This window comes from Lactuca serriola, chromosome 9 (genome assembly GCF_051521515.1).
Source record: "Lactuca serriola cultivar US96UC23 chromosome 9, Lser_US96UC23_V15, whole genome shotgun sequence".
Classification (NCBI taxonomy): Eukaryota; Viridiplantae; Streptophyta; class Magnoliopsida; order Asterales; family Asteraceae; genus Lactuca; species Lactuca serriola.
Window position 1 is genome coordinate 190,888,008 of NC_136416.1, and position 72,089 is coordinate 190,960,096.

The 72,089-nt window shown below is 38.3% G+C and overlaps 3 protein-coding genes across 5 annotated transcripts in view; 2 read left to right on the forward strand and 1 right to left on the reverse strand.

Annotated features, from left to right (window-relative positions):
- Nucleotides 1-39,417: 39,417 nt before the first annotated feature.
- Nucleotides 39,418-40,590, reverse strand: LOC145075180 (uncharacterized). Its single transcript, XM_079021479.1, has 2 exons — nt 40,507-40,590; nt 39,418-40,020 (listed from the first exon to the last, which is right to left on the reverse strand). Exon 2 carries the CDS (start codon nt 40,007-40,009, stop codon nt 39,587-39,589), a length of 423 nt encoding a protein of 140 aa, XP_078877605.1. The 5' UTR covers nt 40,010-40,020; nt 40,507-40,590; the 3' UTR covers nt 39,418-39,586.
- A 23,325-nt stretch (nt 40,591-63,915) lies between these two features.
- LOC145072560 (lysM domain receptor-like kinase 3) lies at nt 63,916-67,779 on the forward strand. Its single transcript, XM_079019011.1, has 12 exons — nt 63,916-64,819; nt 64,996-65,029; nt 65,129-65,133; nt 65,228-65,389; nt 65,471-65,673; nt 65,803-65,892; nt 65,983-66,076; nt 66,167-66,318; nt 66,416-66,507; nt 66,799-66,937; nt 67,088-67,186; nt 67,394-67,779. The coding sequence occupies exons 1-12, from the start codon at nt 64,186-64,188 to the stop codon at nt 67,556-67,558; spliced, it is 1,869 nt and encodes a 622-aa protein (XP_078875137.1). The 5' UTR covers nt 63,916-64,185; the 3' UTR covers nt 67,559-67,779.
- A 4,185-nt stretch (nt 67,780-71,964) lies between these two features.
- LOC145072991 (condensin complex subunit 2-like) overlaps nt 71,965-72,089 on the forward strand; it is a 6,022-nt gene continuing 5,897 nt past the window's right edge. For 2 of the 3 annotated variants that reach the window (XM_079019519.1, XM_079019520.1), the window contains exon 1: nt 71,965-72,089. This exon is cut by the window's right edge and continues 290 nt beyond it. The gene's annotated coding sequence lies outside the window, so the exon portion shown is untranslated. The other variant, XM_079019518.1, reaches the window with a different exon arrangement.

Genomic DNA, 72,089 nt, shown 5'->3' on the forward strand with positions numbered 1-72,089 from the left:
TATTCTTCCGGAATGACTAAGTTATTCAAACCATCCATAGTCGGTCATATGTTGGAAGTAGATATGAATTAAGATTGTCATGGGTTGGCTTGTAGAGGTCTAAGGTGTTGGACAAAGGGCTACAACACTCATGAGTGCTCATAAGTTCTGAGTATTGGATTCAACCCACGCTCATTGGAATCACTTCATGGATTTTATCACGAGTGATCATGAGACGATAATATCTTATATTCTTCAAACCTAGAGATATGAGTTGTTACTATGAGTTGGTTGTACATTGATTGCACGAAAACGCATTTGGTAACTCGATGCTATAAAACGTGTCTTTGTGTATGATTCAACAAATAGTAGAACAAGCCATATGAGTCGAAGTTTATCCATTCCTTTTACCTTTGCGATAAAAGCGATATATGTGGGCCGCTCGATGATTTGATGATGACAAATGGAAGTGCTCAGCCGGGCCAGGACTGATTTGATTTGTTCAATTAGTCAGTCGTCATAAATCGGAAATCGGGAAACAACAAATGGACAGAGAGAATGATTATAATCCATGTCTCAGTCCACATGATATCTAGAATGGAGGAATATATGATCCCTTATCTAATGGACAAGTTCGTTGACAAGATTAGAGTTCGACAGCGGCTTTAAGAGCTATGATTGCCAGTTAGGTTTGAAGTCATACGCAATAATAGTTTTAGACTTATCCAAGTGGGAGACTGTTGGATTAATGTCTAAGTCCATAACTATATTTGGTATGTACTTGACCCGACCCGGCATGGTCCATTTGGGTTGCACTTCACCGACACAATTTATATGGATAATCTTTTGAGAATAGTATGTTTATGATTAATATTAATATATTATAAGTTCTAATATATTAATATGGAATCATATTATTTAATTAGTATTGATCAAGAATTAATTTATAATTAATTAAGTGATCAAAAGGAACTAATTAAATATGGACTCTTATATATATAGAATGGGCCAAGTTCATTTAGGTTGGGTTAAGCTTTCATGGATAGTCCATGGAGTGTTTAACCCATGGATCCTAGGAAATGAAAGGTCATGGGTATTAGGGTTTAACCTTAATCCTCCACACTATATAAAGATGTCCTTGGTTGGTGAAATTGGCACTAGTGTGGTACACTAAGAAGGGCTAGCCAATTTCACTAGAGAGAACCAAGTATCCATATTCTCTAAAGTCTTCCAAGGTGTTTTGGTGATTTGTGATTCCATTTGAGGCTTCCACACTATTGGGGCTAAGCTCTTAAAGCTTGAAGACATCAAGCTACATCAAAAGGTATGTCATCTAACTAGTACTTTGTAGTATAAGAACCTCATAATATGCTAGTTAGGATTAAAGCCTTGGAAAGTTCTTATTTGCATGTATTATAGAGAAAACATAGATCCAAGGTTTATAGGGTTGCATGTACACCATAGGAGTATTAGAATGCTCAAAACCCAACAAAAATTTCTTTAAAAACATTACTAAAAACATATTTATAAAAACTGTATCATAAGTCATAACATAATTTCTCGAGTATTAATTCAAAACATAATATCATTATCAGAGCCAAACATTCCCAGGCTAACTGACTATGGTGTGTGCACTGCAATCTTCCCGAGCACCTCTTTTGAAAACTGAGTACCTGAAACCAAAACTGAAAACCGTAAGCACGAAGCTTAGTGAGCTCCCCCAATCTACCACATACCATACAATAACATATAAACCACATACTGGGCCTTGCCCACTGCATCGGACCAAAGTCCGGAAACTGACTGGGACCTTGTCCCCTGCATCGGACCGAAGTCCGAACTAATTGGGGCCTTGCCCCCTGCATCGGACCGAAGTCCGGAAACTAACTGGGACCTTGTCCCCTGCATCGGACCGAAGTTCGGACTAACTGGGGCCTTGCCCCCTGCATCGGACCAAAGTCCGGAAACTGACTGAATAAAGCATAACATAAACGTATCAACTAGCATGAACACACATATACTGCATACTGCATCGGGCCGAGACCCGAAACACGTAACACATAAATCCTGTCTGAGCCACGAAGGCATCAAACATACTAACTACTGCATCGGACCGAAGTCCGGAAACTATTGCTAGCTACTCGGGCCGGCATTGTGGCCGTAGACCCGTTCCTACTGTAAGGAAACTCACCTGTACTGACGGAACTCGCTGATGATCCCACTAGCTGTTGCTCGACCACTCACTGAACTCCTGCTCCACTAGCTCCCCGAGCTATCAATATCAATGCAACACTTAGCCTAACTGACCCCCGAAAGACAACCAAATCAACTTTGGCCAAAGTCAACATCCTGGTCAAAGTCAACCTTCCAGGTCAACCCTACTCGCCGAGTCCATCTACTGACTCACCGAGTTCATATGCTCAGGGTCCTTCCATTCGCGACTCGACTCACCGAGTCAGTCCATGACTCGTCGAGTCCGACGATTACCGAGTCCTGTCCTGTCCAACTCGCTGAGTCTCCACCCGACTCACTGATTCGAGTCTCAACTTGAAGGGTTTGGGGTTTCACGACCTGACTCGCCGATTCCACGAATAGACTTGCCGAGCCCTAGGCAATCTTCAACCAACTCGTCGAGTTGTTCTTCCAACTCGCCGAGTTCCTGCCCAACTTCATCCGACTCGACGAGTTGTTCATCCCACTCGTCGAGTTCCTCCTCATCTTCATGCTACTCGCCGAGTCCACTCGAAGGACTCGCCGAGTCCATTCAGATCTACATACATGCAGAGGACTTTTGAGTCATGCATGGACTCCAAACTGTACATCCACTCTTCTAAAGTCTATTCCTTACGTAAAGTGGCAAACTTTACGTGTGGCTAAGGAGATCTAGGCTCAAAACACTATAAACTAGGGTTTAAGACAAAGGAGCTTAACAATCAACCCAAAAACTAATGCTTTATGATTCTCTAGGCCAAGATACACTTAGATCTGAAGTAGCAACTTCATATCTGAGCTTCTAACTCGAAATGGTTCTTAAACTTGACCTAAAAGCCCCGAATCTCAAGATAAAGGTTGATGTAAATGCAAAAGAGTGAAGGTAGCGGCTCATTACCTTCAAATGCTCTGGAAAATCCCACAAACTCTGGGTCTACTGCAAATCCTTGAATCCCCAATGGGTGCCTTCTTCCTTCTTCCTTCAAATTACCCAAAATGGCAAGAAAGCTTGAATGAGCAACAATAGAGGCTTAGGGTTTCTGGTTCTGGACTATAGGGGCCGCAAATGAGCCCTAGGGAAGAGAATAAGATGCTTAAATAGGGTACCAAGTCCCGAAATTAGGGTTTCCCAACCCAGACCAGACTCGCCGAGTCCACTTGTCGACTCGCCGAGTCGGTCACTTACTTTACACCCGGATCCCGCTCTTACTCGCCGAGTTCCTCCCTGGACACGACGAGTCAACCCTCTTTAACTTAGGGCTTTTCCTTTCCTTTCTTAACCTTTCTGTTTTCGGGTGTTACACGATGACCCAAATCGAATCCACTCCACGCGCGGTCCTAGGAAGCTTCGTGATATCTTCCCATTTCCACAGTGGAATATCCAACGGTTGCATCTTGCCATGCGGTCTCTAATGTTCGGCCTTGACCTTCCTGCAGGTCAAGCACCGCTCAACGTACCATGCCACATCCCGCTTCATGTAAGGCCACCAATAATCTGGACGAAGATCCCTATACATCTTCGTCGCCCCGGGATGAATAGAGAATCGGGACTTGTGCGCCTCCTCCATAAAGATCTGGCGCACGCCTCCGTGATACGGCACCCACACCCTACGGTGTAGTGTCAATAGCCCTCGGCTTTCATAATCGAAGGAGGAAACCTGACCCACCACACGCTCACTCTTCCGATGTTCCTCCTTGATAGCCTCCTGTTGAGCCACCCGAATCTGCTCCAACAGGGGAGTCACTACGGTCATCCTCATGCAAATATCCCTGATCGGCGCCGCCTTGCGGCTAAGCGCATCGGCCACCACGTTGGCCTTCCCCGGGTGGTAAAGGATCTCGCAATCATAATCCTTCACCACGTCCAACCACCGACGCTGCCTCATGTTCAGATTCGGTTGATCCATGAGGTACCTCAAACTCTTGTGGTCCGTGTAGATGGTACATCGAACCCCGTAGAGGTAATGTTGCCAAATCTTGAGGGAAAAAACCACCGCCCCCAACTCCAAATCATGCGTCGGGTAGTTCGCCTCGTGAGGCTTGAGCTGCCTCGAAGCGTAGGCAATGACATGCCCCCTCTGCATCAGTACTGCGCCCAGCCCTGAAATGGACGCGTCGCAGTATACCACAAAATCCTCTACGCCCTCTGGCAGGGCTAAGATTGGTGCCTCGCACAATCTCCGTCTCAGCGTCTCAAACGCAGCCTGCTGCTCGGGTCCCCACCGAAAGACTACGGCTTTCTTCGTCAGCCGCGTCAGGGGTACGACTATCTTGGAGAAATCCTGGATGAACCTCCGATAATAGCCTTCCAATCCTAGGAAACTCCGAATCTCAAATGGAGACTTCGGAACCTCCCATCTCATCACGGCCTCGACCTTGGCCGGATTGACCAGAATCCCATTCTGGTTGACAAGGTTTCCGAGAAATTACACCTTGCGCAACCAAAACTCACACTTGGAGAACTTGGCATACAATCTCTCCCTCCTCAGGGTCTCCAATACCTCTCACAGATGCTCCTCATGCTCTTCCTGTGTCTTGGAATAAACCAAGATGTCATCGATAAAGACTATCAAAGACCGATCCAGCATCAGTCTACATACGCGGTTGATGAGGTCCATGAACGCGGCAGGAGCATTGATGAGCCCAAACGGCATCACCACGAACTCATAATGGCCATAGCGCATCCGAAATGCGGTCTTCTGCGTATCCTCCTCCCTGACCCTCATCTGATGATAACCCAAACGCAAATCAATCTTGGAGAACCAAGATGCTCCCTGAAGTCGGTCAAAGAGGTCATCAATCCTCGGGAGTGGGTAACGGTTCCTCACCATTACCTTGTTTAGCTCCCGGTAATCTATACACATCCGTTGCGACCCGTCTTTCTTCTTCACCAACAAAATCGGGGCTCCCCAGGGTGAACTACTCGGTCGAATGAATCCCTTGTCTAACAGCTCCTGCAGCTGTGTAGACAACTCCTGCATCTCAGGAGGAGCCAACCGATACGGTGCCTTGGCTATCGGAGCCGCACCAGGAATGAGGTCAATCCTAAACTCAACCTGTCGCTCCGGAGGTATCCCATGAAGCTCCTCTGGAAAAACATCTGCGAAATCTCGCACCACCGGAACCTCGCTCACCGTCGCCTTACCCACCTCCTGGGTATCCATCATGTACGTGACATGTCCTGCGCATCCCTGCTGAAGGTATCGTCTAGCCCTCGCTGCCGAACAGACTATAGGTCCACACTATGGCCTCTCGCCATGAATCACTAACACTCCCCCACCTGGGGTCCTGACTCACACTAGCTGTTGCGCGCAATCTATCACCGCCCCATTGGGGCTCAACCAATCCATGCCTATAATCATCTTGTTCCCACGCAACGGAATGGGAACCAAGTCTACCAAATAGCGCTCCTCAAACAAACGCAATACGCAATCCCGGAACACCATCGATGCTCGCACCGATCGATCATCAGCAATCTCTACCTCCAAAGGGCAATCTAACTCGCCCGAAGAATCAGGAAACTTCTTGCTAAGCGCAAGGGAAACAAACGATCGGGATGCACCCAAATCGAACAACACCTGAACTGGGATGCTGTTCACATGGAACGATCCTAATGCATACATATACACACAGAGCACATATCAATAACATAGCATCATAAAAATAAAATAGAGGGAAAGAATCATACCCGTCACCACATCGGGTGCGGCGCGTGCCTCCTCAGTAGTCAGCTGAAATGTCCGGCTCCTCACCACTAGAGCCTCTGCCTTGCCCTGTCGGCCATCCGTGATCCGCAGGGTCACTGGAGCTGGCGCCTTTACTGGCGCTGGGACTGTCAACTGGGGGCAATTGGCCTTCTTGTGGCCCCTCTGGTTGCAGTGGAAACACAGCAACTCAGTCGTCTGAATAACTGTTGCTGGAGCAGTGCAATCCCTGCTATAGTGCCCAGACTTGCCGCACTTGTAGCAGCCTGATGATCCCAACCTGCACGCCCCCTCGTGCGTCTTGCCGCATTTCCTGCAACGTCCTCGTCCCTGTTGGCCTTTCGGCCCCACATCTGATCCCTTGGGCTTCTTCCCCGAAGCCCCTCCTGACTGACCCTCTTCTGCCTTCCGTTTCCGGATGTGCTCCAAGTCTATCTCTCTCTCCCTTGCCCTGGCAATCATGGAGTCCAAGGTGGGGCAAGCTGAAAAACTAACGTGCTCCCGGATATCAGCCCGGAGCATGTCGTGATAGCGGGTCCTCCTCATGTCCTCATCGCCCGCATACTGGGGCACCAGCAGTGCCCTCTCCCAGAACTTGGCGGTGATCTCCGCCACAGTCTTCGTCGTCTGTCTCATGTCCAAACACTCCCTGGCCAGCTGTTGAAGCTCGACAGCCGACGCAAACTCCGCCCTGAACCTGGTCACAAAGTTTGACCAGGTCATAGCCTCGATAGCTGAGGCTCCTAATGAGTCACCCACTGACTCCCAACAATCTCGAGCTCGGTCCCGTAAACACCCTGCTGCATACCTCACATTCGACCCCTCAAGGCAGAAGCTAGTCAACTGTGCAGACTCGATGTCTGCAATCCATCGCCTGGCAGCAATGGGGTCTTCCACCCCGTGGAAATCTGGCGCACCACTGCCCCTGGAGTCCTTAAAGGACAGCATGCGAGGTCCCGACTGGCCAGATGCCATGTCGCTCCTGAACGCCCTAAGGCGATCCTCCATCAACTCGATGATCCCTTCCTTGATCGACCCAAAGATGATGGGGGTCGACTCAAGGATGCCTCTGGTAATCTCTGACGTGATGAACTCGCGTAGTCCCTCATCGACTGGCTCGAAACCTGATCCCGAACCTGACCCCTCTCCTGAACCGCCATCTATCGGCCTCGAACGTAGTACCACCATTCTGCAATACAGGAATAATAACTGTTAGTGATACTAATACTTCTTGAGGGATCACATCTACCACAAGTTCCCTGGTCTCATCTTGGCCTTCCTTGGTTCGGGTACGGATCCTCTACTTTCAGTAGTACGGGCCCATACTACCTTCCACATCTATCCGTACCTTCTTCAAGGACTGCCTCGACTCCACCAGATCCCCTCCACTACGGCTGATCACTACTATACTCATCCTAGGCTTGTCCTAGGGAAATCTCAGGCTCCACCCTACCAAGTCCTCAGCTGCTGAAAGACTCTTAGTAGTGCCAATTAACCATTACCTGAATACCATCACATGTGGTGAGGCTCGGATAATCCTTCGAGTAACAGGCTCATCCCTACAACGGTTAGACTCAAACGAGAGATGCACAATAGGGCCAATTCCAGCATTCTAAGATTATTCAACCCTAATCACATGTGACGTGACGTATTCACCTAATGGCTAACTCCCACCACTCAGAGTCCCACAAAGCACAAAGCAAGAAGCATTCGAACTAAGGGAACAATCTCAAGCAAATCTGCTCTCATAGAGAAAAACTAATCTAGCATACAGAGCTAAACTCATACTATCAGGCATAACCTAACAGGCTATCCTACTGTTGTCTACTCGATTCTAGCATGCAATTTTCATACACTGAAGCACATAAAGCAGGCACATAAGGCATCACTACTAGATCCTTAGTCCTATTCTAGCATGTTGTTCTACTGAAACTGATAAACACAACATATGCTTGTATGGGTACTTTGGGGAATACTTACTTGAGCTCGGCCGGTTGCGCACATCACACACTTCGTTTCTTCTTAAAACTCTTTTCTCAATTTTTTTGGAAACACTTTCTTTTAGAAAATCTTTTAATCCCTCGATTTGACTTCAGACACCCCCGAAGGTGTGTCCGAATCCCTCAAACCAGGGCTCTGATACCAACTTGTAACGACCCAATTTTCACGTCCAAAAATTTCGTTATAAAACATTACTTAGAAAACATTAATAATTAAAACATTGTTTGATTAAACCATTTCACATCGAAAACCAAATTGAAATCCACAACATTTAAACAACCAGAATATCAGAGTGTCAATCCCAGAATGAACTCATAACCGCAAAAACAAGAGTATGTGTGATGAGTCGCTACCGCGCCTACTCCTTCCCCTTGGCTAAAGAGGTACCTGAAACAACGACTGAAAAACGTAAGCACAAAGCTTAGTGAGTTCCCCCACTATACCACATACCATAATAATCACGTAATATACATACATTGTCAGGCATATCTGGGTGCCCGACCTACCCCTTCTGTCCTCTCGATCGGATATTGCCTAGCATACCTGGGTGCTGGCCTCCCCCTTCGGCCCTCTCGACCAGATACTGCCTAGCATATCTGGGTGCTGTCCTCCCCTTCAGTCCTCTCGATCGGGTACTGGAGACTACTTCTTCCCTCTACTACTACTACCACATAACATGTACCACAGTATCAGAATCTATCTAGCATGGCTGGGCATAACTACCCCTTCGGCCCTATCGACCGGATATCTTGGGGACTATCTCCCCTACTACCACTAACACATAGCATCACATCATACTAGCACATAAGCATGGAACAGGTAGTAGTAACCCTAGATGAATATCACGGAGACAATCATCCACACACAACTCCTACTGGTGGGCCGGCATTGTGGCCGTAGACCTACCGCTACTGGAAGGTAACTCACCTCGAAGTAGTTGTTGATCTGGTCGGGAACTGACTGCCTACTGCTGCTCCAGAAATCCTCCGGCTGCAATTCCCACAACATACTCAATCAATCACTGCTAACTGTCCTTTGGGTAAAATGACCATTTTACCCCTGATCATGTCATAAGTCAAAGTCAGAGTCAACTTTCAGTTGACCCAACTCGCCGAGTTGGCACTCCAACTCGCCGAGTCCCTAACCAATTGGTTGTCCTGGATCCCGTCCCTACTCGTCGAGTTAGGCGTTGACTCGACGAGTTCTCCTTCTAAACTGAGGTTCAAGTCCTTCATCCTACTCGCCGAGTTGTATGAACAACTCGCCGAGTTCATCTTCATCCGTTGAACACTTATGCTGAGACTTGCCGAGTTGTATGAACAACTCGCCGAGTTCATCTTCATCCGATGAACACTTATGCTGCGACTCGCCGAGTTATACGAACAACTCGCCGAGTTCATCTTCATCTAATGAACACTTATGCTGCGACTCGCCGAGTTGTACGAACAACTCGCCGAGTCTGTTCTTGATCTTAAGGAGATTGCCTTGAACTCGCCGAGTCAGGGCAATGACTCGCCGAGTTCCTTCATGGATGAGTTCGGCTTCCAACTCACTGAGTCACACCCCGTGACTCACTACTCACACTCGACACAACGAAAAGGGGACAAACTCGGAGACTCGCGAGCAGACTCGCCGAGTCGTTGCCATGCAGTCACTAAATACGCGGTTTTGCTCGATTCCAGTCCATGCCATTCACAGATCTGGGTTCCTAGAGCATGAATCACACGTAAAGTTTCCAACTTTACGTGTAGATATTCACCAATAAGGGTTTTAGGGTTCAAAATGCACCCAAAAGGGTAGATCTAGGGTCTTCATGCAATATGGGTCCATAAAGGCAACGGATCTGAGCTCCTGGAGCTCAACCATGCCTAGATCTAAAGGCCAATCAACTTATTACGAATTATATTTGTCACACCCCAAAACCAGGAACGGCGGAAACGTTCTGGGGCGGAGGACGTCATGTATAATATCAACAACAATGTAAAGTAGTAAACAACCAACAACATCATCCATTGCATTAATAATATAATTATTATAAAAATGTGTTCTGTCAAATTTTGATAAACACTAAAGCACAAATAAAAATGAAAGATAAGTCTTGAACAAGCTCCATCTTCCTTTCTCCTTGCATCGGTACCTGTCTATGATGACCTGAGGATACAAGTAATTTTGAAAGCGAGTATCAGCTTTGAAGCTGGTGAGATCATAAGTATTTAGTGTCTTAATTTCTAAATAGTATTTGTATGTAAGAATTTGTAAGTATATGTATTGTAAGAAATTGTAAGTGTATATGAACTGTAAGTGTTTGAAAAACCCTAGAAATCCCTATGATTCCAACTAGTATATGAAGGTGTCTCCTACCGAGACCTAACTGTTCTGAATGTAGTCTTCTACCAAGACCTAACTGTTCTCAATGTTCGTTTCTTGTAAGAGTGTGTAATTTTCCCAAGTGTAACTATTATTAACAAAATATAGTTTTTACATTTATAGTTTAAGTGAAAATATCACTAAATATATGTACCGGGAAAAATTAATGTAGTACTAAAACGTAGTGCTATAAGAACTACTGCTGTACTAATTACCTTAAACCGGATTTATATTAAGGCATTATGTGACAAATTGCACCATACTATCGATGGATAACAACGACATACGAATGGTCATAATAATGGAATGACCTTTGGCACCCGCAGACCTGCAAGTCCGGCTGTAGCTAGCAGCAAGGTGTAGGATTGTCAATCCAGTATAGATCTATACGCAAACTCACGCTCTCCCTACAAGAGACTCAGGCTACAACTCGAGTCATGACATTTAAGTCATGCTCCGATTTAAATCACAATAATTATCGTATTCTTGTATATGTAATGTAATGTTTCTCATTCTAGTATAGTTGTATATGTTCTCCTCCTAGTATAGTTGTATATGTTCTCTTTCTAGTATAGTTGTATATGAAATGTACTGTAATGTTCTACGTGTGCTAGCTGTAATGTGTGTTCTCTCTATCTAGCAAGTATAGTAATGTACTGTAATGTTCTAGAAGGTATTGACTCATGAATGAACTAACTCATTTGTATGATATCGTGTTCTAGTAATTGTTCTAGTATCTTCCTAAACTACCCATATCGTAGTTTACTAGTAATCTAGCTGGTACGTATGGACAAGGATGTATACCCTTGCTACCCAAGGGCATGGGATGAACTGGAAGGACCTTTAATGACTATATATGTACACATGATATATAACTAATATTTAAACGACTTTCAGACGAGTACCCGATATCCCACCAGACCACATCTCAAGCGCGAAAAGGAAATAGGGTGGATAGCCTTCCTAAGTCTTTTAAACATTTCTTATATAACTATACATATAGAGGCATGCAATTTATAACATAAAAGTATAAATAAGTTTTGTAATACATTTGAAACAGAAATATTATTTTAAGAAAAGATCGACTTGATGTCAATCTATAAAACAATTTGAAGGCATAAGTTTGATAAAACAGTTTAAGTATAAGGAAATATTTGTTTGAAACACAGTTGTAAATAAGTTTGAAAGGTAATGTACAGAGTAAGATGTACAGTGTAATAAGGAGTTTAAAACATATAAAATGTTTATAAAAATCATTTGAAGGAAACTGTTTGGTAAAACGGCTAATGAGTAGCCAAATCATTTGAATGTTGTATATTAATCACATGTGATTGATGTAATAACTAGCATAATTCTACTTATTAATCACATGTGATTGATATAAGAAGTAGCATGATTCTACTTGTATCCCCCCCCCCCAATAAAACATTTAAAAATAGTTTACAACATTAGTTAAGGGGGTATGAACTCACCTGCAGTAAGTGACTGGAATTGAACGGACTGTTATCATACGGAAGGATCGGACAAGTGCATGGTGTCAAGTGAAGACTTAGACACACACAATGATCTTAATTACATATGAAAACATATGTATATAAATAATTAGTGATTATAACACTAATTATACAAGTAATAACATTTAAGCGTGAGGAAAACACTTTTGGTCAAGTGCTAGGAGGCTAATGGGTTGCAACAAAGGAGTGCAATGCCCCTAATGGAAGTTTATGGTCAAATGACCATATTTTTTGGAGTTTACGGCCCAAGGGAGTAAACTCCTGGCCGTAAACTCTCCTTAGGGTCCCTAATTGAAGCTTAGAATTACTACAACTCTAGTGTGGAATTGTTTCAAGGCTATACAAGTGTTTGGGTACCATATGAACTCCTTTGGGGAGTTTATGGCCCATAGACCATATTCCCTTGGAGTTTACAGCCGTAAACTCCCTTGGGAGGGTTATTATGGTGCTTTCAAGTCTCAAACATTTCTAGGAACTAAACTAGGCTTTGGTACTTGTCTTTAGAAGAGTTTATGGCACATTTGGCATCATTTTTATGGAGTTTACGGCCCTAGAATCTTTTGGGCCGTAAACTCCCTCACTCATGGGGTTCTAAGTGTTTTGACTAGTCCATAACTTATTTAGGTACATGCCCAAATGTTTCTTGGCTCAAGGAAGGTGTTAGGGTGTCCTTTGACCCCTTTATAGGAGTTTACGGCCCAAGAACCACTCTTGGCCATAAACTCTTCAACACTTGGGTTTTCTTTATGTTTTCTAGGTACTAAACACTTTAGGGTATTAGTCTAAAATAGTGTCCAAGCCTTAGGTAGTGTTTCAAAGCCATTTGGCACCTAAAACATGGAGTTTATGGCCTAAGAAGCTCCTTGGCCATAAACTCCCTTCTAACCATGATTCCTAATTGTTTTGTGGTATAAAGCATGAATTGGAGGCTCCTAGTTCGAGTTCTAAAGCTTTGAGGGTCATTTGAACCCTTAAGGACCTTAAAATGGAGTTTACTCCCCAAGAACGTTCTTGGGCGGTAAACTCCCGGATCTCTTATATTTGACTTGCAATCTATGTTAATAGGCATAAAACAAGCATTAAAACACAACTAGAGAAGTGTACTCACGATTTGGGGTAAAAACCCGAAGATCCGTGAGAGAGAAAACGGCTTTTCTCTAGTTGGAATTGTGAATAATGAATGAATTTAGTTCAGAAACCTATTTATAGTCCTGAAATATTTTTGGCAGAAAATATTTTTATTCCTGGAACGAACTCTAATGTCCTAGAGTCTTGGAATGATAGTGTTGCACAAAACCCTAGTGCATCCACTCTCCTAATATCTCCTTAAGTGTACAATCCTGAAAATTGCCAATTTATACTCGAAATCTGAGTTTTCACTGTAACTGTTCTAACTTCTATTGAATTGAAATGGTTTGTTCATAATGGAAATTTCGGGTTGTCACATCATCCCCCTGTTGAAGGGAATTTCGTCCCGAAATTAGAATTTAGTCAAGGAAGTATGCACGAATGATGGAGTCGTGAGAAGGAAACTTCTTAATTGATTTGTTCTAGCGCACTTAAGTGAAATCGGGTTCTCGGTTGGAATCCCAATGAACCTTCACTATCGGGCGATGGCGCTGCTTCGTCCGCTTGACCTCTCGGTCGAGGGTCACTACGGTTCTAATACGAAGGAGAGGATCTCGACGAGTGGACTTGCAAGAGTCCTAACGGAAAGGTATGGTTTCACGATCGAGACGCGAAGAGTAGGATGTATGTTACTGAGTTCGCGGAGTAGGTCTAGTTTGTGCGAGGCACAGGACCGATTATGGTGTTTTCTAACCTCTAAATTAACTAGGAACAAATCTAGGCTTTGGTACTTGTCTTTAGAAGAGTTTATGGCACATTTGGCACCATTTTATGGAGTTTACGGCCCTAGAACCTTTTGGGCCGTAAACTCCCTTACTCTTGGAGTTCTAAGTGTGTTAGCAAGTCCAAAACTCATTTAGGTACATGCCCAAATTGGTTTCTTGGCTTAATGAAGCAGTTAGGGTGTCATTTGACCACTAAATAGGTGTTTACGGCCCAAGAACTTGTCTTGGCCGTAAACTCCTTTTTCCTTGTGATTTCTTATGTTTGCTAGGTTATAAACACTTTAGGGTACTTGTCCTAATTTAATCTTAAGCCTTAGGAAGTGTTTCAAAGCATTTTGGCACTTAAAACTTGGAGTTTACGGCCTAAGAAGCTCCTTGGCCGTAAACTCCCTTCTAGTCATGGATCCTAATTGTTTTGTGGTATAAGGCATGAATTGGAGGCTCCTAGTTCGAGTTCTAAAGCCTTGAGGGTCATTGGAACCCTTTAGGACCTTAAAATGGAGTTTACTCCCCAAGAACGTTCTTGGGCGGTAAACTCCCGGATCTCACATATTTGGCATGTAATCTATGTTAATAAGCTTATAACAAGTATTATAAACAACTAGAGAAGTATACTCACGATTTGGGATGAAAACCCGAAGATCCGTGAGAGAGAATATTGACTTTTCTCTAATTGGAATTCAACTAATGAACCAATTTGGTTCAGAATTCTATTTATAGTCCTGAGATTTTTGGCAGAAAATATTTATATTCTCGGAATGAACTCTAATGTCCTAGAGTCTTGGAATAATAGTGTTGCACAAAACCCTAGTGCATCCACTCTCCTAATATCTCCTTAAGTGTAAAATCCTGAAAACAGCCAAACTTATACTCGAAATCTGAGTTTACATTGTAACTGATCTACATCTATTGGCTTGATATGGTTTGTTCAGAATGGAAATTTCGGGTTGTCACAATATTGCACATACAAGCTTGGGGAAGGGCTCAAGAAAGACTTAATGGAGTAATAAGCATAGAAACAGAGGGAAAACAGGTTATACCTCAAAGGAATCACTGAGAGAACACTAAGATGCTTGGCTTCCTTCCCTTCCTCTTGATCTACTCCACTTCCTTCTCAAATCCTTCAAGAACACACAAAAATGCTTCAAACTCTCAAGGAAATAAGCTTTGAACGAGGGTTGGGGGCTCTGAGGGTGAATGCGGGCTGGCTTGGGGCGGACATGAGGCTTAAATAGGGTGCAAACCCCTGAAACTTAGAGTTTCATCCAACAGCGGTGACTTGCCGAGTCCGGAATATGGACTCGCCGAGTCGCCAACTTAAACATGTCCCGGGTCCCGACTCTACTCGGCGAGTCGAACCTATGACTCGCCGAGTCCAAGGCTAAAAAAAGAGAATACTCAAATAAGATTTACGTACCAGGAACCAGGTGCTACACTAGACCTCGGTCTAATCACATACTACCAGCGAGCCCCTCGCATACGCAGACCATGTGCGAGCCATGCGCAGCCTACGTGCAAGCCTTCCTTGCGAACCCTCGGATCTAGGAGGCGTGGCTCCTTCTCAGCCATCCGATCAGAAGCTCTTCCCTATAAATAGAAGGGTGCGAGACCTCCTAGGGGTATTTTGAAAACTTGTCATTTTTAGCCCCTTTCTCCATATTTCTTTCATATTATCATCCCCCGAAGCCCCGGTATCGATTATAAGCCCCGGAATACGCCACGAAGTGCCCGTGAAGCCCGAAAAATTTATTTTTTCGGTTTCAAAGCCCGACCTTTCGCAGAGCCCGGTTTCTCAATAAAACTCCCGGTTTTATTAAAAACGATCGTTTTAGGAAACGAATTACTACCCGGTTTTCATTAAATCAAGTGAGTGTGTAGTTACTTTCACCTTACACATAGATATGAAGTATTTACCTTGAAATACGTGTTATGTGTAAATATATTAATTGTTTAATTGAGGTAACTGTTGAATTGATGTTTTATACAAGTTTTAAACTGTATATGCTTTTTATCTACAAAATATGTTGGGTAGAACATGGGTAGATGAAATAGTTGATGTGTGTTAAAAAGGTGAGAGGCCTCGATGTTGTTGTTGTTGTTGTTGTTGTTGTTTTTGTAGTCATTCAGCAGAGTATGGATGACAACCACGGATTATTCTAGACAGTCTATGGAACACTATCAGGCCCGCAACCTGTAGGTGTAATGAACTATATGTTCATTTGTTGTACTCTAAAACCCATTGACATGTATTGCAGGAGAGAGCACCTGTAAATAATATTGTCGACAAATGAGAGCTGTGGACTTAGCACATGTTGAATAAACTTTAGCAGCTATGGAATTAGTGCCCGTTGTATAAACCCCGGTCACGAGGTGACTTGTGTCTATTCCTTAGGATGAATCCTTAGGAAGGAGTGATAGTTGATTCTTAGGGTAAACCCTTAAGAAATAAATAAAATAATGGGGTTTGGGGTAATTAGGTTGATTGATTGATGTTTAAACATAATAAATTTATGTATTGTGGGTTGAAAACCCTATATGCTCACCAGGGGTCCAAGCCTGACCCACTCAGTTGTTTATATTACAGGTAGAGGACCCCGAGCATAGTCGGATGATGATGATGAGTGAATTTTGGATTATAGGCCAGTAGTTACAAATAACTGTCGTAAGGCTTATAATGTCTTGTTTATACTTTTGATCTGTATCGGAACATGACATCCCGAGGTTTTGATATAAAAGGAAATGATATATTTCTTAAAGAAAGGTTTTGACAAACTTTTATCATATTTTGTTTTGGGGACCAATTCCGCAACATCTTTTATAAAGATTTCTCTTATTTGATTTTAAAAAGCATAAATTAAATCGGTCTTTTCTGGCCGAGAAATTAGGAGATGTCACAGTTGGTATCAGAACATTAGTTTAAGCGAACTAAGAAATATCCTACGATTTCTAGACTTAAACTTAGAATGCTAAGTGATGATTGTGAGATGAGTGTCTACCATAATTTAGACACGAGCACTAGTTTATTTTAGGAAGGATGCCTAAAATTCTTTTATGTGCTAAATGTTTTGTGTTATAGCTATAATGATGCTATTATTTGTTCGGATCTATGGTCTGTTGCCGACCGGATCTGGAAACCTTATGTGTGTAGGATTCTAAACATATGATTACGATATTGGAACTAACATATAAACGTTTCGAAGACTTAACATCTAACATAAATGAAGATCTAAGTTCACCTATGATTGGTGTATAGATCGAAATGGCGAGTACTTAAAGTGGGTTCGGAAGTGATAATCCACAGCCTGAGCCAATCACGATGACTGGAGTGCAGGCAATGGTACGTACGATGTTAGGTGAACAGATGGAAGAAACAAAACGTTTACTTCAACAAAGTAAGGATGAACTTATTGTACCAATAGGTCAGACATCTGTTCTTGAGGCAACTATTAGGGTTGCTAAGTCTATTGAAGAAATTATCAAAATGACACAACCGCCAACAAAGTTGAAGTTGGCAAGAAGAGGAAATTTGAGGGGTCTTCAAGGCCCAACAAGAGCAACATATCCTCAAAGTTTGGCAAAAGAAGAGATAAAGGAAAATGGTGTGGGAAGTGCAAAAATAAACACTCTGGGAATTGTGACGGGAAGGTGAAGTGCTTTAAGTGTGGAGAAATAGGGCATTACGCCAATAAGTGTACGATTCCCAAGGAGGTGTGCTACGGATGTAAAGAAGGAGGCCATATTTCTAAGAATTGTCAGAAGAACAATGAAGTAACAAGGCCAAGTGCACCATCAACGCCAAAGGAATTTCAGGATACCTTGACGAAGCGATTAATAACACCAGGAAGTAGAAGTCAAGACTTGATACCCGAAGATCAAGTTACGAAGTAGTAATGTGAATAGTAACAAGTAGTTTAGCCTATGAGAGGCATAGTATAGGGTAAACTTGAACCTTTGTGTAATCGTTTCAAGGAAATAAACCCTGGTTTTGTCGTCTGATGAATAGAATGGTTGGTGTAATTTTTTGAAGTTGTCCAATTTCCATCACCAACCAAGTTGAAGTAGAGTGATCATTGAAGATACGCGTGAAAGAAGTCCTAGTAGAGTCTAGGAAAATTTTAAGATTAATTGGACACATTTGTATGTGTTAAATTGTTTTGTGATTTTAGGACTTGGGGACTGCGTGACAGTACTTGGGACGAGTATGAGTAGGTGTGAATAGTAGTAGAGATCTATACTACTAAAAGCACAGGACTCGCACTTAGATCAGGGAAAGTCACAAGGTTACCAAGAAGCTATTATTTGATTCCGTCTTGTTCTAGTCTGTCGTTACCATCGTTTCGGTAATGACTAAGAAGATTATTGTTATTCCAACCTTAGAGGTCATATCAAATCGAGTCCGACTAAGATGAGTATGTTACGTGGTTCAGAGAACCAAGTTCGATGTAACATTTGACTTAAGCCAGAAGATTGAAATGAAAGATGATCAAAGCGATCAATAGAAGTATCACACTCATTGTTAAAGAAGTTGGTAGTTAGAAATGATACATGTTGAATTGTGATTGTATCACATTAGAACATGAAGGAAGGTATAATTTGTTCTGAAATTTGTCCCTAGGAGATCTGAGTCTAAGTAGTGCAGTATACAATGAGAGATCATTAGAACATGACCCATCGGTCTGTTACAATAAATGAAGGAAAATACTTATTCCAAGAAGAAGGAGGAGTCCTCAATAAGGATTTATTTTGTAACTCGAAGGTTACAATTGATAGTCCTATGGAGATCTGAAGCTTTTTAGGATTAGTTAGATATTATTACTGAATTATCCAAGGCTTTTCTTCGATCACGACTCCATTGACAGCTTTGACCCATAAAGGAGCTGTCTATACTTGGAATGAGAAGCATAGGAAGCTTTGAGAAGTTAAAGAAGAAGTTGTGTGAAGCACCGATTCTTTCGTTACCTAAAGTAGTTGATGACTTCACAGTTTATAGTGATGCCTCTAGAGTTGGGTTTGGATGTGTTCTGACCTAAAGGGATAAGGTGATAGCGTATGCATCGAGGCAATTGAAAGAGCATGAAAACAACTACCCCACTCACGATTTGGAGTTGGCAGCGGTAGTATTCGCCCTAAAGATATGGAGGCATTATCTTTATGGCACAAAGTGTAAACTTTTCACTGATCATAAGAGTCTCCAATATCTCTTTGATCAGAAGGAATTGAACATCAGGCAACGACGCTGGCTAGTATTACTCAAGGACTACGACTGTGAGATACTTTACTACCCTGGTAAAGCAAATGTTGTTGTTGATACTCTCAGTCGGAAGGTAAGTCTTGAAAAGAAAAGGGCCAAGAGCGTTAAGAATTAAAATTTTCTTGACAATTGTGAAAAGTATAAAGAAAGCTCAAGAGGAAACTTTAGAGAAAAATGACCGAAAGGAGGAACGTTTGAGTAAAACGTTGGTGTTTGGTACAAACGGTCAAGGAATGGAGGTATTCAAAGATAGGATTTGGGTACCTAGTATGGGAGGAATAAGAGGTCTTCTGATGGAAGAAGCTCACAAGACCATGTACTCAATTCATCCCGGCAGTACGAAAATGTATAGGGATCTAAAACCCTATTACTGGTAGCCGAAGATGAAGCTAGAAGTTGCTAAAGTATGTGGCAAAGTGTGTAACTTATGCTAGGGTTAAGGCATAACATCAGAAACTATATGGGAGTTTAGATCCTTTACCTGTACCCATGGGTAAATGGGAAGATATCACTATGGATTCTGTGACTAAACTGCCCAGAACAAGGAACGGTCACGACATGATTTGGGTGGTCGTTGATCGCTTCACTAAGAGTGCACATTTCATAGCAGCCAACGAGAAATGGTCTATGGATAAACTTGTGATTTCTTATGTGAAGGAAAGTGTGAGGCTTCACGGTGTTTCGTTAACGATTGTATCCGATCGTGACAGCCGTTTTACCTCAAGGTTTTGGAGGAGTCTATAAGAGGAAATGGGTACCAAGTTGTGTTTGAATACAACTTACCATCTGCAAACCGATGGTCAGAGCGAATGAACGATTCAAACGTTAGAGGATATGCTGAGAGCATGTACCCTAGAATTTCAAGGTAACTGGGATGAGCACTTACCTTTAGTAGAATTCACCTATAATAATAGTTTCCACTCAAGTGTCAAGATGATACCTTATCACGCTTTGTATGGGAAAAAGTGTCGGATGACATCATGTTGGCTGGAAGCTGAGGAAAAGCAGTTTATGGGACTTGAAATAGTCCATTAGATTGCTGAAAAGTTGTAAGTGATTAGGGGGAAAAAATGTTAGCTGCTCAAAAGAGCTATGCTGACAAGAAAAGAAAACCGATATCATTCGAAGTTGGAGATTCGGTTTCACTTAAATTCTCGTCGTGGAAGGGACTTATAAGATTTGGTAGAAGGGGAACGTTGAGTCCAAAGTTTATTGGACCAATTAAAGTTCTTCAGAGAATCTGGAATCAAGCTTACAAGCTAGAATTATCGGAAGAACTAGAGAGTATTCATAACACCTTTCATGTGTGTTATTTAAGAAAGTTCACGGGAGGTGTGCCCGACATAATTCCCATTTCTGAATTAAGGTTGGACGAGAACAAGAGGTTAATTGGAGAACCTGAGGCAATCGTTAACCATAAGACTAAGAAGTTGTAACGTAAGATAGTCAATTTTGTGCCTATACGTTGGAAACATATAAATGGGCCAAATCCCACCTGGGAAACGGAGAGTGACATAGTGAGTCGCTACCCGTAGTTGTTTGTCGTTGTGTGATTCCGGGGATGAAATCATCCTAAGGGGGAGAGAGTTTTAACGCCCGTGTTTCTAGGCTAGGCATTAATATTGACATAATGGTCTAGGTTAACCTTTGTAACTCATTTAGAAGAAATGAAAAGGAATTATGTGAATTTTATGTGAATTATGTGTTTTATGCTTAATTATTAGGGTTTAATTAATTAAAAATAAAAATAAACGTCAAAATTAAAGTGTGAGATAAGCCCGATATCTTTAGATAAAGTTGTAGTGGTCGAAACAAGGATTTCGGGGATATAAAGAATGCCGAAATCCGAGTTATAACGAATAAGTTATTACCTGTTAAAGTTTCGCGACAAAACCGGCATGGTGCCGAATGTCGTAAAAAGTGAGTTTTTGATAAACTACTTTTTAGCCTTAGTAATCTAAACGAAAGTCATAGTATTCGTTAAACCGAGAAGTTCGATAAAAAGAACGCCCAAATCTGACTTCGTATGACGAAGTTATGATTTTTCGAAGTTTCAGCTTAGCAGTAGACAGCTAAAAACTCAAATTTTAGATCGAGCGATTTTTAGCCGACACAACCTAAACGAGAATTGAAGGTCTCGTCATTAGGAGCACAACGGTAAAAAGTCTGACGAAAACGGACGTCGGATGAAGAAGTTATGAATTTTTAACGGATTTCTTGTCCCGGTCTGTTAAAAATAATAATATAAAATTTAAAGTCAAAATTGATGGGTTTTAGCCATAAGAACTTTCCTATGTGCGCATGCAAAACCCTAATTCTTGGATCTAGGCTTTCTAATTAAACATGCTTTGAATCCAAGACTTCTAATGACTAATTAGGTTAAATAACAACATTGAAACAGATCTAGAACCATACCTTTGAATTCCTTGTTGATCTTGTTGTCTTGGAGCTTCTAGAGTCACAAATGTCACTCCTCTAATGGCTTACAAACACCAATAGCAAGGAAGATGATTTAGGAGAGAGGAGAGGGGAGGAAATCGGCCAGGGTTCTCTTACTTTAGGTGAGGTGTCGATTTCCTTTACCCATGGGGTCTATTTATACTTGTAGACTCCTTAAGGGTTACAACCTAAACCCTAATTGGATAATCTTCTCTTAAGGCTATCCAAATCATTTCCATAGATAACTCCTTGGACGATTTTGAAGCTATCCTAGCTTCTAGAATCCGTCCCATGTATATCTATATGGATTTACAGTCTAAAGCTTAACTATCAAACAATTGACAGTTTATACCTCTTTATTTAATTAACCTCTTTAAGTCACCAAATTAATTCCAATTAATTCTATGACTTATATTAATCAAATAACAATATATTATTCTAATATATTATTCTCATAATATATTAATAATATTTACTCTCTCTTAATAAATCATCCTATCAAGTTGCTATGGTGAAGGCAACCCAAAAGGACCATGCATAACCGGGTCAAACACTTGCCTAATATAGTTGCAGCTTTAGACACTATTCCAACAGTCTCCCACTTGGATAAGTCTAGTAACTATATGCACAAGTACAATTCGGTTTGCAATCGTAGCTCTCAAAGACGCTGTCAAACTCTGATCTAATCAATCTTGTCCTTTAGATAAGGGATCGTACAGTCCTCTGTTAGATATCATGCTGACAATCCTATGGAATAGTTAGTCAAGCATTTAGGTTTCTCGATCTCTGATTTATTCGACATATAACTTAATCGAACACATCAATTCAGTTCTGATCGGGCCCGGCACATAAGTCAAATCAAATCATCAAGCGGCCGAGATATCGCTTTTACCTTCTTAGATAAAAGTTACAGATAAACTTCGACTTATATGCATTTACTTATTTATTAATCAACTATACACAACAATGCGTTTTATAACACCAAGTTACTGATGCGTTTTCGCATTATCAATGTACAATCAATTGACAAATAACAAACCATATATCTAGGTTTTAAGACTATATGATATTATCGTCTAGCGATCACCCTTTTATATCATATTCCATAAGGTGATTCCAGCAAGCGTGGGTTTGTTCCAATGCTCAAAACTAGTTCATAAGCACTCATGAACGTTGCAGCAACCCTTTGCTATGTCTAAAACCATTTAGACAATCTACACACCAATTCATGACAATCTTCATTCATATCTACTTCCAACATATGAACGATTGTGGACAATTTGAACAATTCGATTATTCCTAATAAACTCAATTATTATGGAAGTCAAAACATGCAAAGTGAAACAATAGTTAAACAATTAACATAAGACAGTAACATTACTCATAAATAAAACTCCTTTATTTAATCATCAAATGTTAATTACATTTATCTATTACACGTTTCTAATATTATCTAATCTATGCTAATATCATCCTTCAGCCCAATACTCCTAGCATGCTGCAAGTGCTTAACTCTACTCAGTCCCTTCGTAAGCGGATCTGTTGGGTTATCTTCTGATGATATCCTCTTCACTACGAGTTGTCCTTCTTCTACACGATGTCTAATCAAGTGATATTTTCTGTCGATATGTCTTGATCTACCATGATCCCTCGGTTCCTTGGTCAAGGCAACCGCTCCTTCGTTATCACAGAAAATCTCCATAGGATCCTTTATGGCAGGTACAACTCCAAGATCACCGATGAAGTTCTTTAGCCATATTGCCTCCTTCGACGCTTCGCTCGCTGCAATGTACTCTGATTCGCACGTTGAATCAGCTACGGTCTCCTGCTTGGAACTCTTCCATGTCACTGCTCCTCCATTTAGGGTAAAGACCCAGCCCGACTGCGAACGGTATTTGTCCCTGTCGGTCTGAAAACTGGCGTCACTATATCCTCGCACCTTCAAGTCATCACTCCCTCCGAGGACTAAGAACCATTCCTTCGTCCTCCGAAGGTACTTAAGGATATTCTTCACCGCAATCCAATTTGCTCTACCAGGATTCCCTTGATATCTGCTAACCATGCTCAAAGAGAAGGCTACATCAGGGCGAGTACAAGTCATAGCGTACATGATTGAGCCAACTGCGGAAGCGTATGGTACTCGGCTCATTTCTGCTATCTCAGCTTCAGTACTCGGACTTTGAGTCTTACTCAACTTGGCATTACTTTGTATTGGTAATTCTCCCTTCTTCGAGTTTTCCATACTAAATCGTTTTAGTACTTTATCTAAGTAAGTATTCTGACTAAGTCCAATTAGTCTCTTACTTCTTTCTCTTACTATCCTTATTCCCAAAATGTAAGAAGCCTCTCCGAGGTCCTTCATAGCGAAGCACTTCCCGAGCCAGGACTTAACCTCCTGTAGAGTCGGGATGTCGTTTCCTATGAGTAATATGTCATCGACATATAGAATGACGAAGCTTACTATACTCCCACTGGCTTTGACATATACACAAGATTCGTCTTCGCTTTGTACAAATCCAAACTCTTTGACTTTCTCATCGAAGCAAAGATTCCATCTGCGAGACGCTTGCTTAAGTCCATAAATGGACTTCTCAAGCTTACACACTCTATTCGGATGCTTCGGATCCATAAACCCCTCTGGCTGAGCCATGTAAACATCCTCAGCCAACTTTCCGTTAAGGAAAGCGGTCTTGACATCCATTTGCCAAATCTCATAATCATGAAATGCGGCAATTGCTAGCATCACTCTAATAGATTTAATCTTCGCAACTGGTGAGAAGGTCTCATCATAGTCAACTCCGGGAGTTTGAGTAAAGCCCTTCGCAACCAATCGCGCTTTATATGTGTGTACTTTTCCATCCACGTCGGTCTTCTTCTTGAAGATCCATTTGCACCCAACGGTGTTACGTCCGGGCACATAATCAACCAAATTCCAAACTTGGTTATCATACATGGATTGGATCTCGCTATCCATTGCCTCTTTCCACTTCGCAGATTCCGGGTCTGCCATGGCTTCCTTATAGCTATTAGGTTCATCAAGATTTACTAGTGTACCATCACTAATATACGTGTCCCCTTCGGTAGTAATATGAAAACCATAAAACTGGGGACGAACCCTAACTCTATCGGAACGTCTAAGAGGTAAGGATTTGTCAATCGGTTCAACCGGAGTTTCCTCCTCGGGTTGAGTGCCAGCGGTAGAGGTTCCTTCATCTATCGACTCTTGAATCTCTTCAAGCTCGATTTGCCTCCCACTGTCTCCTTGGCTTATGAGTTCTCGCTCTCGGAAAACTCCTCTCCTCGCAACGAAGACAACATTGTCCTTCGGTCTATAGAAGAGATATCCAAAGGATGTCTGCGGGTAGCCGATGAAAATACATCGCTCACTTCGAGGTTCGAGCTTGTCGTGAGTATCTCGTCTTACGAAAGCCTCGCAACCCCAAACCTTGATATGTGCCAATGAGGGAGCTTTCCCTGTCCACATCTCATGAGGTGTTTTGGCAACCTTCTGAGTAGGGACTCGGTTAAGGATATGGGCGGCAGTCTCTAAGGCATACCCCCAAAAAGAGATAGGTAGTGAAGCACGACTCATCATAGAGCGAACCATATCCAATCAGGTTCGATTACGCCTTTCTGCCACACCATTCAACTGCGGTGTCCTAGGAAGCGTCAATTGCGAAACTATTCCACACTCCTTGAGATAATCGTGGAATTCAAGACTTAGGTACTCTTCTCCTCGATCGGATCGAAGCATCTTGATTTTCCTGCCCAATTGATTTTCCACTTCATTCTTAAACTCTTTGAACTTTTCAAAAGTTTCTGACTTTTGCTTGATTAAATAGATATACCCATATCTACTATAATCATCGGTAAAAGTCACGTAGAAGCGGTTCCCATCCTTCGTGGTTGATCTAAACGGTCCACATACATCGGTATGTATTAGGTCCAATAGACCCTCACCCCTTTCACATGTACTCGTGAAGGGTGACTTAGTCATCTTTCCAAGTAAACAAGACTCGCATGTGTCATCTTCCCTAAGGTCGAATGACTCCAACACTCCATCCTTTTGGAGTTGGGCTATGCGTTTCTTGTTGACATGTCCAAGACGACAATGCCACAAGGATGCTTTATCCATACTAGTGGAAGAATCTATATTCAAAACATCATTTCCTAAGTTATCAACAATCATAACAGTTTCATATATTCCATTACATGGTATAGCTTCAAAGTAAAAGACACCATTTAGATAAGCCAAAATAGAACCATTCTCATTATTAAAAGAAAATCTAAATCCTTGTCTATATAAACCATGAAATGAAATGATGTTTCTAGCCATTTCTGGCGAATAGCAACAATTGTTCAAATCTAAACACAAATTATTCCTAAGCACTAAAGAATACACTCCAATCTTGGTCACAGGCGACGATCTTCTGTTCCCCATGATTAGATTGATCCTTCCTTGCTCCACATCCCTACTTCTTCTTAGTCCCTGCACATTAGAACAAATTTGGTAACCACAACCGGTATCAAGAACCCAAGAAATAGCATGATTAGAATCGTTAGATTTAATTGTGTATATACCTGCGAAAGATGGCTTGATCTTTCCTTCTTTGATTGCTTGCAGGTATTCTGGGCAGCTTCTCTTCCAATGTCCTATCTTGTGGCAGTGGTGGCACTCTGCCTCCTTCGGGTTAGGATAGGGCTTAGCGGGATCAACTTTGGTCCCACTAGAAGAGGCACCATCTCGGGCTTTAACCTTGCGATAGTTCTTTGATGAAGCTTTCCTCTTCTTTCCCTTTCCTTGACCAATAGCCAAGACAGGAGCAGTAGGCGGAATGGGAGTTGGTGCAACAGACTTGTCTTTGAAGTTGCTCTCAGCAACCCTCAAGAGACCTTGGAGTTTGCTTAAGGTGACCTCTTCTTTATTCATGTGGTAGGTCATCCTAAATTGGTTGTACATCAGAGGCAAAGAGTGAAGCACCATGTCGATCGCCAAGTCTTCCCCAAAGTCAATATTTAACTTGCGAACGCGGTCGACATACCTTTGCATCTTTTGCAAGTGAATGGTAAGAGATTCTCCATGACCCATCTTAGCGGAAATCATGTTGGTGAAAATCTCATAACGCTCTTGTCTCACGTTTTGGTGGTATTTATCCAATAAGTCTTGATGCATCTCGTACGGGTACATGTCCTCGTAGGACTTTTGGAATTCGGAGCTCATGGTGGCAATCATGATGCAATGTACCTTCGTTGCATCTCACTCATGAGTTTCAAAAGCGGTGATTTCGGCCGGAGTAGCGATTTCGGGGTTGATCTTCTCAAGCTTCTCATCGAGGACATACTCCTTATCCTCATAGCGAGCAATGGTGCGAATGCATCTTATCCATTCGCTAAAGTTCGTTCCATCGAAGGTGACCTTTTGGCAAAGGCTCATCAACGTGAAAGAACTAGCAGCAGCGTTGTTAGCGTTTGACATCTACAAATAGAAAGGACAAAGATAGATTAGAATAAGAATCCCTAATTATCACCCAATAAGAAAAATTAGGGCTAGGATCCAACAATAACATTTACATACTAGAAAAGGGATGCCGTAATCTAATATGCAAATAAATTGAAGGTAAGTGAATGACGATTCACTAATTCTCCACCACAAAACCTAACTATTAGACCTAAATGTATTGAGAATTCCTAGGTTCGGATGAGATTCATTGAAACTATTCAATGGCATGTTTAAATCTCGATATGCCCCTCTTGTTTGTGACTGGGATACCGAGGATCACAAAGCGGGTGTGAATTACCATGCAAATTCACATGGTGCCTTCATTGTAACGATCACCTATTCGATGTGCCGGTAAACCACACACGCTCCATCGAACTATGATAAACAATGAATCACCCTTTGCCACCTTTTCTTAGAACCAATTAGTGTGCCGGTAAACCACACACGCTCCACTAACTTCTTAGCAAGGGTGCAAAGTGTAATTTCATGGGATTGCATCAATTCACTTTTCCTAAAGTAACTAAGATTGGGAAATTTTAAAATATGTATAGTTACTTTGTATTACTTATTATACTTTTAATGAGAGGATGAGGTTGCCCTATCCTACCCGTTCGGCTAACGACCCTCCACCAATCAAGCAAGCGGTGGGTGTGAGTGTACACCCATTAAGCGCCATTTTATAGGCCGCAACCTTATACCCACCTTATAGATCGGCTTCGTGAATGAGGCCAACTAACGGTAAGACTAGCATTTAGTTATACATATATATTATTCTAGTAATATCATATTAGTATAGGATTGTATTTTAAACCTTTTAAAATCTAGGGTTTGAAATTTAAGTTGTCTAAATTAAAACTTTTAATCACAAAATACAAATTTCAAAACTTGAGGGCAAGTTTTAAACATTTAAAACATGGAGGATCAAATAACAAATAATTTCAATTAACAATTAATATCCTAATTATCTATATTCGATTTTATTCAAGATTTCTTTGAAAGATAATTACCAAAATAATTAAAATAATTAATTAATTATCATACAAGGAAATTAAATATTTTATTAGTTGATAAATACCTTTAACTAGATCAAGATAATAGTCATATATATCAAAAAATCGGATTTAGGTTGATCTATTATAATTAAGGTAAGTTTCCATAAGATAATTATGAAAAAATCCCGAATCTGGCCATTCCTGACGCCTGGACTCGCCGAGTGCACAAAGGGACTCGCCGAGTCAGGCCTACTCGCCGAGTCCACTTTGGAACTCGCCGAGTCCATGACTCAGAAACCAAAAAATCGAATTTTGCAGGTTTGTTTCAGTTAATCAAGCAACAATTTAAAGAAAACCAAGCTAGGCTCTGATACCACTGATGGGTTTTAGCCATAAGAACTTTCCTATGTGCGCATGCAAAACCCTAATGCTTGGATCTAGGCTTTCTAATTAAACATGCTTTGAATCCAAGACTTCTAATGACTAATTAGGTTAAATAACAACATTGAAACAGATCTAGAAGCATACCTTTGAATTCCTTGTTGATCTTGTTGTCTTGGAGCTTCTAGAGTCACAAATGTCGCTCCTCTAATGGCTTACAAACACCAATAGCAAGGAAGATGATTTAGGAGAGAGGAGAGGGGAGGAAATTGGCCAGGGTTCTCTTACTTTAGGTGAGGTGCCGATTTCCTTTACCCATGGGGTCTATTTATACTTGTAGACTCCTTAAGGGTTACAACCTGAACCCTAATTGGATAATCTTCTCTTAAGGCTATCCAAATCATTTCCATAGATAACTCCTTGGACGATTTTGAAGCTATCCTAGCTTCTAGAATCCGTCCCATGTATATCTATATGGATTTACAGTCTAAAGCTTAACTATCAAACAATTGACAATTTATACCCCTTTATTTAATTAACCTCTTTAAGTCACCAAATTAATTCCAATTAATTCTATGACTTATATTAATCAAATAACAATATATTATTCTAATATATTAATCTCATAATATATTAATAATATTTACTCTCTCTTAATAAATCATCCTATCAATTTGCTATGGTGAAGGCAACCCAAAAGGACCATGCATAACCGGGTCAAACACTTGCCTAATATAGTTGCAGCCTTAGACACTATTCCAACAAAAATTAGCCGACGAAGTCTAAACGGAAGTTGTAGAGCGTAATTTAAGCTAAACGTGCATATAAAAAACGTCAAAAACGGAGCTCGTATGCGAAAGTTATGGATTTTAGAAGTTTTGGCACGAAAATCGAGAAAATCCGCATAGTCACGAGTTGCCACGTCACCCTCGCTGAAAAAGTGCCATGTGTCCTGCTGAGTCATCCGAGCTGCTTAGTCACCCGAGCTGCTAAGTCATCCGAGCACATGGCCTGATCCGAAGTGGTCCAATAGCGGTGCTACACGTACCCTCTTAGCACATGTCCGAACCCTCGCAGCATGCCACGAACCCTCTACTTCGGACCCTAGACCTCGGTCCAATCACAGACTGCCAGCGAGCCCCTCGCATGCGCAGACCATGTGCGAGCCATGCGCAGCCTACGTGCAAGCATTCCTTGCGAACCCTCGGATCTGCGAGGCGTGGCTCCTTCTCAGCCATCCGATCAGAAGCTCTTCCCTATAAATAGAAGGGTGCGAGACCTCCTAGGGGTATTTTGAAAACTTGTCATTTTTAGCCCCTTTCTCCATATTTCTTTCATATTATCATCCCCCGAAGCCCCGGTATCGATTATAAGCCCCGGAATACGCCACGAAGTGCCCGTGAAGCCCGAAAAATTTATTTTTTCGGTTTCGAAGCCCGACCTTTCGCAGAGCCCGGTTTCTCAATAAAACTCCCGGTTTTATTAAAAACGATCGTTTTAGGAAACGAATTACTACCCGGTTTTCATTAAATCAAGTGAGTGTGTAGTTACTTTCACCTTACACATAGATATGAAGTATTTACCTTGAAATACGTGTTATGTGTAAATATATTAATTGTTTAATTGAGGTAACTGTTGAATTGATGTTTTATACAAGTTTTAAACTGTATATGCTTTTTATCTACAAAATATGTTGGGTAGAACATGGGTAGATGAAATAGTTGATGTGTGTTAAAAAGGTGAGAGGCCTCGATGTTGTTGTTGTTGTTGTTGTTGTTGTTGTTGTTGTTGTTGTTGTAGTCATTCAGCAGAGTATGGATGACAACCACGGACTATTCTAGAAAGTCTATGGAACACTAGTAGGCCCGCAACCTGTAAGTGTAATGAACTATATGTTCATTTGTTGTACTCTAAAACCCATTGACATGTATTGCAGGAGAGAACACCTATAAATAATACTGTTGATAAATGAGAGCTATGGACTTAGCACATGTTGAATAAACTTTAGCAGCTATGGAATTAGTGCCCGTTGTATAAACCCCGGTCACGAGGTGACTTGTGTCTATTCCTTAGGATGAATCCTTAGGAAGGAGTAATAGTTGATTCTTAGGGTAAACCCTTAAGAAATAAATAAAATAATGGGGTTTGGGGTAATTAGGTTGATTGATTGATGTTTAAACATAATAAATTTATGTATTGTGGGTTGAAAACCCTATATGCTCACCAGGGGTCCAAGCCTGACCCACTCAGTTGTTTATATTACAGGTAGAGGACCCCGAGCATAGTCGGATGATGATGATGAGTGAATTTTGGATTATAGGCCAGTAGTTACAAATAATTGTCGTAAGGTGTGACATCCCCAAAATCACGGCCAGAAAAGGCCGGTTTGTTTATGCTTTGTTTAAAAATCAGAGTACTTCATTTCATAAAATTGTTGCGGAATTTGTTCCCAGAAAAACACGATAAATACGTTATTAAAACATTTTCGAAGAAACGTATTTTATTCATTTTAAAACATTTGGGATGTCATTGTCAATACAGAAACATAAGCATAAACAGAACTTACATTTATTTACACTAATGATCTACATCTCTTTAATCTCTCAGTGTAATGTGACTTCATATCAACACCTGTGATATAAATAAACTGAGTGGGTCAGGTTGGGAAACCTGGTGAGTACATAGGGTTTTCAACCCACAATAATATAATTATTATGTTTAAACAATCAAGCAATTAAACCCAATTACCCATCCCCATTATCTTCTTTACTCTTAAGGATCTACCCTAAGAATCAGCTATTTCTCGTTCATTCATTCCTAAGGATTATCCTAAGGAATCGGCACGAAGTCCATTGTTACCAAAGCTTATAGATTACAACTGGTGAACACATAGTCCAAAACATCTGGTAAACACTTAGTTCAATAGTAACTAGTGAACACACTTAGTTCAAAATACCTAGTGAACACAATCAGTTCAAAGATACGTAGTGAACACACTCAGTTCAAAATACCTAATGAGCACCTAGTTCAAAAACACCTACAGGTTACGAGCTTACTAGCGTTCCACCGAACCGCCTAGTATCGCCCATGGTCATCATCTATACTCCATTAGATGACTGGATCACTGACAACATTGATGTCTCCCATCGTGTTATCACAAAACAACTATTTCATCTACCCATGTTTTCCCCAACACATTTTGTAGATATAAAATACATATACCGTTTAAATCATTTAAAACATGTATAAAAATCTTTCACCCAGCATAGACAGCAAGTATTCAGACAATATGCACACACAGCACGTAATTTATATTAAAATACTTCATATCTATGTGTAAGATGAAAGGGACTATGCATTCACCTGAGTAGGTGGTGACTCAGTACTCGGACAGCGCTTCGATACTCTCAAAACGATATTCCTTCAATAAAACCTAGTATCAATACCACTAGGGTTTAGTCTAACGATAACCGCGACAAATTAATAGTCTGACTATTATTATTATTATATAAGTGTTAAATAACACTCAATATAACTCATAATAATAGCCCAAATAATTATTTTAAGGACCTAATAACATTCCTATAATTATTTGAAAGCTATATTAAAAATTGCGTAAGCGTAGCACACTTACAGCGAATTTTATCGAAAACCGGACCTTAATTGGAGCAGCGTTTCGAAACCGAAAAACTCCTTTTTCTCGGGACTCCGGGAACCTCGGGGCTTCCCTAGGGTGCTAAGGGTTCAACTAGGGCTTAGGGGACTCAAAAAGGGTTAGAGAGAGAAAGTAGTTTAGAGAGAGAAGTGAAAATGTGTGAAAAATCCGGAAGAATTCGCATGGTATTTATAGGGACCGAAGTTCGGATTTACGCTGGGCGTCCCGAGGGTACGTTGGGCGTACTCCTCGGATGAGATCACCAGCTCGGACCCAGCTGTCTCGCACCCATCGGATGGATCAGATCGGACCTACGCGGGGTGTAACCTCTTCGGACGCGGGGCGTACTGCGAGGGTGGCATGTCACAATCCGAAGCGAAGCCTTGATCAACAAGCGACGGCCTAGATGCAGCCACGTCATCCATCTCGCATCAAATTTTGCAATTTCCACTCCCGACTTCTAAAAATCATAACTTTCGCATACGAGCTCCGTTTTCGACGTTCTTTATATGTACGGAAACCTTGTAACATACTCTACAACTTGGTTAAGATTATTTATTCTAAATAATCTTTTGTCGAAAATTCGTTTTCGACCCCTATTGCCTCTAAATTGACTAGCCCGGATTTGCGGGCGTTACATAAGGCTTATAATGTCTTGTTTATGCTTTTGATCTGTATCGGAACATGACATCCCGAGGTTTTGATATAAAAGGAAATGATATATTTCTTAAAGAAAGGTTTTGACAAACTTTTATCATATTTTGTTTTGGGGACCAATTCTGCAACATCTTTTATAAAGATTTCTCTGATTTGATTTTAAAAAACATAAATTAAATCGGTCTTTTCTAGCCGAGAAATTAAGGGATGTCACAACAACCAACTCTTTCCCACTCGTGTTCCATTGCTAGCTAGACCCGACTCATCACACACTTCTAAGAATTAGATGATCACTTCTTGAATCCCAGTGAAACTGACAGCCACTAATGCGTGAATGACTCCACACTCACTTCCTGAAGACCACCATATAGATGCTCCAATTAATACCTTGGCAACGAGTTACTTCTCTTGGCGCTTTTAATCTGTCAACCACTAATGGTTGCTAACCACTGAATCCTGACCATGATGAATAACCCTTTTATAGGACTCCATCCACAATCCTCCTACATAAAACCATTTTTCCAAATGTGTCCAAACAAGCTTCCCGCTTTTGGGCTTTAGAAATCATTCTCTTCAGGGTTCACACCCTGACTCACTCGCTAACTCAAACGCCCACAGCTGAACGGCAGCAGCTGAAACAACCTCTGCCCTAAACCGGGCTACAAACCACTCCCAGGACGTAGTCTACAGTCCCAAAAGTGCAATAGATCGCACAAACAATCCTTTCCATCCGATACAAGAGATCCAAGGAAAACCGGACTTCACAACACTTATGCCACGCCGACCGTCCTAAGCTCACTGGTGCTGAAATAATGTTGCCTATTCCTGTAACCAACTGACCCCCGAGCTGGAATACACCTGATCCTGGGGTCACAAGCCTGTTCACTCCTTCGAGCTTGGAAACTGAGAGGGTGCAATCTTTGCCCTACCAAACGACAGTCCAATTCATCAATCAACCATTTCACTTCCAGCTACAAAACCCCAGTTGAACATAATCATCACTCCTTTTCGGAGTTCCCAAGACCCATAACCCGGCCTCGAGCAAACCCCCGAGCCTCAAATCTATAAACCCACAAGTTAGACTCTCCCGCTCAACCCGCAGAATATAACGAGTATAGGTCATCTTCCTGCTCCCAGAAAACTGTATCCTTCTGCTCATCATATTATGTACCGATAACATGTCCTGGTCCTGGAAAGCTCGTCCAGCTCCTCTCCCTGCCGTCGTTACAGCTGCCAAAGCTGCCGCGGCAACCGTCTCAGCAATGTTTGCATGACGCTCGATTAAATACTCAACCATGGCAGTCTTGAAAGACCCAATCATCTTTGGAATTTATCCCCGAACAACCTCGATCGTCTCCTCCCGGAGGATCTCCCTGACACGATCCCCTGACAATGCTAGCCTATCCTGGCTGCCAGCTCCCGATCCTAACCTGGATCCGGTCACAAGACGTCTTGTGACCACCATTCTGGCAATACACCAAAAGGTCTCTATAACCTATATAATGACAGGGAAACAACTCCAAAACCCAACCCTAGGGGTTGTGACTTCCTTGCCACGCATATGGGTCCTGTGCTTTCAGTAGTACGGGCCCATACTACCTTCCACACCTACCCATATTTGTCTCAAGTATCATCACAACGCCCTAACAATATACATAAATGTAGCGAGCGATTAAATCCTCACTTTGAGAGGAATGCTAAACATCTCATATCTGGCCTCCCGGCCCCTCACTACCCACCCAATCCATGAAACTTCCACTGACCCTGCAACATTAGTGTATACTAGCCACACATAACGCTGGACCCGATAGACTTTCGAATATTCAATTCTACCCTAAGGTCGAATCAAACATTCTCAAGCTATAAGATCTTGATTATGCACAGCCGTGATGCATACACTAAACAACTATAGTAAGGATGTCAACTTCATATAAGGAAAACCCTAGGCTAATAGGCATCATGAAATCAGGCAATTCTATCATGCAATTCATGAGGATCCCTAGCCTAGTACTAGCATGTTGTTCCATCATATCACATAATCAAATAACTTGTGTGGTATGTTGGGGTCTACTTACTGGCTCTGGCTGATCGTACCCTCTACATCCTCCTTTACTTATTTCGAAACCCTTTTGAAAACCATTTTGTAAATCCCTCCTTGATTTGAGACTGGATTCACACGAATGTTCCTCCAGTTCACTCAACCCAAGGCTCTGATACCAACTTGTAACGACCAAAAATTTAAGCCAATTTAAAACATTTTATTTCATTCAAAAACCATTAAGTTCATACATCTTATTTTCAAAATAGTTTAAACATCAGAGTATCCGCCAGAACCATATCACATGAATCATAAAACATGAGGAGCGGTACGATCACGCCTTCTCCTTGCCACAATCTCCTGAAGTACCTGAAACAAAACACTGAACTGTAAGCCCGAAAGCTTAGTGAGTTACCCCTAAAATACCAACCACATACAACCATAATCATAACATATTGTATCACAATACAGAACAACCATGCCTCTCAAGTCTGCAGCGTGACTGGTCCGCCCTCAACAGGCCTTCAGTTCACCTGGTCCACTCTTTGAGTTTACAGTATGACTGAACCGCCCGCACCGGGCCTACAGTCTATCTGGATCTATCTGAGCCTTTGGTATGACTGGACCACCATACGGGCCTACAATCTATCCAGACCGCTCGTAGAGTATGTTGGCCTTCAGCACAAAGCAGGACCGCCTCAACCCAACATCAAGCAAATAACCATGTGTACATATAACAGGAAATCACATAACAGTCCATAGGAAAACAAATCGATCTAGCAGATCATAAAGCATAGCATCATCCTTACCAAGATATCGACCGAACCAGTCACTAACATAGCATCATCCTAAATACCAGGATACCGACCTAAACCAGGTTACTGACATAATACTATCCCAATTACCAGGACGCCAACCTAACAGATCAATAAGCACATCAACAGTACAAGTATAGATATCAGATATAACTATCTCACATATCATCGATCATAGCAATCTCTCATGACCAAGGCATCGACCTAACCAGGTCACTAACATACCAATCCTAACGGATCACATGAGCATAACAACATACCGTCTATTCTGATACCAATCTAACAGAACATAACCACATGTAGCATATTGTAACCAAGATAACAACTAAAAGGGCCAGCCTTGGTGCCTTAGACCCTATTGATATAGTGAGGATAACTCACCTGACATTGCTGACTGAAAAGATAATACCAAGTTGCTCCGGCCTCCGACACGATCTCCGCTACTGAACACTACCAAAGAACCAATTCCATAAATACCAATATTACCAAAGTACCCTTGGAAGTCAAACTGGTCAAAGACCTCAGCCAAAGTCAACCTTCCTGGTTGACTCTACTCGCCGAGTCACCCCGTCGACTCGCCGAGTTCCCTTACCCAGAAAACTCTCATGACACGACTTAACTCGTCGAGTCGCCCCAAGACTCGCCGAGTCCAACGATCTCTGAGTCCCATCCTGTCCAACTCACTGAGTCACCAACCGACTCACTAATCCAAAGCTTTAACCAAAAGGGGTTGGGTTCTACGACCAGTCTCGCCGAGTCCAATGCAATCTTCAACTGACTCGCTGAGTTGTTCTTCCAACTCGCCGAGTCCATGCTTATGTTCATACAACTCGTCGAGTACACCCATGTGACTCGCCGAGTCTCTCCAGTTCTTAACCCATACAGTGGCTTTTCGAGCCATGCCGGGGCTCCAATCCATAGATCCACTCTTATACAGTCTAACCCTCACATAAAGTTGCAAACTTTACGTGAAACCAAGGAGATATAGGCCCAAAACACACTAGGGCTTGGGTTTTGGACAAAAGGGCTTCACCCACAATTCAATAACTGATGCTTTATGACTTTCTGGACCAATACAAGTCTAGATCTGAAGTAGCAACCTCATATCTGGACTCCAAACCCGAAGTGGATCCCAATCATACCAAAATGGCCCCAAATCTCATTCAAGAATAAATATAGGAGCAACAAAAGAAAGGTAACAACTCATTACCTCTAAGATGTGCCCAACACTGTAGTAGATTCTGGATCTACACTACTTTCTTGATGCAAACCCTTTTGATCTTCAAATTTCTTCCACTAGAACACCTCTCAAAGCTTCAATCTCCCTCCAATGGCCTTATACACACGAGCTAGGGTTTACTGGATCTCAAAGGGGGCTAATGGAGCTAAGGGGAGGACATTAAGTCCTTTAAATAGGGTGCAAACCCTAAAATTAGGGTTTTTCTCATCCCAACACCAACTTGTCGAGTCCAGTTTCCGACTCAGCGAGTTGGTCACTTAATTCGCGACCCAAACCCGCTCCGACTCGGCGAGTAAGCGTACCTACTCGTCGAGTCCCTTCTTTGAAATTACACTTTAAACTCTTAAATCGTACTTCTGAAATTTGGGATGTTACACTACCTCATATCAGGCCTCATACAATACTCTACGTCACCATTGGAAGATCACTAATGAATGCATAGTTATATGTAATCAAAGGTGATATAGATAGTCGAACAGTGATCCCACTCTAGAGCCACAACCAAACAAGGAATAGGAAATAAATCCTAGATCAAGAGTTCTTAGGCAATCCTACATGACTGCATACAACCCCTAGGGAACTCAACTAGACGATCACCGACCTTTTGATACTCAAACCAGCCTACCACAACTCCTATATACGAACACACAAGGATATATATATATATATATATATATATATATATATATATATATATATATATATATTGTAACACATAGTATAGTGTTGAAAGTCACCTAAATCGAAGACCCAAGGAAACAAAGTAACACCCTCACTCTTGCGAACCGACTAGCACCAAACAAAGATGGAACCTTAATCAATAACCCAATTCCTTCAAGTTTAACCCAAATTCAAACTGTTCAAAAGTCAACGGCCAACCAAGTTAACACTCACCATGACGTGGAGGCCTCTTGGCCATGTCGTGGGTATGCCAGGACAAGATAGTCGTGATGTAGAGTATCATCATGTCCTGGAAAGCCCTTTTACATGTCGTGGTTATTGGCAGATTGTCATATTCTTCATTGAGTGCTTAATCCTTTAATTCATTCATTCATACTATCCGGGAGTCTTTCTAACACCCAAATACATCATAAAAATCATTGCTTTATGAATACTCATGTCCAATGCATGTCCTTCCTAAACTAGGTCACTAATGAAAGAAATGATCTCCAAAACTCTAGATTGAGACCAAGGACTTCATAGATCATTAGAGTTGGAACAAATAACCATAAAGGGACCTCAAGGATCCATAAAGTTGTTAGCTTTATGGAATCCATCCATTCAACCACCTTGAATCATGAATAACAAGCTTATAAGCATAGATCTAGAAGAATATCACATAAAAGAAGAAACTCATGGACTTACAAAAGTCCATAAGGTGTGCAAGAAGGTGGTGAGGAGGTTTGCTTGTTGGATCTTAGCTCAAAGGGAACATTCTCTTTATTCAACTTGCAATCAAAGGCTTAATACTTCAAGAACACCACAACCACTCTAAGAACACTCAAATGGAGCTAGGGTATTCGAGATAAGAGAGTGGAGGCTGAAGAGAATGACCTAACCATAAATTTAAAGTCCTTAAATATGGAGAAAACTCTAAAAATCGTGGGCTTGGGTTGCATCAACTACCACGTCGTGTCTTCCTCATGTCACTTCCTCATGCCACATAATGGTCCTCCATACTTCACGTCATGGCACCAGGCTTTTCCCACCTTACCTTGATCCCTCCAAGTCCTCAACTGATCTATTTTGGAAACGAGTATTACATACCATCATTGGTTTAGGTTTTATTCTTACATAATGAGATAAACGTTGTGTTCGAAATGCAACTTTTGGGAGTTGTTAGCTTTAAAAAAAAAAAAAAAAAAAAAAAAAAAAAAAAAAAAAAAAAAAAAAAAAAAACTTTATTTGACATTAGGAGCTTTTATCTTTTGTTTTAGATACAATAAACTTTGAATCCAAAAACTACTTGAAGCAACTTTTGGAAGCTTTTAGCTTTTGGTTTTTATCCAATTTTAAACCATTAAAAGCTAACAACTACTTTTGTCAAACATTTATACAAAAATAAAAGTTACAATTTCTAGCTTCCAACTACCGACTACTAGTTACCAGCTTTCAAGTTTCAACTATCGACAACTTCTAGCTCCAAATAGCAACTAGTTTTGTCAAATATGTCGAAAGTCATTACTTATATGTGTCGACAGCTTAAGACTCATGAATTACATTATCTCATACATGATTTGGAATTAGTGATAGTGATTAGAGTATTAAATATTTGGAGGTGCCATCTTTATATAACAATATGTAAAGTTCACACAAATCACAAGACTTTACAATATATTTTTAACCAAAATGATTTAAATGTGTGACAAAAAGAGAGCTCTTTTTGTTTTTGGCCACAAACTTCCGGCTTCCGTGGCCAAAACCAGAATGGTGGATGTTACTTCAACGATTATTGCGGAAAAAAAATGTTTTGTCATCCGAAAAATTAAAGCAAAATTCTAAAGAAAACAAGAAAAAATGAATTAGAAAGCCTAAATGAAGGAATTTGAACCCAAGTTTACCTGGTGTCATCTAGACAATTTTTTTTAAAGTTGATTACTTTTCCCGTATTTGTCATTCTTGCATTGATTTATTCGTCAGCCAACTGTCATCAACAACAATACGTACATTCATACATACTTACAATCTTTCTATCAAACACTAATACATAAATGCATACATACATACAATCTTTATGTCAAACATCAATGCATTCTATCAAGCATCAATACATATTTGCACACATACATATACTTATATGGATAAACGACATACATGACATAAGGTAATTAAGGCATAATATCTATTAGAAACACCTAAGATTTTCAAATGAACACAATAACTTCTTCCACAATACTCTCATTCAAACCAAACCAAAAATACAAGAAACAACCCCTTCCAAACCCTACAAATCCTACCACAAAAAAACCAACAACTTCTTCCACAAACCCTAATCATCACCATAAGCCCTAAAACTATATCGTTCTTGATAATACCCATTAAACCAAAGATCAGCCTCGAACCATTTAGGATACCTAACCAAATCACCAGCAACAAAACTCATATGTCTCTCACTACCTTCGGGAACAACCCTCACTTCTCCTTCCTCAATGTAAACCAGTTGGTCAACATGCCAATCCCATGGAACATTGCATTTACCTGTCTTCCATGTTGACCATTTTGACACCCCAAGCTCTGATAATCGCTCTTTTGACACGTTCTTTTCTACCCTTATGCTGTATATCTCCTCCAATGGTCTCTGCATTGATATGATCATCCCACCACCATGGGTAGAAGAACAGGAAGTTTTGAACTCTGGTTTGTTTCTTTTTGAGGACGAGATCAATGGAGGAGAGATGATTAGACTTGCCATTTGTTTACAACCTGCATAAATTGTGAAACTACTATGAGCTTCTTAACTATTTTAAACAAATTTAGGGCCTTGAAAGCATAAATCCAATCTATAGGGGAAAAGGCTTCAAGGGTTGAATAGTTGAACTCAATTTGGCAGCAGATACTGAATTTCGTGATAACATCAAATATAGATTCATGGTAAACCCGACTGAAATGTCAAGTACGCTGTTGTAATTAGCAAAAAACATCAAAAGTATTCAATCTGCTTCGCAAACTTGAGTCGAATTTAGAGAATCTGGAACAAGAATCAGACTAAACTGTTGTAGAAAGTGCTACGGATACAACGATTATGGTGTTATCCGTGTCAAATTTTCTTCCATTTGAAGTGTGCTAGGTTTAAAAGATTTTAAAAGAATCAAAGTGTAATTGTTCTCCAAAATCCCTAAACGATACTTGTTCGTAATAAAGCCTAAATAGAAAGGGGAAATTGATACGAGAGATGAGAGTGTAACGAACCTTGCTGAGAAAAAATGGCGACTTTGTTCGACTTTGTTGTCCGGTTTTCTCGAAAGGGAAGAAGATAAAGAAGATAAAATATAGTATATTTATTGAATGGTCCTTGAAGTCTTACTTTACTTTAGTCTAGTCCCTTGAGTTTTAAGGTTCTTTCTAAATCAAGATAGTTAAGTTTCATAATGATATCCCAATGGTATAATATTTCATTTATAATAATAACTAGGAAAGAGCCCATGTTCCGCATGGGTTGTAAATAATTTAAAGTTTCTTAAAAAAATTGGTTGCAAATAATTTAAAGTTTTCTAAAAAAGATTGGCACAAAAGTGACAGTTGTCAAAGTTTAGTGGCGTTAGTGTAAAGAATCATAAAAATTTATTGTCAAGAGTGTAAATAAGTAAAAGTGAAAGTTTTGTGACAAAAGTGTAAAGAAATAAAAATAAAGTGGCAAAAATATGAATTGGAAAATGTTCATGTTAAGGCAAAAGTGTAAAGAAATAAAATTAAAGTGGTAAAAGTATGAATTGGAAAAGATTAAGGCAAAATTGTAAGGAAATAAAAGTATAGTGGGCAAAAGTGTAAGAAAATAAAAATATAGTGTCAAAAGTATGAATTGGAAAAAATTAAAAGTGATAGAAATATGAATTAAAAAAGATTAAGATAAAAATATAAAAAAACAAAAGTCAAGTGTCAAAACTATGAATTGGAAAAAGTTACTGTTAAAACTATCCATGTGTTTTAATATATATATATATATATATATATATATATATATATATATATATATATATATATATATATATATATATATATATATATAATAAGGCAAAACTGCAATAAAGTCCTTACAAATTGGCCTCATACTCAATTTAATCTCTATATTTATTTTTTATTCAATTAAGTCTCAAATATCGGTAATCATATTCAATTTAACCATTTGACCAGGTCAATAGGTCATCCAACTTTCAAAAATTACATTTTTGGCCCAGATTTAAAACTTTATTACAAATTTGGTCCAAAATTTACACTTTTGGCATAGATTTTAAATTTTGTTACAAATTTGTTCAAAACTTTACCCTTTTTGCTCAAATTTTAGAATTTTATTATGAATTCATCCTAACTTTAGGTTTTTTTTACAATTTTTTTCTCAAAAAATTGTTTCTAATATGTTTTTTCTTTATAAAATCATAATTATACAAAAAAAAACGTATTTTCACATAAAAATCTTATATTTTCTATATAAAAAAAATTTAAACTTTTTTGTATATGAAGTATCTAGTTATAAAAATATATATTTATTAAGTATATAAATATATACAAATCCGTTTTTATAAAAAAAATGTATACACAAACGTATTTTACAAAAAAAAATGTATACAAACACCTATCACATTTATATATATATATATATATATATATATATATATATATATATATATGCACACAAATAGGTGTGTATCTATTTTTTTTTTATAAAATCGTGTTTGTTTATATTTGGGACTTAATTGAATAAAAAAAAAATTATACAGTCTAAATCGATTATGAGACCAATATGTAGGGACTTTATTGTAGTTTTCCCTATAATAATAATAAATAGTTATAAAACAAATAAATAATAAATGGAAATTGAGTAATCTAACTATAATGCAATGTGTATTAAAGAAAATAACCAAAAAGATGGTTTTGGCAAAATAACCCCAATGTCCGAAATGGAGAATTTTGGACGGATAAAAAATATTTTTTCAAACAAAAAATATATTTTAGAGTAACATTTCGGGTTTCAATTTTTTTTATTGAATTTTAAAGAACTAGTCTAAAATCCGATTAACAATACCAAAATTTAAAAAAAAAAAAAAAGTTACTAAAATGTGATAAAAAGTTAAACAGACATAATAAATAGACAATATATATGATACTATGACTTACAATTTGTAACAAGTTCAGACTTGAAATTTAAAATATAAAACATAATAATTATTTATATTTAAAATCCTCGAATAGGATAATTATTTGTCGTACATGTTACAAGCCATGCATATATAACATTTTCATTATAATATTATTTAGGATAAATAGTCTAAATAAATATGTAGTAGTCGTAATGACAATTTCGTGGATATAAAAAAAACTTTTAAATCCGAATTCGTATGAAGAAGTTATACTTCTTCGAAGATTCGCGATCAACCCGACACAACTATGTGTGTCATAAAAAGTGAATTAGAGATCGGTTGCTTGTTAGCCTAAGTAATCAAAACGAAAGTCGTAGTAATCTTAAAAACAAAAACGTACATATAAAAAAACGTCTAAATTTGACTTTGTATGAGGAAGTTATGATTTTTAGAATTTTCAGTACATTAATGTGCGCACAAAAATCGAAACTAAAACCGGTTGATTATTAGCCAAAACAATCTAAATGAGAGTTGAAAATTTCGTAAATACGAATCCGTCGATATAAAAACAATCGAGAACGAAGTGCGTATGAAGGAGTTATGATTTTTGCATGAACTTCAACAGTGTAATCTTTATTAAAATATGAATTTAAAATAGAGTGAGAATTATCTGTTGAGGTTTAAAGGAAAGTTTTAGTACTTGAAAATATACACATAGATATAAAGAATATAAAAAACGATGGTCATATACGAAAGTTATGGCCTTTAAAGATTTCAGAAAAACATCTGGCCTAATGACATGGCGGCCCGAGACTACGCCACGTGGTCTTGTTGGGTAGCCAACTCCTCTAGCCTACTGAGTGACGTGGCTCCATGAATTTTTGACACGTGGTGATTGGTGAACGGGTTACGACATGGACCATGAAAACAATGACATGTGGCACCATACAAAACCAGATGCGTCAACCAAGGGTGTGGCACACCCAAGTATAATGCACGACACTCCTCCAATAAACCCCTATATATAGGACTCGAATTTCAGCCATTTGCTCACCCTTTTCTTACACTTCTCTCTCTAAAACTTTCCTTTCTGAGCCTGATTTTTCCTAGATTTTAGAAGTGTTTTAGCGGGGCTCTGAGTCGTCGGATAGTCTAGCAAATAGAAGCATTAGGGTCGAAGTTCTACCTGCGAACATTTCGAGCTTTTGTCAGAAACTCGATAAGTTAAGTTGCACTTATTATGCTTTAAGTGTAACTTATATTTATGTTTATAATCATTATTATGAACCTATAAATAAGATTTATCAGTATTTTCATATCATAATATTGATTGATCAACTTACGGGAGTAATTTCAAGGCTAGATTTAGTGAGGTGTTTAAAGTGGATTTTCCAAATAGTATACTATGTGACGGGTCATACCTCCGATATGGTCTTAACTGATTATTCCTTATTTGATAGATCTTGATGTAGATATTGAGATTATTGAGAAATCAAGACTATCGTTATTATATTTTCAAGAAATATAAGACTAAGACTTAGTGATATTTATATCTAGGTTTTTTGAAAGGAAAAGCTACGGTGTTAGGCGAAACACTGACCTAATCGCAATTCATTCACTTTTAACAAGTAAGTGCATAGTTATTTTCAACTTACACATAGATACAAGTATTCTAAATGCTTAAATGTTATGTTTACTCTTTATCCGTGTTTAAAATATATGTGCAACATGTTATAGATGTTACTTGATTAAACCGAATATTTATTTTATTATACCTCAAATGTTAATGGGTAGTGAAGGGTATAAGAAATAACAATGAGAAGTTGAGACCATAGTAATATCGTACTGTTGTGCCTAGTCATATAGGGGAGTGTAGATGATGACTACTGACTATTCTAGACAGTCTTGTGAAATATTAGTAGACTCGCCACATGTATGTGTTAATGACCATGCTTTTTAGGGAAAAGGAAAGAATGTTCATTCGTTATACTCTATCCCACACATGGTTGCCTTATTGACACATATTGCTAATGGAATCCCAGAAGCAATATTGTCTACTCGTTGCTTACAAAGATCTTTTAGGATAGGTCCCTCGAGATTATCATTTTAGGACCAGGAAGTGATGATAACGGAATGGTTAATCGGGTTATTTGATTGTTGTGAAATATATATTTAAAAGATTATAATATTATGGGTTGAAAACCCTATGTGCTCATCATATTTCAAAGCCTAACTAATTCAGTTTCTTTGTATCACATGTAGCAGTACATAGGTACAGTGATAATTATGTGTTGAATATGTTGAGAGATTTAAGGAGTTTTTAGGCCATTAGTAAAATAAATTGTTGTAAGGCATGTAATGAATAGTTTATGCTTATGTTTTCTATATCGGTTATAGCATCACAAGTTTTTAAATATTAATGAAAAACATTTTTTTTGGAAATGATTTGATATTGAAATTATCTCACATTAATCATGTTATGGGACAAATTCCACATTAATAAAAGAATATTATGCATTAAATAAGCATAAAGAAAAAGGTTTTAATTGGGCGTAAAATTAGGGATGTCACAAAATCAAACATTTGATTGAAAACGGTGATATTAAACACTTCGAAATAGACATGTCACATATAAATAAATAGATCCCTTTGAAAAAAATTGCAAAAAAATAACTTCGAAATTTAAAGAACAATCTGAATTCGAGTATTCGGAAAAAAAATAGTAAATTTTCAAAAATTGAAAATCAAAATTTTATTTTCTATGAAAATCCCATTCATAATGGTCAGTTTAGTCAATTGCTCGGGTAATTAAATTTGTAAAATCCTATTGATAAAACAATTTAAATTAATTATACATCAATATTTTGTAGCATATACTCTTAATTATCAAACTTTTGAACATGGATGATACTAAAAACTTATATCAAAGAGATTTTATTTTTTGTAAGATCATAAAATAACACTGACACACGTTTAGTGACTCCAACATTGAAAGAAAAAATGACTTGCCACGATAATCATCTTTGTCACTTTGTACACATTTAAGAAATATTTTTTTTGTACACATTTGATCATTTAACTTGTTATATGTGTTCACATATTACATATATGAACACATTTAACAGGTTAAATGGTCAAATGTGTACAAAAAAAAATTGTCTAAATGTGAACAAAACGAAAAGTTAATTATCCTGATAAGTCATTTTTCTCACTTTTAATAACGATTTTATTTTTCATATTTGTTTGTATTATTTTTTTCAAACATTATTTTTAAAGTATCCATAATGTCCTAAATATTAATTAAACATTGATCAATTATAAACTTTACTTTTTAATTGATAAATATATTTTTGTTTTGTGAAATATTTTATATAGCCTCTTTTATATATATATATATATATATATATATATATATATATATATATATATATATATATATATATTTCTTTTGTTTTTAAACATATACAATATTTTTAAAGTAAATAGTATCTAACAATAAAATTAAATAAATTAAATATGTAATAATAAGTATGGAGGGTATTTTAAAAAAAAAATTAAACAAAAATATTATGTAGCAAATAAAAAATCAAAAAATATATATAATGTAAATGTTTTAAAATTATTACAACTTTTTAATACTTTTTAATTATTTTAAAACCTAGATAATCTAGTATTTAATAAAAGTATTTTAAAATTTTATAAAAAAAGTATTAAAGTGTTATATAAAATCTGTGAAACACTTTAAAAATATGTAAAAGAAAGATTAAAAATAATTGTATTAAAGTTATACAAAATTGTATGAAAATATAAAAAAAAAGTTAAAAACTTGTTAGTTAAATTTAAAACATTTATAAAATATTTGGTTTAAAATCACTTGTATTAAAATTATATAAAAGTATAAAAAACATAGTTAAAAAAGAAGAAGAAGTATAAGCAAAATTTAAAACATTGTATTAGAAAAACCTATATGAAAAAAATATTATATAAATGTTGTAAGAAATTATAAAACGTCTTAAGCAAAGTTTAACTTAACTTATTAAATGGTCAGGTGTGTACACAAAAATTTGTCTAAATGTGAACAATGTGAAAATGTAATTACCCTAACAAGTCATTTTCCTACATTTAAACAACTAGACTTTTCAATGTTTACTTCTTGAATTGGTTATCAATTCCAACTATAAAACCACTTTGACCTTTTCATTTAAGTTTCAAATTCTTAATTTCAATTTTAAGTTAAAGTTTTTGCTTTCTCAAAGAAAAACCTTGCAAAGTAGATATCGATGGTGATCGATATTAGGTTTCCAATACTGATTTTTCATGGGGTCCATTTCCAAGTTTTTAATGAATACTAAAAAGTGGTTTGTTGCAAGTTAGCCCTAAGATTTTAGAGGACCTTATAAAAATTAAAGACAAAACTTCAAAAATGGTCCATGTGGTTTTCGAAAATCTGAAGTTTAGTCCATAATCTTTAAAAACCTCACAGATGGTCCATGTGGTTTCAAAACTTTTAACAAATGGTCCTTTTCGTTAACTCCGTTAGTTTTGGCTAATAAATGAAGGGTATTTATGTCATTTCATGCCATAGGGACCATTTATGAAGATTTACCTTATTTAAATATATATATATATATATATATATATATATATATATATAATTATTTAATAATAAAGGGTCCCACCCCTCCCTCCCTCCTCTCTCTGTCTCTCTCTCTCTCCCCCCCCCCCACCGTTCCTACTTCCTACTGTCATCACCATTCTTCCACCCCTTTCTTTAAATCGCCGCCGGATTCCATTCTTTTATTTGATCTGAAACAGATTTCAATGGGGCCTTTTTATTATGAATACATATTTGATAGCTGATGAACACTATGGTCGTTCTTTTCTCCTTTCCTGCTTATAATGGTTATAATTCCCAGATCAACACTATAGACTGGTTTAGTGTCAAGTGTAACAATGGTGTGGAATGAATTTGGATATAATAAAGGAAAAGCTGGTGGAACAGGGCAATGTTTTGGTTCTGTCATTTTATCGAACACTTTATGTGCGTAGCTCGTCTGATAATTTATAATTAATGAATGCAAAATGATTCATCCATACCTTAGTATATGAAATCCAGTAGATAACAAGATAACAGGGGAATATGCAGGGATGAAGGTATGAAATTGAGGAGATTAACAAACAAGCTTTTTAAATAAGAGAAATGCATAAATGCTTCTATTTTGTAAATAATTGGGTTAGGCTTAAGCTCTTCATAGTTGAAATCTCTGCCGCACTGTAACCCCATCACTACCCACTTTAACTCACCCACATTCTTCTTCACCGCTTCCTCCTCCTCCTCCTACAACTCTGACATCCACATCAACTCTGAAAGCTTGTCAGACTTCTAACTCTTACGGTTGTCATAGCTCTTAATCACATCAGATCTGCATTCGGATCTCTTACTCTCCTCCTTCGGCTTCTCCATCACCGGAGACATAACAGTTTTGCGGTGGTGATACCTGCCTCCACCGCATCTCATTGTAGCAATGATTCTACGACGGCATGACGACCAAAACTTCAAATTCCCACCACAAACTCAAGCGGTAGTGGGGTGATGGTCTAGAACAATTGATCCTAGATTGTTTTGATGAAGCTTTCCCATTTAATTTGACACCTTTTACTCTAAACCCATGAAATCAATCGTACATAACCTATGAGAACCTTTTTTTATAAACACGGCCTTTTTATGTGGATCAATACGTAAAATCTTCACACACACACACATAGAGAGAGATGAGAGAAATAGAGAAGTAGTAGAGGAGTAAATGTTGAGAGAGAGACCCTTTGACATTAGATATTTATATTTTATTTATATTATTTTTTTAAATAGAGAAAACCTCATAAATGGTCCCTGGGTATTAAAATGACGAAAATAGCCCTCACTTAACGGTAGAAAGCTGACGGAGTTAGGCGGAAAGACTAAAAATTAAAAGTTTTGAAACCATAGGGACCATCTGTGAAGTTTTTTGAACTTAGAGACTAAACTTGATATTTTTGAAAAACACAAGGACCATTTTTGAAGTTTTGTCAAAATTAAATTAACACCCCATACCTTTCTTGTAAAATATTATTAAGGAAATTTCTTATCATTAAAGACATAAAATTTCACTGCTTAATCAAATCAAAATTTTATCAAAAAAGTGAATACATTTATTATGTTCTTTTCCAAAAATTAAATATTATCATTATCAAAATTTATAGTATTATTTTCAAATACATTTTACTCGACTAAATGGACGCTTCGTTATGATGATATTTTGGTATTTATATATCCAGTTGAAATAATAATTTTATTCTTGTTGTATTTCTCAAAACTAAAATCATGACCATTTTCATATACTTAATTTGACCATATAGCCAACTATATTTTTAAAATTTAAGTTAATATTAAAGAAATCTCTTAATCAGAGGTCCCTCATGATTACGATTGCAGGCTGCATACGACTATACACCCACACGACCCCTAGGGTTGCCACTAGTTTGTTGGATATAATAGATTAGTTTATTAATTACCAAAACTAAAATCATATAATGTTAGCAAATCTGGTTATAATATGTGATATGTCCAAAAAAATGAAGCTTAAACACAAAGGGTGTGTTGGATTAATAAACCGTAATTTTCTATGGTTCTTTTAAAAACTTGTAATGATGATTAATGTGCCACATATGATCATAAAATTAAAAATTTAAAATTTAAATTCGTGACACGACAAGAAACATGCAATAAAGTAACCGGTTTGGGATGGACTAAACATGTCTAGATTAAAAACCAACAAAGTTTACCATTAACGTAATGTGTCTGTGGTCTTTGTAATTAAACACATCAAAATAAAGATTGCATATGCTTCAACTTTTGGTTTATCTGTAATTAAAAAAAATTGCTTAAGTTTTTATTAGAAAAATTGTTTAAGTTTTTGGTTTGGATTCAAGTTGACCTTCCCAACTCATTTATGTCCCCAAACCGTTTTACTTAATTTTCATTTAAATAAAATACTAATAAATAATGAAACAGACATATTTATAAATATTTAATTGATTCTAAAACTTAAAAGTTGTGTAGTTTTGCCTGCCATGCCTATCTTCTTGGCTCCTCGCAATCCATGGCCGCCACTTTTGAAGATACCAACCAAACACGACACCCATCCAACACATTTCGGGCCTTTCGTGTAACGTCCGGGTTTCAGGACAAAACATTTGTGTCAATGTAATAGTCTAGGTCAACTCTTGTAACTCTTTTTGAAGTAATAAAGATGAAATATTTGAGTATTATGTGAATTATATGTGTTTATTATTTAATTATAAATGTATAATTAATAAAGAATAAAAATGAGCGTCAAAATTAAAGTGTGAGATAATCCCGATATCTCTACATAAAGTTGTAGAATATGTCTCAAGGTTTCCGTGCATATAAGGAACGCCGAAATCCGAGTTATAACGAAGAAGTTATGACCCGTCGAAGTTTCACGACAAAACCGGCACGATACCGGGAAGCATGAATAGTGAATTTACGATAGAGCGAGATTTAGCCTTAGTGATCTAAACGAAAGTCATAGAATATGTTAAACTAAGAACATCGATAAAAAGAACGCCCAAATCTGACTTCGTATGAAGAAGTTATGAGATTTTAAACAGACCAATCATGTCCCGGCTTGTTAAAAATATAACTTTAAAAATACATTCAAAATTAGCCGACGGAGTCTAAACGAAAGTTGTAGAGTACGTCTTCACCTACGCGTGGATATAAAGAACGTCAAAAACGGAGTTCGTATGAACGAGTTACAAATTATAATAGCATATTTACGTATTAAAATAAAGTATAAATCATGTATACGTACACATATATATACATATGTATATATCATTAGAAAGGTATCGACGATGCGGTCATTATAAGACTAATTTTGAGTTCTTTCGACATTAGTTTAGTACAAATATCATTAAATCCATTTATAATAGTATTATAGAGGGGTGTTTAGTTGTTTATATAACTAAAATGTCATTAAGTAATTATGGAGGGTAGTTTTTGAAAATTCAATTAGTATAAATAAGAGTCTTGGGCTCTCATATTTCTTGCACCATTCTCTTGATTCAAGAGTCTTTCTCTCCTTATCCCCCGAGCATTTCGGTCCCTCGTGATTCGACTTCTCTTTCTGTAGCTTAGTATAGTAAGGTGAGCGCTGAAGCGCTGCACGAATCTTTCTCAGAAAGATTCAGCGACGAAGTTCTGCCCCTGCAGAGCCCGACTTCTAGCTAAAACCCCCTTGTAAGTAAGTTATGCTTACCTTATTTTAATATAGCTTATATTTAAAATTAGTATTGTTATTATGAACTTATAATAAATATTTGAGCTATTATTATAACTTATATAAGTGTCGTTATAATATTTTTTTTAACTACTCGCGGTACGGGGAATCTCGTTTAAAGGGCCGCATAGGGTTGTTGGATTTCAGAAGTGCTATATGCTAAAATGGTCCTGCCCTCCGGTGTTTTATGTCTGGCCCCTGTCTGTACATAGTGGTTGGAAAATATTGTTTAACGCTTATATAATAATAATAATACTAAGACTAATAGTTGGTCACGGTAAATATTAGACTAAAATTTAGCGATAATAATGCTAGGTTTCGTCGAAGGAAAATAGAATCGTTAGAAGCAAGCGCTGCCCGATTTTGGAATCATCACCTTAACAAGTGAGTGCATAGTTACTTTCAACTTACACATAGATATGAAGTATTTTATATAAATTACGTGCTATGTGTGCATATTATCTGAATACTTGCTATCTATGCTAGATGAACGTTGTTATACATGTTTTCAATGATTTAAACTGTATATGTATTTTATATCTACGAAAATGTTGGGGTAAAACATGGGTAGATGCAATAGGTGATGTGTGATAAAATGATGAGAGGCCTCGATGTTGATGTTGTTGATTCTGTCATCTAGCGGAGTATGGATGACGACCACGGACTCTTCTAGACAGTCCAGTGGAACATTAGCAGGCTCGCAACCTGTAGGTGTTTGTGAACGATATGTTCACCGGTGTACTCCATCCCCCACATGGTTGCCTTTAGGACATTTATTGCTGAGGAATCCCCTTAGCAGTAGTGTCCGTCCCGATGATGATCCTTAGGCTAGGTCCCTTATGATAGGTGTTTAGGGACGTAAAGTGAGGATAACGGGAACGGGTAATCGGGTTATTGTTGATCGATGAAATTAATAAACTTATTTATTGTGGGTTGAAAACCCTATGTGCTCACCAGGCTCCCAAGCCTGACCCACTCAGTTTTATGTATTACAGGTAGTGGCGCATGAGCATAGGTGTGATGTTTTGGACGAGGGATTACGTATATAGGCCTGTAGATATGAAATAATGTAGTAAGGCTTATATTGTACTGTTTATGCTTTTGATCTGTACGAACATGACATCCCGAGTCTTTTAATGAAATACATTTCTATGGAAATGCTTTTGATAAATCTTTATCATATTTTTGTTTTGGGACGAATTCCGCAACACTTTCATTTAAAATGTAACTATGATTTTTAAACAAAGCATAAACAAACCGGTCTTTTCTGGCCGTGATTTTGGGGATGTCACAGTTGGTATCAGAGCATTAGTTTAAGCGAACTAGGAATTTGTAGGATTTCTAGACTTAAACTTAGAATGCTAAGCGATGATTGTGAGGTGTGAGCACTAGCTTATTTTAGGAATTGTGCCTAAAATGCTTTTATGTGCTAAATGCTTTGTGCATAATATGTTGTTAATTGTTCGGATCTATGGTCTGTTGCCGACCGGATCTGGAAACCTTATGTGTTTAGGATTCTAAACGTACGACTACGATATTAGAACTAGCATGTAAACGTTTCGGAGTGATAAGGACTATTTAAAACGTCTATCCTAAATAAAGATCTAAATTCACCTTATTCGGTGTATAGATCAAGATGGCAAGGACCAGTAGCGGAAACGTGAACGCAAATGGAGGTAGGAACCAACCCCCAGTGGTTCAGCAAATACCTGTTGTTGAAGAAGTTGCACCTGAGCCAGTCACCATGGCTGGAGTTCAAGCCATGATTCAGGTTATGCTAGCTGAACAAATGGAAGAAATGAGACGGATGCTCCACGAAAATAGGGACGAACCTACCATACATGTTGAACCGACGGAGCCAGTTCCCGAGCCATCTGAGGAAGGGAACTATAGCCGCCAAGTGAGTCAAGTAGGGACTCAAGGTGAGCAAAAGGATGGCCCAGAAGGGAGAAACAACAAGGATGGGCGGATGTACAAAAATTTCTTGGGTGCGAAACCACCAAGTCTCTCAGGAAGCCCAAAGCCTGTTGAGATTATGGACTGGATCTCCGAGATGGAGATGGTGTTTGAGAGCTGCGACTGCAGCGAGAAGCAGAAGATTGTCTTCGCTGTGAGACAATTGAAAACTGGAGTCTTGAGCTGGTGGAAGCTATTGGCAGATACAATGCCACGGGGAGAAGCTCTGAAAATGTCATGGGATGAGTTCTTGGAACAACTGAAAGCGCAGTACTATTCAGAGATAGACCTGATTGATCTGAACAATGAGTTCCAAAATTTGAAGAAGGGGAGAATGAGCATCGATGACTATGCTGCTGCATTTACGGAAAAGATGAAGTTGTTTCCATACCTAGTGCCAACCGAACTTTCCAAAATTGAGAAATTCGCAAACGGACTGCCGGCTGACTTTGGCCCAACAGTCAAGATGGCAACCACTCTGAAATCAGCTGTTCGAGCAGCTAAGAACGTGGAGACCCAACAAAAGGAAAGAGGTCTGGAGAGGGCTGAGGTTGGTGAGAAACGGAAGTTCAATGGATCCTCGAAGTCCAACAAGAAGAGTAGATTCTCGAAGTCTGGTTCGAGGGGAGGAGGATCAGAAGCGAAGTGGTGTGACAAGTGCAAGAATAAGCACTCTGGGAAGTGTGACGGAGGGGTCACTTATTACAAGTGCGGAAAGCCTGGGCACTACGCCAATGAATGCACCCTCAACCAGAAAGCCTGTTATGGGTGCAATGAAGAAGGGAACATTTTGAAGGACTGCCCGAAGAAGAAGGAGACAGGAAGACCCAACATACCACCGAAGCCGAAGGCGAGAGCCTTCCAGATGACGCTCGAGGCTGCAAAGGAGGCAGCAGACGTCGCTTCAGGTACCTTTCTTGTAAATGGTTTGCCTGCAAATATACTATTTGATTCCGGAGCCAACTACTCCTTTGTGTCGCATAAATTTGGTGGGAAATTAGCATTGCCTGTAGAAAAACTAGATAATGCCCTGATTGTAGAAGTTGCCAGTGGCAAATTCGTACCTGTTAGTAATCGTATTAGGAACATCGTCATTGACCTAAACGGAAACGAATTCCACGAAGAGCTATTACCCATAGAGTTAAACGGTTTCGACATCGTTTTGGGTATGGATTGGCTTAGCGCCAACGATGCTGAGATTCAATGCCGAAAGAAGATAGTAAATGTAAACCCACCCGGAAAAGAATCATTTATGGTGTATGGGGACAAACGCAGAGTGAATTCTGGAATCATATCCCTGATGAAAGCCAGGAAATGTTTGTCCAAAGGATGTGCATCATACTTGGCATTCGTAATCGATGCCAAGAAGGAGAAGAAAGAGGTGCAGAATATACCGGTTGTGTGTGATTATCCGGAAGTCTTTCCCGAAGATCTTCCCGGATTACCACCTGATAGGCAAGTGGAGTTTCGTATAGACTTGTTACCAGGAACAACACCGATAGCAAAGGCACCTTACCGATTAGCACCGACAGAGATGAAGGAGCTCATGACGCAACTTCAGGAGCTGTTGGACAACGGTTTTATTCGACCTAGTTCATCACCCTGGGGAGCTTCGGTGTTATTCGTGAAGAAGAAGGACGGAAGTATGAGAATGTGTATAGACTACTGAGAGTTGAATAAGGCAATAGTGAAGAACAAGTATCCATTGACGAGGATTGATGACCTATTCGATCAGATGCAAGGTTTGAGCTACTTCTCAAAGATCGATCTTAGGTCAGGATATCATCAGCTAAATGTGAGAAAGCAGGATATTGAGAAGACTGCATTCAGAATGAGATATGGACACTACGAGTTCTTGGTTATGTCATTCGGGCTAACCAATGCTCCCGCAGCATTCATGGATTTGATGAATAGGGTTTGTAAACCATTCCTTGATAAATCCGTGATAGTGTTCATCGACGACATTCTCATCTACTCGAAAAGCCAAGAGGAGCATGGAAAGCATCTACGGGAAGTATTAGAAGTGTTGAAGAAGGAGAAGCTTTTTGCAAAGTTCTCCAAATGCGACTTTTGGATACGGGAAGTCCAATTCTTGGGTCATGTTGTTAACCAGGAGGGAATAATGGTTGACCCCGCAAAGATCGAGGCTGTAATGAAGTGGGAACGTCCAAAGAGTCCCACGGAGATTCGAAGCTTTCTAGGATTAGCCGGATATTATCGACGATTTATCCAAGGCTTTTCTTCGATAGCTGCTCCATTAACAACTTTGACTCATAAAGGAGCTACGTATACGTGGAGTGAGAAACACGATGAGGCATTCGAGAAGCTAAAGAAGAAGTTATGTGAAGCACCGATACTTTCTCTACCCGATGGAGTCGAAGATTTCGCGGTTTATAGTGACGCTTCTGGAGTCGGGTTGGGTTGTGTTCTGACCCAAAGAGAAAAGGTGATAGCATATGCATCTCGACAATTGAAAGAGCACGAAAAGAACTACCCCACTCATGATCTGGAGTTGGCAGCGGTAGTTTTTGCCTTAAAGATATGGAGGCATTACCTCTACGGCACGAAGTGCAAGCTCTTCACTGATCATAAGAGTCTCCAGTATCTCTTTAATCAGAAGGAGTTGAACATGAGGCAACGACGCTGGCTAGAACTTCTCAAGGACTACGACTGTGAGATACTTTACCACCCAGGTAAAGCAAATATTGTTGCTGATGCTCTCAGTCGGAAAGTCAATCTGGAAAGGAAAAGGCCAAGAGCGTTAAGAATTGAAGTCGTCTCGACGATTGTGGAAAGTATCAGGAAAGCTCAAGAAGAAGCTTTAGAGAAAAATGACCGAAAGGAAGAACGTTTGGGAAGAACGTTAGTGTTTGGTACAAACAGTCGAGGACTGAAGGTATTCCAAGATCGAATTTGGGTACCTAAGACGGGAGGAATAAGAGATCTTCTGATGGAAGAAGCACACAAGACCATGTACTCGATTCATCCCAGTAGCACTAAAATGTATAGGGACCTAAAACCCTACTACTGGTGGCCGACGATGAAGCTCGATGTTGCGAAGTATGTGGCCGAGTGCGTAACATGTGCGAGGGTTAAGGCACAACATCAGAAACCGTATGGGAGTTTGGAACCTTTACCTGTACCCATGGGTAAATGGGAAGACATCACCATGGATTTTGTGACTAAACTGCCCAGGACGAAGAACGGTCACGACATGATTTGGGTAGTCGTGGATCGTTTCACCAAGAGTGCACACTTCATAGCAGCCAACGAGAAGTGGTCTATGGATAAGCTCGCAAATGCTTACGTGAAGGAAATTGTAAGACTTCACGGTGTCCCTCTTACGATTGTATCAGATCGTGATAGTCGTTTCACGTCAAGGTTTTGGAGGAGTCTACAAGAGGAGTTAGGTACAAAGTTGTGTTTGAGTACTGCTTATCATCCGCAAACTGATGGTCAGAGCGAAAGAACGATTCAGACGCTGGAAAATATGTTGAGAGCATGTACCCTCGAATTCCAAGGGAATTGGGACGAGCACTTACCTCTGGTAGAATTTTCCTACAACAATAGTTTTCACTCGAGCATCAAGATGGCTCCTTATCAAGCCTTGTATGGGCAGAAGTGTCGTACGCCGTCTTGTTGGCTTGAAGCCGGAGAGAAGCAGTTTATGGGCCCCGAGATAGTCCATGAGACTGCTGAGAAGTTGAAGGTGATTAGGGAAAGGATGTTAGCAGCCCAGGATCGTCAGAAGAGCTATGCTGACAAGAAAAGACGACCGATAACTTTCGAAGTTGGGGATTCCGTTTTGCTTAAAGTCTCACCGTGGAAGGGACTTATACGATTTGGGAAACGAGGAAAGCTGAGTCCAAGGTTTATTGGACCGTTCAAAGTTCTTCAGAAGATAGGGAACCAAGCTTACAAGCTGGAATTGCCCGAAGAACTCAATGGTATTCATAACACCTTCCATGTGTGTTATTTGAGGAAATTCACGGGAGATGTTCCCGACATAATTCCAATCTCAGAGTTAAGGATGGATGAAAATAAAAGGTTGATCGAAGAGCCTGAGGCAATTGTTGACCGTAAGACTAAGAAGTTACGACGCAAGATGGTCGACTTGGTGCTAGTCCGATGGAAACATTCGAATGGGCCGAATCTCACTTGGGAAACAGAGGATGACATGATGAGTCGCTATCCACATCTGTTTTGCTGATGCATGATTCCGGGACGGAATCATCCTAAGGGGGAAAGAATTGTAACGCCCGGGTTTCAGGGCTAAGCATTTTTGTCAATGTAATAGTCTAGGTCAACTCTTGTAACTCTTTTTGAAGTAATAAAGATGAAATATTTGAGTATTATGTGAATTATATGTGTTTATTATTTAATTATAAATGTATAATTAATAAAGAATAAAAATGAGCGTCAAAATTAAAGTGTGAGATAATCCCGATATCTCTACATAAAGTTGTAGAATATGTCTCAAGGTTTCCGTGCATATAAGGAACGCCGAAATCCGAGTTATAACGAAGAAGTTATGACCCGTCGAAGTTTCACGACAAAACCGGCACGATACCGGGAAGCATGAATAGTGAATTTACGATAGAGCGAGATTTAGCCTTAGTGATCTAAACGAAAGTCATAGAATATGTTAAACTAAGAACATCGATAAAAAGAACGCCCAAATCTGACTTCGTATGAAGAAGTTATGAGATTTTAAACAGACCAATCATGTCCCGGCTTGTTAAAAATATAACTTTAAAAATACATTCAAAATTAGCCGACGGAGTCTAAACGAAAGTTGTAGAGTACGTCTTCACCTACGCGTGGATATAAAGAACGTCAAAAACGGAGTTCGTATGAACGAGTTACAAATTATAATAGCATATTTACGTATTAAAATAAAGTATAAATCATGTATACGTACACATATATATACATATGTATATATCATTAGAAAGGTATCGACGATGCGGTCATTATAAGACTAATTTTGAGTTCTTTCGACATTAGTTTAGTACAAATATCATTAAATCCATTTATAATAGTATTATAGAGGGGTGTTTAGTTGTTTATATAACTAAAATGTCATTAAGTAATTATGGAGGGTAGTTTTTGAAAATTCAATTAGTATAAATAAGAGTCTTGGGCTCTCATATTTCTTGCACCATTCTCTTGATTCAAGAGTCTTTCTCTCCTTATCCCCCGAGCATTTCGGTCCCTCGTGATTCGACTTCTCTTTCTGTAGCTTAGTATAGTAAGGTGAGCGCTGAAGCGCTGCACGAATCTTTCTCAGAAAGATTCAGCGACGAAGTTCTGCCCCTGCAGAGCCCGACTTCTAGCTAAAACCCCCTTGTAAGTAAGTTATGCTTACCTTATTTTAATATAGCTTATATTTAAAATTAGTATTGTTATTATGAACTTATAATAAATATTTGAGCTATTATTATAACTTATATAAGTGTCGTTATAATATTTTTTTTAACTACTCGCGGTACGGGGAATCTCGTTTAAAGGGCCGCATAGGGTTGTTGGATTTCAGAAGTGCTATATGCTAAAATGGTCCTGCCCTCCGGTGTTTTATGTCTGGCCCCTGTCTGTACATAGTGGTTGGAAAATATTGTTTAACGCTTATATAATAATAATAATACTAAGACTAATAGTTGGTCACGGTAAATATTAGACTAAAATTTAGCGATAATAATGCTAGGTTTCGTCGAAGGAAAATAGAATCGTTAGAAGCAAGCGCTGCCCGATTTTGGAATCATCACCTTAACAAGTGAGTGCATAGTTACTTTCAACTTACACATAGATATGAAGTATTTTATATAAATTACGTGCTATGTGTGCATATTATCTGAATACTTGCTATCTATGCTAGATGAACGTTGTTATACATGTTTTCAATGATTTAAACTGTATATGTATTTTATATCTACGAAAATGTTGGGGTAAAACATGGGTAGATGCAATAGGTGATGTGTGATAAAATGATGAGAGGCCTCGATGTTGATGTTGTTGATTCTGTCATCTAGCGGAGTATGGATGACGACCACGGACTCTTCTAGACAGTCCAGTGGAACACTAGCAGGCTCGCAACCTGTAGGTGTTTGTGAATGATATGTTCACCGGTGTACTCCATCCCCCACATGGTTGCCTTTAGGACATTTATTGCTGAGGAATCCCCTTAGCAGTAGTGTCCGTCCCGATGATGATCCTTAGGCTAGGTCCCTTATGATAGGTGTTTAGGGACGTAAAATGAGGATAACGGGAACGGGTAATCGGGTTATTGTTGATCGATGAAATTAATAAACTTATTTATTGTGGGTTGAAAACCCTATGTGCTCACCAGGCTCCCAAGCCTGACCCACTCAGTTTTATGTATTACAGGTAGTGGCGCATGAGCATAGGTGTGATGTTTTGGACGAGGGATTACGTATATAGGCTTGTAGATATGAAATAATGTAGTAAGGCTTATATTGTACTGTTTATGCTTTTGATCTGTACGAACATGACATCCCGAGTCTTTTAATGAAATACATTTCTATGGAAATGCTTTTGATAAATCTTTATCATATTTTTGTTTTGGGACGAATTCCGCAACACTTTCATTTAAAATGTAACTATGATTTTTAAACAAAGCATAAACAAACCGGTCTTTTCTGGACGTGATTTTGGGGATGTCACAAGGCGGGTCCTGCTTTGTGCTGTAGGCTAAGATACCCAGGGCGGACCGGTTGTTCCGAAGGCCCAGCGAGCGGTCCGGATAGGCTGTAGGCCCCAAGAGGGCGGACCAGACGTGCCGAGGCTCGGAGAGTGGACTAGGCCGACTGAAGGCCCGGTGCGGGCGGACCAGTCATACTGTAGACTCAGAGAGTGGACCAGGTGGATTGAAGGCCCGGTGCGGGCGGACCAATCACACTGCAGACTCGATGTATGTGGTTAGATTCGGAGAGTGGACCAGGTGGATTGAAGGCCCGGTGTGGGCGGACCAATCACACTGTAGACTCGAGGTTTATGGCTAGACTTAAAGGGTGGACCAGGTGGACTGTAGGCCGGTGTGGCGGACCAGTCACACAGTAGACCCGAAGTGCATGGCTGTTCTGTGATCAGATATGTTGTGGCATGTTATGCGTGTATGGTATAAGTGGTTGGTATTTTGGGGATATCTCACTAAGCTTTCGGGCTTACAGTTGTGGTTTTATGTTTTTCAGGTTCTTCAGGAGACCGTGGCAAGGCGAAGGCGTGATCGTACCGCTCCTCATGATTTTGTAGTAATGTGATTCTGGGAATACGCTAAATGTTTTGTATTGAAAACCTTTTTGTAGTGATTTAATGGAATCGAGTTGTTTTTGAAAAATTTAAAATTTGTTGTATTTTTCGGTCGTTACATGGCATTTTTCTGTCATAGAATTTCAAAGATGAAATGGGTATAAGTCTTTTAGTAATTGATACAAGTCGAGTGTCGTGAAATTAGTTCATTAGTTTTTGAGTATAGTATTTTTCCGACTTCCACATGTTTGCAAACAAATTCATAGTAGAAATCTATATAAATAAACTTAGGAATTTAGTAGTAACGACTTCAAATGGAGTCTTATAATTTTTGTTTCAAATCTGACCCACTCCTAAGATTCCCTTGTCGTGCCCCAATTGTGTGTAATTAAAATTTTAATAAACTGTTGAACCTAATGAGTTTGCCCTAAGTCCACAACCAAACAAGGAACAGGTCCTAAGGCGGACTCACCATTTCTAGGCCAATCATTTCTTAATTACACATGACTTTGGGGTACACCTTAAGAATCTTCGAGTTATTAGTTGTAAGCTGTTTGTAATAATAAGTAGTGAGGTCTAGTGCCAAACATCCAATGAAAATAAAATGCATGCCAAATTCATTGATAAACTTTTAGTACATATTGTTTTGGGGAAAATTTGACCTCATAGGGGTCCACACTACATCAATGTAAAAGATAGTTTTTGGCATCACAAAAGCCCTTTGACTAGTGTAATCACTTAATCGCGAGGTCAACCTATTCGCAAGAAAGAGTAGCACCAACGCATACTCGAAATCCTAGTTTTATACCAAAACATGAGCAGTGCAAACACTACTCGCGGCGGGTGGTATCTGGTCCATGGTGGCCCTGAGATGAGGTCGAGGCTCCCTGAAGCTCCGCAATCTGGCGTTCGTCCGCGATTACTCTCTCCTCGAGAGCTGCGTACCTCTCCTGGTACTCCGTTACCTCCGATCGAGCAGTGGTAAGGTCCTCGATAAGTTGGTCCACTAGATAGAAGTCCCTTTCCAAATCCCTGGTGCGTGCATCGGTGGCTGTCGTGACTGCGTTGGGATTCCGAACTTGATCTGTCATTTCCCTACTCTGGTTCCCCAAATTCGTGATATGTTGGACCATGACGGGGAGGGCTCTATTAGCCGGTCCCCCGTGGTTGAGGTCGTAGTAACCACGTTGGTCGCCATATGGTGATCGTTGGCGTTGTTGTCGGCTCCACCTCTCGATCATGGTTACCCAACGGGGCTTAGGCCCGTTGTAGCCGAAACGGTTCGCAGGCACCCTGGCGATGTAAGGAGGGTTGAAGACTTCCTCCTCTGGTTCCTCTTCTTCTTCCTCTTCTGATTCTTCTTCTTCATCCTCCATTTCCTATTCATCCTTAGGTTCTTCTTCTTCGTCAATCTCCTCCGAGTCCTCCTCAGGATCCTCCTCGGGATCCTCCTTGATCATCTCCTCGGGTTCTGCCTCGAGCCATCCGGCGTTTCCCTCATTAGGGAAGTAAGGGTCTCCAGGTAGGTGAAATCCGGCCATGACGTCTGCGTGAGAAATGGGGGTGTAAGAAGCATGTAACGGATAATAATAATAATAATACTGCGCTATAGCAACCTAAAATAGTCCTATAGTATTTTAAGTGTTTAGGTTTTGTTTTTAAAGCATTCTTTGTAGAGTGAAGTTAGGTCGTTAGATTTGTTGCCCATTACGACTATCCCCTAGTATGTGCAAGTCATTTCTCGAACGGATATAGTTAATCAGGCTATATCCTTCCCAAAACTAATTACACATACCAAGGCATACTCGTAGTGTTCAACTCCTCTTCTTTTACTTTATGTTCTCCTTGGTTATGACACTACGCGAACATGTATGTATACTTTTAACAAGAAAACTATTTATTTTCTAAAAAAAAAAATCAAAAACAGCTTATAAGCCCCAAAAAAAACTTCGAAAAAAACCTAAAATGGTGTAAATTGGACCAAGAGGACAGTTTTAGGAAACCATAGGACCTGGTGGGCAATACTTGAGCACTTGTCAATTTGTTGGATGCGCTAGAGTGACGTGGCAAGCCACGCAGACTAGGAAGGCCACTTAGGACGACTAACGGCTTCAAGTAGAAGACGTTGGCCAAAATGACTAGCAGGGTAAGTTTTTTAAACCATATGGACCAAACAGGTATGTGTTTTCATAATTGTTCTGATTTTGCATGTTCTGGGAAACAAATGGACCAATCACATAATTTTGTAATGACAAGATTGCAAAGACATGAAAAAAACTCCTTATTTATCAAATTCAACAAAAACTCATTAGATGTCTAATTCCATGTGTTGTTTTTTTGTGTTTGTTAATGCAAGGCTCTTTCTGTTTCTTAGAGCATCCATACCAGTTCTTTCAAACCAAATTGCAAAGCCACGTACTCATTATTTGAAAGCCACGTAGGAAGACTTCTTTCAACTGCTGAAAGGGCATTGTAATGGGGCCCGCAATACTTTAATTAATTTATTATATTATTTTACTGCTACATATCCCTCTTGCCTCTTATCTCCTTGCAATTATTTTTAATTTCAAATGGCTGTATAATTAAGTAATTATCTATGCTTTTCCTTTTATGACTTCGTCAAGATTTTGATATATATTTTTTTATGTTTAGCAACATAACTATACATTATATTGTATTATTAAATTCATTAAATTTGTTAAATGACTTAAATCTAAACATGTACTTTTTTTTTTTATCATTAACTTAAAAAAATTGTAGGGATACTTTTCAAAATAGATAAACAAAAATAACTTTTAAGATATTATATATATATATATATATATATATATATATATATATATATATATATATATATATATAAAAGGTTATTGTTGATGTGTCAGTGGGGGCCACTTTTGAAAGAGTGCTGATATTTCATTGATATGAATGTTTATTGCAAATGGTGATGTGGTATTGCAAACGATGATGTGACACAATTGAAAGATAATTGATATTGCACTGATGTGGATGGTCTTAGACTCATATGTTGTAAGCGGGTCATTTATGTATTATATATTTGTTTATTGTTTAACCTAGCCTAGTCCACATGTCTTTATATAGCCGACCCATATACACTTTGTATATATTATTGTGTTGTATGTTCTTATGAAATCAATTAAAGTGGATATCTATTTCATTGATTTCATAAGATCATAACACAATAATATATATTCCACTTTCAGTGATTTTATAAGACGACACGTATGGGTACAAACGAGAAGTAACGCCGGTGACGTGACATGCCTCAATGGCGTCGTAACGGGGGGAACACCGCCCCCAACTTGTTGAATCTCTTTATGGTGAATCTTGTGGTAACGAGGACGAGATAAAACAAGAAGGGTGATTGACTATCTCCTTCATCAATCAATCAAATAATTTTCTCTATTTTCTCTCTCTACCTCTTGACAAGATATAACATCTGGAACATCATTTCCCCCTTGGTGTTATGGATGAGGTGGCACCAATTTGGTGTTACATTCCGTTGCCCACACCCAATGCTATAAGAACATACAACACAATAATATATACAAAGTGTACATGGATCATCAAAGGTTTGTGGACTAAACTAGGCTAAACAACAAACCATTACACAACATATAAATGGACCATTAACACAAAAGAGATGATGCTAAAAGTAAACATAAATACCTAACAAATTAGTTCTTTTTAAGACAAAGAAGGTTAAACTTTAGGAAGATGACTGAATCGGTAATTTTTGGTAAACAATTGGATGATTTATGTAATTTCAATATATTAATTATTTAAATACAAGTTTATATATAATTTGTTTAACTCAGAAACCAGAAATGTTTTTAATAAAATAATTCAATAACAATCATTGTATTTCACTTTTTCAATAATAACCACAAGTAAAATGATTCAAAAAATCATTAGAAAAGAATCCATCCATCTTCATAATTAAACAACATCGACTACAAGTGAAAAAAACCAGAGCAAAGACTTTCAATGGCGGCAACATTCAGCTGTCGACTAGTCTAACACGCCTACAATTAAAGCCCGACAGCCATTTGTTTAATCAGTCAATCAAAATATGCATATATTCTCCTGGTGATTCTTCAATCCAATTATTTTTCTCATCAAATCATTCGTTTGCTCAATATAATTTCAACGGAACCAAACAGAATCGGTCAACGCTGGCTTCAATTTTACATGAACCCTAAGAAATCATGTTGGAGCTCAATATGGGGTTCCGATTAGTAGCAGTTTTGTTATTGAGTTCAATTTATTTCTGTTCGTTCGTTCAATCCAGATGCAGCGGAGGTTGTGATTTAGCGCTTGGTTCGTACTTCGTCTTACCTGGAAATGAACTCATTCCAATTTCCCAATACATGGACACCGATATCAACAGTATTCTGCAGTATAATCGTGGGACTATCCCTAATCAGGATAGTGTCCAATCGTTCATCAGGATTAACGTGCCGTTTTCTTGCGATTGTATCAACGGGGACTTCTTAGGCCATATTTTCAGCTACACTGTTAGGTCTCAGGATACGTATAGAGTGATTGCGAGTGAAAGGTACGCGAATTTGACGACTGCGGAATGGATTCAGAGGTTTAATTCTTATCCTGCAAATCGTATCCCCGATGTTAACGTCACCCTTAACGTGACGGTGAATTGTTCGTGTGGAGATAGTTCGATTTCGAAGGATTATGGTTTGTTCGTGACGTATCCTCTCCGGTCAGGTGAGACTTTGGATTCGGTTTCTTCCGCCGCGAATCTTAGTTCCGACTTAATTCGAAGCTATAATCCCGATGCAAATTTTAGCGCTGTCAATTCGTTGATATACATTCCGGGCCGAGGTTAGTATTTGGAACTGTTCAACGGATTCTTAGGCACCTGTTTTTGGCTTGATATGATGTGATTGTGTTACTTGATTATGAATGATGATAAATTTGGGATGAATTCTATGAAAATTATCAACTACTTGTTAGCTTTCTCATGAAATTGATTTGTTTGAATGTTTGGTTTTTTGCAGATGAAAATGGAAATTATCCACCGATAAGAACCAGGTACCTTCTTGTTCTTCAATAACATCTTATTTGCTGAAATTGATGACTGCTTTTATACATTTAACAAGTCGTGTTCTTCGTTCTTGTTATCTTTTGCAGCTCAGGTGACCCAACTTTCTGTGGCCCTTTTTAATATCCTTTTGATTATAAATGTGAGTTATGGAGTTGTGAAGCTACAATCTGCATTCACATAAACAGGATTATCAGGGGGAGCCATAGGTGGAATAGCTGTAGCAGTAGTAGTTGGAGTGCTGTTACTTGCAGGTTGCTTATATTATGGATTTTACAGAAAAAAGAATTCAGAAAAGAATTCAGCTTTGTTAAAGAACGCACAGGTTCAACTTATGCAGTCTCCTCGAGGTATTTATCACAAAATTCATCTCCATTTCTATTGATAAAATCTGTATTGATTTGTTGATTTGTGTTCTTTTTCAAACTTAGGGCCAGGTGGCACTTCAATTGGAGGTTCAAATTCCAGTGGTCATCCTGTTGGTGCCTCACCTGGGCTTACAGGGATAACAGTTGACAAATCAGTGGAGTTTTCATATGAAGAGCTTTCAAAGGCTACAGATGAATTCAGTCTTGCTAATAAGATTGGTCAAGGTGGTTTTGGTGCTGTTTATTATGCAGAACTCAGAGGCGAGGTTTGAAATTATAGTTTTAGATATAATTATGTGATTTCATCTGTTCATACTTCCATTTACCCTGATTTTAATCTTACATGAATTCTGATGATGTATTAAGTGGCTGTTTCTTATTGCAAACTTTTTCAGAAAGCTGCTATCAAGAAGATGGATATGCAAGCATCAAGAGAATTTTTAGCCGAATTAAAGGTCTTAACACATGTTCATCATCTAAACCTGGTATGCAGTATTTCAATTACTAAATATATTTATCAAGATTTTGAGTTGACCATATTTTTTTTTTTAACATTTGACTTTTATATTTTGCAGGTGCGTTTAATAGGATATTGTGTGGAGGGCTCCCTTTTTTTGGTGTATGAGTTCATTGAAAATGGAAACTTGAGTCAACATTTACATGGAACAGGTGAAATTAAGTTCAAACATAACAACTAATTTCTATAACGAATACATCCAAACAAGAGAAATTTATCTTCTTTATAATGTCCATTTTCAGCAAGGGACCCACTATCCTGGTCAACTCGGGTCCAAATCGCCCTTGACTCAGCAAGAGGTCTTGAGTATATTCATGAGCATACTGTTCCTGTTTATATACATCGTGATATCAAATCAGCAAATATATTGATTGACAAAAATTATCATGGAAAGGTGTGTGAATATTTATACTTTATATTGTCATATTTGTTTTTTTAGTGATAAAGTTGAAGATGGCAATGATTTATTGGCACTACATGTTTACTTTTAGGTTGCAGATTTTGGTTTAACAAAGCTGACTGAAGTTGGAAGTAATTCTTTGCCCACACGTCTTGTGGGCACCTTCGGATATATGCCACCAGAGTAAGGGTTAATTATGTCATTTTACCAAGAGGCCTTATGCATAGTTATAGTATATGGGTTCATAGAATCCTACATTAAGATTTCTTTTCTTACACATGACTAGACAAGCTTTCTAGGGTCCTTTTAAATAATGAGGGCATTTATGTCTTTTGCACATACGAGTGGTTGAGAGTGAGTACATGTCCTACCTTTTTGGATGGGACAAAAACTTGCAATTTTTGTTCCATTCACAGTACACAATACACAGTACACAGTACACAATACACAGGTTCTCAAATTATTGGGTGGCAGGTATGCGCAATATGGCGATGTTTCTCCAAAAGTAGATGTGTATGCATTTGGGGTTGTACTTTATGAACTTATTTCAGCCAAGGAAGCCATAGTTAAAGCAAATGGCTCTAATGCCGACTCAAAAGGGCTAGTTGCCTTGGTGAGTTTTAATTCCTATGTATTTAACTAATTGTCACATGTTTGTTTTTTTCTTAATTTTCTATATTAAGTTGTTCTTTCTGCATTAAGTAAAAACGAAACACTCGTGTATATATAACAACTAATGAGTTTGATATTTGATGATTTACAGTTTGATGAAGTTTTGAGTCAACCCGATCCAAAAGATGACTTGGTCAAGATGATCGATCCTAGGCTCGGGGATAACTACCCTCTTGATTCAGTCCGTAAGGTAAATCTTTCGTTTTTTGATGAGGAGGGTATTTATGTCTTTTGGCAAGACGAGAGATAAAAAATGAGTCTATGTCCCACCTTTTTGTGTGGGACAGTCCCAAGTGGCATCAGTCACAGTCCAATGCATGTCAAACGCAGTATATGGTTACCATGTTCTGTCATGTCATGTCCTGTGTAACAATTTTTATTGCGAATTGGAATGCAGATGGCGCAGCTTGCGAAAGCTTGTACGCATGAGAATCCGCAACTACGGCCAAGTATGAGATCGATTGTGGTTGCATTAATGACGCTTTCGTCCTCCACGGAGGATTGGGATGTTGGTTCCTTTTATGAAAATCAGACTCTTGTGAACTTAATGTCTGGAAGATAGTGACAAGAATTTGTGATTACTTTTACCTCTTTGTTTCTTGATATATATATTTTTTATGATTCTTTTGGGATGTGCAAGTGTAATGTAATGTATGAACAAATTATTTATTGTTTTTATGATGTAGATTAGTTTGATGAGTGTTGTATGAAAGAAAGGGAATTACATTATGTGTATTACATGATATTATATTAGTGGATATTAGTAAATGTTTATTTTTCCTATATTCTTTAGAAGGTTAAATTTTAGTATTTATTTAATTAAGCATTATTGCAAAATACATCTTTTTTTTGTCTATTATCATTTTAGGAAACATAATTTTGAATAAATATTTAAGGACTATGTTATAAGGCTAGACGGTATATTCCTACCATACCATGTCGTGGGGTGACGTGTCACTACATGGAGGTGGGGGAACACCACAACATCTGGTGTGGTGATTGCGATACTTCCACCACATAAAGCAAAAACACAATGCAACAACATTTCTTTTTTCTTCTTTTTATTTTTTTCTCCAGTTTGACACTTGTACAATACAATATACTAATGTTATATATATATATATATATATATATATATATATATATATATATCCTCCTTAATAAATGAAGGTTTTTTTTTGCCACATGTCATATATATCCTCCTTAATAAATGAAGGTTTTTTTTTTGACACTTGTCATTTTGTGGTATTTTTAAAATAAATATTATCTATTTGTTAATTTTTGGTTTGTTTCAGTTTTTAAAATTTAAATCATATACTTATATATGTAAAATATTAAATATCATATATATATATATATATATATATATATATATATATATATATATATATATATATATATGATATTAAATTGCAATAAATATGATTCTTTCTTTTTATTTTAAAGTTTTACATTAAAAAATATTTTTTGTTTACACTTTAAATATTTAATATTTTTTTAAATCAACCCGTGTAATACACGAGGCTCACAACTAGTATGTATATATATATATATATATATATATATATATATATATATATATATATATATATATATATATATATATATATATATATATATATAGGGAAAGGATCAAATGAGAACGCCTAAAAGGTTGAGAACGCGAGAACAATTGTGAACCAATCATTTTATAAGGGCATAAAAAGAATTTTACACTATAATTAATTATGGATAATTAATTAATTCCTAAAATCTTGGGATTTAATCTGATTAATAGATTTTTTACCTAAATATTAGGAATTTGTATAATCTATTTTTAATTAACAAAATCAATAAAATGATTTTAAAATACGTTTTTACCATAATTTAAAAAAAAAACGTTTTTTTGAAAGTTTATTTTTACCAACAACATCAAAAATACTGACGCGTTAATCATTTTATCCGAATATTTGTAATCATACATGAATAAAATATATTTGTAATCATATATGATCCCGGTGATAATCTTGAATGAATAGATGGATTAAGTTATATTCATAAATGAATAAAACACAAATGAATGAACACATGTAAATATGGATTGCTTTTGAATAGAAAACATTGAATACACATTTAATCACTAATGAATACACTTCAGTCAGTAATGAATATACATCTAATCTTATGAATACACATTTAATCACTAATGAATACACTTCAATCTGTAATGAATATACATCTAATCTTATGAATACATTTGAATACACATGTTCTTGCTCTTTTGTTGGACCTGCATGAAATATGGAAAACAAAGACATAGTCAAACTCTATTCATCACCATCACCATTTGTTTCATAGAAGCATGAGATATATGGTAGACTTCTCTTCATTCAGTTCTTCAAGAATATTACTCAAAACAAAAGCCTAATCATCTGGGCCTTTTTCTAGAATTCGATTTTTGGAGACAAACAAAAAAAATCAGAAATAGTTACAACACAATTATTGTTCTATAGAGGTTAAATCAAAATAAAATCGAATCGGAACATCGGGAATTAGTGAAAAAGGTGCGAAGGAGGAATCCATTCCAAGCAAGTGGACTGTATGTGCAATCAGTTTAGGTTTTGAGTAGTTGGAGACAAATATACCTTCGTGTGATCTAATGGCATCGTCTATTGACCTGAGATCTCTATGGATTTCGATCGCAGAACCCATGATTGTTGTGGGTTGTCACGGTAGTTGAGGCGCCAATCACGCACCCCCCCTTCATGATTGCAATTACCAATCGTGATTTTTGCAGTCATTCTTCAAGCCCTGAATCGGGATTACAAGTCTTGGGGCTTACGAGAAATCGAGGCGGTCTTTTGGCCTTCGATGGAATTGGCGATGGTGGAAGTCAAAGGGGCAGAGAGTGTGAAGGCTCACCAGCGACGGAAACAATAGGGCGACAGGAAGGGAAGAAAGGCTCGCATCGCAGGTGTGTTGTCCGATATTCAAGATGTTGTGTCCAATTGCAATCGTCTCCAGGGTGCGAAGAGGTTAAAGAGACAGAGGGAAGAGGGGAAGGAAGGGCGTCGATTCTCCGATGACCCTTGTGGCTTAATCGTCGTCATCAGCAGCGCACAAATGGGGGAACACAAATGACTTTTTACTTCCCCTCGTGTGTTATTCGCCACTAACAACCCAAATCGGCAGACATTTTTTCCTTCTTGATCTCTCTTTCTCTTTCTCTGAATCCTCTTGCAAGTGATGTTGTTTAGACCAGGGGAAGGTCGGCTATGGTTGTCACAACCGATGAATCTTATGAAACCCTAGAGAGAGAGAGGATATAGATACGAGAATAAGAAAGGTAAGAGGTGAGGGTGAGAAATTATAGGAATTAGGTAAAGTTGCAATTCCTATTATGCCCTTCTGACCATTCAAATGTTACACTTAAATGCCAGTACTTTTAGAATTTTTCATAAATCCCCCATTTAATTGTAACCATAGATCTTAGTATTTAGATAGTCTAGATCTGTTCTCGCGTTCTCAACCTTTTAGGCGTTCTCATTTGATCCTACTCTTATATATATATATATATATATATATATATATATATATATATATATATATATATAAGAAGTGTGGGTGACCATTTACTAAAAGCGAGGGAATATATATATATATATATATATATATATATATATATATATATATATATATATATAGTGTGTGGGTGACCATTTACTAAAAGCGAGGGAAGAGTAGAAGAAAATGTCTTGACATTGATTCTACGGGGGGTAAAACAGAGGGGAGTGAAAGGATACACCCCCAACCTAAGTATACGATAAAAAGAAACACTATCATATTTGAGAAAATCTCTTAATTGATTATACATTAGGTAAATATTCATTTAAGATAGAAACTAATTTTGTGAGTCTCTTTCGAACAAAAAAGAAATTGTGATACTTGTTTATAGTCATATACATGGCCAAAAATTTCAAGAAAGGAAAAAAAAAACAGCATTAAATTTCGTTATTTTTAACATCCGAAAAAAATAATGAAAAAAATCATTGTCTAGTGTATTATTATTATTATTATTATATAACATTATTTATAAAAATACAATATGTTTAATATTCTATTACAAAATTACAGTAGGCAAAAATTTAAATCCTAACAATATTTTTATAGAATATTACAAATAATAATTATTATGAACAATATTCTCTTACAAATATTTTTCTGGAACGTTGGGTTTTATTTTATTATTATTTTTATATTATTATTGGATATAAAAAGTGAGAAAATTAATAGAAAATATTTTTTTTTTGCTCTGGAAATATATGATCACGGATACATAAGTCCTTAAACAATACTCATGGATGAATATCTCTACTTTTACCACAACCAGACAACGATAGAACTAGAGAAACTTAAAATTTGTTTTTGCAAACAAACAACTTTAAATATCTGTGTGATAGGATAAAATTTGGAACGATTGTGCATACATAAGTCATGTGCCATCAATTAATTTCTACATTTAGATACACATTTTGAAATAAATATATTCTAAAGATTTATGTTATAATTTTATAATTGAATAAAATATTCCAATTTTTTATTTAGTAACGAGTCTCTGTTTTGATTAGAACAAATGTTTTGCAATAACTGAATCAACAAAATAATAACAGACTAAAACAACTTTTCTTCCATACAATATCCTCTTTAATATCATTTAAATAAAATCTGAAATTTGGATTATGATATATATAAATGTTAAATTGGAACTAAAGTAAAAACAAAATAGAAGACAAGAAGTCAAAGAGGCATTAGGTTATTCTTTGATCTAGGAAAAGCTTATCAATGGCTGTAATTTTTTCATAAAGCAAAAACCGTCACGATCAACGGTAAATCCAATCTGAACGGCTACAAACCGCAAGTTCACTGAAGTTCCATGTACATCACATACACCATAAAGTTCCTCTTGCAAGTTCCAACTTCAAAACAAAGGAGGGAAAGTTGTTCACTTTTATCTCAGTTGTTGAACACGCTCCTCGGAACTTTCACTCTTTTTGCAAATTCATCATGAAATCTGAACAATATTGAGAATCCGAAACCTAAAAAAAGGATTGAAG

What these genes read in the sequence shown, in the direction of transcription:
- LOC145072560 (XM_079019011.1), top strand. Translation starts at nt 64,186, where the DNA reads ATGTTGGAGCTCAATATGGGGTTCCGATTAGTAGCAGTTTTGTTATTG. An exon ending in GATATACATTCCGGGCCGAG is followed by an intron (nt 64,820 to 64,995) that starts GTTAGTATTTGG and finishes GGTTTTTTGCAG; the next exon opens with ATGAAAATGGAAATTATCCA. An exon ending in TCAACATTTACATGGAACAG is followed by an intron (nt 66,077 to 66,166) that starts GTGAAATTAAGT and finishes GTCCATTTTCAG; the next exon opens with CAAGGGACCCACTATCCTGG.
- LOC145075180 (XM_079021479.1), bottom strand. Translation starts at nt 40,009, where the DNA reads ATGGCAAGTCTAATCATCTCTCCTCCATTGATCTCGTCCTCAAAAAGA.